Source organism: Bradysia coprophila, unplaced genomic scaffold, assembly GCF_014529535.1.
Source record: "Bradysia coprophila strain Holo2 unplaced genomic scaffold, BU_Bcop_v1 contig_24, whole genome shotgun sequence".
In the NCBI taxonomy this organism is placed as follows: domain Eukaryota; kingdom Metazoa; phylum Arthropoda; class Insecta; order Diptera; family Sciaridae; genus Bradysia; species Bradysia coprophila.
In genome coordinates, this window is record NW_023503501.1 from 3,283,070 (window position 1) to 3,335,866 (window position 52,797).

The 52,797-nt window shown below is 36.1% G+C and overlaps 2 protein-coding genes and 1 long non-coding RNA gene across 5 annotated transcripts; all 3 read left to right on the forward strand.

Moving 5' to 3' along the window:
- Positions 1-3,125: 3,125 nt before the first annotated feature.
- Positions 3,126-30,140, forward strand: LOC119077844 (putative transcription factor capicua). Of its 3 annotated transcripts, none has more exons than XM_037185163.1 (23): positions 3,126-3,663; positions 11,145-11,400; positions 11,465-12,232; positions 12,295-12,753; positions 12,821-13,091; positions 13,148-13,448; positions 13,513-13,631; positions 18,983-19,507; positions 19,572-19,718; positions 19,775-20,620; positions 20,681-20,769; positions 20,833-20,958; positions 21,051-21,303; positions 21,395-21,679; positions 22,193-22,293; positions 22,485-22,704; positions 22,772-23,002; positions 23,065-23,251; positions 23,318-23,490; positions 23,556-23,675; positions 23,740-23,915; positions 23,980-24,094; positions 25,187-30,140. In XM_037185163.1, the coding sequence occupies exons 2-23, from the start codon at positions 11,206-11,208 to the stop codon at positions 25,273-25,275; spliced, it is 5,796 nt and encodes a 1,931-aa protein (XP_037041058.1). In that variant the 5' UTR covers positions 3,126-3,663; positions 11,145-11,205; the 3' UTR covers positions 25,276-30,140. The 3 variants fall into 3 exon arrangements, with proteins under 3 accessions (XP_037041058.1, XP_037041060.1, XP_037041059.1); XM_037185165.1 differs by having other exon boundaries at positions 20,833-20,898; XM_037185164.1 differs by lacking the exon at positions 3,126-3,663 and adding an exon at positions 4,412-4,501.
- A 3,974-nt stretch (positions 30,141-34,114) lies between these two features.
- LOC119078146 (piggyBac transposable element-derived protein 2-like) lies at positions 34,115-36,140 on the forward strand. The gene is made up of 2 exons (XM_037185621.1): positions 34,115-34,134; positions 34,322-36,140. The coding sequence occupies exons 1-2, from the start codon at positions 34,115-34,117 to the stop codon at positions 36,138-36,140; spliced, it is 1,839 nt and encodes a 612-aa protein (XP_037041516.1).
- A 1,180-nt stretch (positions 36,141-37,320) lies between these two features.
- On the forward strand, positions 37,321-37,807 carry LOC119077938. The gene is made up of 2 exons (XR_005087899.1): positions 37,321-37,493; positions 37,557-37,807. It is a non-coding gene; the product is annotated as an uncharacterized LOC119077938 (long non-coding RNA).
- The last annotated feature ends 14,990 nt before the right edge of the window (positions 37,808-52,797 follow it).

Consider the following 52,797-nt stretch of genomic DNA (forward strand, 5'->3'; position numbering starts at 1 on the left):
AGCTGGACGCAGGGGACTTGAAACAATGTTCGTTCCACCGAGTGGAAGAAAGCGTTTACAGATACCCGCATAAATAAAGTTGTGTGCGAATTGAAAGCATCGGTTACATGTTACACGGTGTGGAAGGAAGTAATTTTCAATGTAGAAAGGGCAGAGGCAACGCAAATCATATAGAAAAAGCGAGAGAAAAGGGGGCATCTGAATCATGAATTGGATGGAACCTGTGAGTTTACCGTAGGAGAGGATGCTTGTCCTTAACAGTTCAACAGTTCAGTTAAAGTTCAAGAAAAAACACTCAAAATAAAAACCAATTTCGTATAAAAATGGCAAAATCCTTGTTCTTTTCAATAACATCTTCAACGTCACGTCGTCGATTCGGTTTGGTTGAATTTGAATAGGCTATTAACAAAATCAAAAGCCTAATGCCACAATCTGTCCGCGAAAGTTTTCTTTTACTGTTCTATAAGAACAAAGGAGACTCACACGATGAAAATCTGAGAAATCTGAGAAATAGATCAACAACTGCTTGCTGAATGAAAGAAGAATGAAATTGGTTGTCTCGGCTATTGTCTCGGCTAACGGGTCCCTCGATTTTATGAAGATGAAGAAAATTGATGCCTGGTACTTGCATACATTACAACATATTTTGCACAATGCAGGCGAGATAATAGTCATGATCTCTCTCTGGGAAAAGGTTGAAAATTGAATTTTCTCTGGTGACTTGTGACCCTCACCACGCTCTGACTACAAACAACACCCTCGAAACGCATTTTCCAACTTTTTTCCCTCGTTGAACAAATAACTGTTGTCGACACCTATCTGAAATATTCCAGGCCAGTTATAAACAGTTTACCTCGCTTTCGACTCTTTATTATGTAGTACCTGCATTAACCCAGAAGCGAACTCAAGTAAAAATTCGTAGAAACTCAAAAATGTTCAAATAGTTCCCACTGCAGATACAAACATGTTATCGCGATTATCGTACGTATAGATGGAACTGTTTTCCATTCACCGCATTCACCGCCTGAGTGCAATTCACCATATTCACCTTTCACCCAAGAGCGCGTTCGATAATTAAATAAAAAATGTTGGCTTCGTTGTATTGATTTAACGATGTCTTTCTGCACAATTTGGTGAGTTCGGTTTTGAAATTGCTAAAGTTCTTGGCGATTTCGATGTATGCTAGTAATACTAAATCACGTCAACATAGCCATTACGTACGATTAGGACTTTCTATGAACACTTTATGAATACACCACGCATGATATCAGGGCCTACTTTTTGGAAACTAATTTCTTGAATTTCTTGAAATTTCTCGAATTTTCTCGAATTTCTTAAAATTTCTCGAATTCGAGAAATTCGAGAAACTTCAAGAAACTCGAGAAATTAGTTTCTTGAAATTTCTTGAATTTCTCGAAGTTTCCCGAATTTCTTGAATTTTCTGGAATTTCTTGAAATTTCTCGAATTCGAGAAATTCAAGAAACTTTGAGAAATTCAAGAAATATTTCTCGAAATTTCTTGAATTTCTCGAAGTTTCTTGAATTTCTCAAAGTTTCTTGAATTTCTCGATTTTCTCTAAAAGTTTCTAAAAAGTAGGCCCTGCATGATATGGCAACACAATCGATCAGACAGCAAGCAAGCCAGTAAGTTACGTATCTACTTTCAAGTTTTGGTTTTCGAGAAGAGATAAAACAGGTAAATATGATACCTAATGAAAAGGTAGTTCACACAGCTCACAAACCAATTTTTTCTTTAAAAGTAACACATTTTTGCATGCTTTAATGGTTTTACTTTTTCAAAAAAAGATTTTCGTTCAGAGAAATCATCAAAAAACGAATATTTTTGCGCACAAATGTAGGCTAGAATTTTGCCAAGGGATGAGCGCTCTTAATCGACACTATAGTCGACTAGCTATCTGTCGATACACTTACGACTCACCTAAAAATATCTTCAGCACAGCTCGTGTGCATATATCTTTCTCCGAGTAACAGTTATTGCAACAACGTCGAACATGTTGAATAACTGAGTTATAGATAAATCAGAAGATCGGCCATACCTTGCAGACAGCGTCAAAACGAAGTTTGTTTGTTAGAGAGAGTATTGGTAATACCTTCATGATAATCAAGGCTGTATACTTTGGGGAGGTCATGCAGATACAGATACGCGGGTTACACACCACAGTTGATGATAAAATGGCCGATTTCATACAAAAATTCACCTTTTGTGATGATTTTCGTCGTCTTGATGATGTGGTGAATTTTTTTTTGCATCCCCAAAGTATACAGCCTTGCATGATAATTGCCAACAACACCACAAAGGTATAGATTTTTGAAATATAATTTTAAATTCCGGAATAGGACAATTATGGTACTCGTTTCAAAGTTTTTTGTTTTACAAAAATAATTAATTTAATTGGTCAAGTATTATCTGGTTGACGAACCATTCATGTATTCAGTATAGTAGACTATAGAATGAAACGTTTAAGAGTATCTACGAACTGGTCAAATAAACCAAAGTATATAAACATTGAAGGTAACGCAAATCCGCAAGAACACACGGACCCCTATTTTCGGGTGAATATAGTTTTTATAATGTTGGACACAAGTCAAATTTACTTTGTTATGTTGCAACACATGCCAAAACTCAGTACAATACAACACACTTCCAACAACATTATCGCGCCAAACGTCACGGATGCAACATAACAAATCTTATATTCACCCGGAACTTGCAGTCCGCATTTCTTGCTATTCCCTGAGGATTTGCGTTACCTTCAGTATGTATATTTACCTTGAAATAAACCTGTAATTTTAAGTGGTTACACCGGTTACACAACCAGTGCAAATTCGACTTGACAAAACCAAAAAACTGTTTTATTGCCTTTCGTTCAAAATGTCATACCTTATCTCTATAGAGTGTTATGATGAAAGAGAAGAAGATATTTTGACAAGGACCCCAAGGAAAGTTATAATAACTAGTCTTCGGTTTTCTCGCTCCGATCATAACAGTCTATAGTTTCGTTGTTAACTCCCCGTTAAAAATTCAGTTCACCACTGAAAAGATTCTTAGCAAATGAACGCACTCCCACATTCAATATTTTTGTATGATGAAAAAATGGTTAGCTGTCAAATACTGTCAAAAAAATATCACAAAATGTTGAGAAAATCCACGGAAAATAGACAGAAAATCTAAAGTTAATTTTTTTTTTACTCTTCTCAAGAGTCCATTAACTCTGTGCTTAAAATTATTTGTAATTAAACTATATTTTGTGACTTTTGTTTAGAACTGTGTTTTCGGATTAGTGAAAACCAAAGTTTTTTTTTTATCTTTGAATGAGTGTCGTTGCTGTATTATATACACTTGTGAATAGTTGTGATATTTTCGTGTGATGGTGTTTGATGGAGAACAGAAGGAGTAGAGAAAAAAAAAATCAATGAAGTGTTCCAAGTGCATTTTGGTTGGTTACAGAGGAAGAAGCAGTGCTGCAAATCACACATTTTCGATTGAGTAATGTTTTTATGTGCGGATTTATCTGTTGGATTCTTACTTTGTGCTGCATTAACTAAATTAACGTGAAAATTGGTCACATTTCAATTCCATTGGTCTGATGGAGGATGATGATATATATGGAGTTTGATAAGCAAGGATAGTGTATTGAGCAGGTAACGTTGTGCAATTGATTTTTACCGTGAGCTTTTTTTTCTGTGGTGTAATATCATCAGTGTTAATCTCAATTCGGTTGATTTGAATCCATATACGAATTTGTCGGAGCTGTTACAATTTTATTTATATATCAGTCTGTATGATGGTCGAGTGTTGCTCGTACAACATTTTTAGCTTTGCACATGAATGGGGTACATATATTTGTAATGAAATAAATTTTTACGATGATGGTGTGGGTGCATGTGAAGAAAAAAAATAAAATAAAATTTTTACACTCGAACAACGATTCATAATAATTCCCAGCGTGTGCCGTGCTGTCGATTTTGGTGTGTGCGTTCGTCTGTGTGTTGTGTATATGAGTGCGCTTTTTTATGTAAGAACAATTTTCAATTAAATTCCACTTCATTCCCAATCGTTTTCGTCTATAATTTCGCTGTTTTTTCAGCCGAGTTTACTACAAGTTCTACGCATTTTATTTTCGACAACAAAATCACAAGAAATTCCCCCATTGAATGTGAATGGTGTGTGGTGTATAAGCAATAGTCGATAATGTCGACAACTGACGACGAAGAGCTGATAAAATTTTATTTTGTAATAATCATTTTCGTGTGTGAATTTGTGAGCCATTGAGCTTTTTACCTCTATGGTTGATTCTGTTCGGCTATTTTCAGTATAACTCTACCTCTATCTCTCGTTATAACGTACATATATCTATATAATACGATCAGTTCATTCTGTAGTAATTTGTTGTTGTTGTCAATGTTGTTTTCAATTTGTTATGTGTAAAATTGTGCGTTGGTATAAAGTCGTCATTGAAAACGGGGGCTGACTTCTTCTGTAAGTTGTTGCTACTTGCTGTTGATTTAACATAGTTCATAGCATACAAGTTTAATTTTTCGTTTCTTTTGCTTTTTTTGTTCATCAAAAGAACATAAAATAAAAGAAGATTGAATGTGGTGCGACACTATATGGTGTACGTGTATAAAATCCGCGGTAAAGTCAGTTGAGGCACATTTTTCGTATTGAACGCAGAAAAATGAGAAGAATGAGAAGACGGACGACGAAGCCAATTCGTTGTTTTTGTCCACAACAATCAATTGCAAGTGGCAAGGCAAAATGCTAATTCAATTGTTTAAAAATTAAATACACAAAAACCGGATGTAATCTATCGTATTTATCGGTTTCTGCAGACCATGAAGGTGTTTGTGCATCAACATCATACACATCTGAACAAAAAAAAATAGAAGACCAGTTGTGGTTTGATATATTCTATAAAGCGGTCTCCATTTCGATTCTATTTTTAGAGCTATGACCGAAAAAACTGAACCGACCTACACCCTCATTCGTGTTTCCTATCTTTTCGGTGCACTGTGTTGAATGAAAATTTATTGACATCGATATGTAATGTGAATGACGACCTTATTGTGCCGTTCAGGTGCAAGTATTTTCAGACGCGAGTTAGTGATGATTATAAATACTTCTTCTGTGGTTATTACTGGACATTTACTATGAAATTGTCTGTTTTCCAAGGGCATCGAACTATGGGTACAGTAACCTTGTGAACTTATAATCATCGATGTTTCGTTTTTTTTTGTGTTAAGTTAACTTGTGCCTCTCCGATGATTTATTGTCGTTCATTTTCTGATATGTGTATTTTTGACTGACCGAATACACACACCGTAATTGTACGTAGTAAAAACGTGCTTCACGTGAATATATATATAAATTGGTAGGTAGGTTGATAGGTATAGGATGGCGAACAATATACACAAACTCTATTATCATATTATTGGTCTACCAACTTTCATGGATGTTAAGCTTGGTTACAGGTTCTCTGCTCTTGTGGTGTTATGTGTCACTTTTTAACATGAACAAGATCAAATATCGTTTTTCGTTTTCATCGTTACCGTGCGCGAAATGAAAAACATATAAACGAGAACCGAGAACCGAGAATATTGTTTTAATGTTATTACTTCTCGATTCAACGCAATGACCCTTCGTATTTGGTTCGTAATAATTCCATTGTAGAACTGAAATACATTTCAAATGCACGTAACTGTTGCATGATTCGGTAATTTGGACTCATCATATGTTTTTTGATTGAATGATTGGTTTTCTTTGCGGTCTATCAATTAATTGATGAAATATTATTTTTCAGTTTTTTGAAATTGTAAATGTGACGGACGATTGATTTACGAATTTTGAAAAAAGTATTTTTATTCGAAAATCAGTTTAGCATGTTTTAGGTGTGGTTTGACATCAACCACACACTTACGCACTTACGAGACCCAAAAAAACTTTTTTTTAAATGGGAGGAAATAGTTATTCACGTATGTGTTGTGAACGGTAGAATTTAGACAGTTTCGCGGGTTGTAGCCCGTACAACTTTCGCTTGTCGCCCTTACTTTGTTCGGGATACAGCTCCCAAAATTGCCTATAATCTAACGTCCACAACACATTTGTGAATAAGTTTTCATGCAAAGGGACCAATTACGTGAAGAATTCTTTAATTTTATCCCGTGGCATGAAATATTAATTTACATGACTAGGGATAAAAAGTAGACTTTTCGTGTGAATTTTGTTGATCCGAGGCGAAGCCGAGGTCAATAAACACACGAAAACGAGACTTCCCGTCCTTTTATCCCGAGTTATGTATTGGATTTTACATACTGAGGGCGTCGAAAGACGTGCTTCATACATGAAAAGTATGGTTTTCGACGCATGTAGCATGTAAAATCCAATACAAAGTGTGTTTATTTACCTCAACTTCGCCTCGGATCAACAAAATTCACACGAAAACTGTACTTTTCATCTTCTTTTCCCTAGTCATGTAATAGTACATTACTATGCAAGGGAAGTAAAGTGATATCTCGTATCCAGATGAGTAAAAGTAACCGAGGGCTTTAGCCCGAGGTACATTTACTCATCGTGATACGAGATATCACTTTATTTTCCGTGTGTAGTACGACGTTTTACTATGCGAGTGATGTAAAGGCCTATGCCTATGCATGTAATAGCCTTATTACATGCAGCAGCATAGTAAAATACTATTTCATGCCAATAGGAGAAAACTGCTACTTTCACCCCGCGAATGAGGGAAAATCAACTGTCGCAACCCTTAACGTATACTAACTTTTATACGTCACTCAAGGCAAGTGTTTACATAAATACAGGAATGATCAAGAGTGGCGAAAAATAGGCGTACCTTTCCCATTATAGCTTTAATTATGTTTTCAAATTTAACGTAACGACAGCAAGTGGCTGTAATTCTTTCTTTATACAAATATTGCATAGCAAGCGAATCAAAAACACGTCGTTAAACAATTAGTCGAAGGAAAATAATTATCAAAAAAGCGGCAATGTAAAAAGAGACAACAAATCCGCAATGTGCAGAATTTTAATTTCCTTGCAAGTTAATTCGATTGATTGATTGTAAGTTTATTCCGACCAGTGATGGCTGATTAAACTGTGTTTAATTCGGTACCGCTCAGTACACTGAAAAATAGGGGCGCTGACAAGCATAGTGCTGGGAAAATATTTCCGCTCTGCATTCACAACGATATAGTAATTTGTTCATCAAGTATAGTCATTTGTGTACCTCTTTTGGACGATTGATTTTAGGCAATTTCGCGGATTGTTGGCCGAACGAAGCGAGGTCTAAGAGCAAAAGTGCCTTAAATCGAACGTCCCAAATTGGCACACATGTGAACTTTCATGCAAAGGGCAGAAGACCCGAGAAAATTTGAAATTCGGCCCCGAAACATGAAAAAAATATTCGGAAATTACATTTCGAGGGTGTTGTTTAAGCGGAGGGAAGAAAAAGGAAATGTCTATTTTCTCGCCTTTGTGGAAAAAGATTCTCAATCGGAATGGCTTACTTTACATTCCTGTGCGGAATCGAATTTATTGATGCCATCTCTACACACGTCACATTGTTGGTCGAATGTGACAGTCTTTCAATGGAAATTCTCTTATTGTGGGCGTACCAAATCGATAATAATTTGATTATCAAAAGAATAAGCTTAGCTATCCATACCCAAGCGACAAAAGATTGCCAAATGCAAAAGAAAACGTTCTCGAGCTTGGATCTGTCGAGAAAACTAGAATAATGTGTGACTGTAATATGGCATCTCCCAAAAAATTTAAATAACTAATAAAAGGAGAATATTGAAGAAAAATGCTAGATCAACACCTCGAGACGTTTTTGACATTAAACGAGATAAATCCGGCGTATGTCCTCCTTCTATCAGTTAAATTTAAATTCTTTTGCTTCTCCAATCCTGCTTTAACAACCCCCACGCTAAACGATCTTATATTTTTTTGTTTCTTTCTTATGGAGAGGGTTCACAAGGCCTTAGCTTCAGACACAAACCAACAATTTTTTTCAAGTAAAACGTTTCAATAAAAAAAATGAAAAATCGCGCTGAATTTGCACTGGGCACTGAAAATCTTATTCCACCCTATCTAATATCGAAAATATATTTGGAATTACTTTGAAGTAGGTATTTTACTTTACTAGGAATAAAAAGATGAAAAGTAGAATTTTAGTGTGATTTTTGTTGAGCAGAAGCGAATCCGAGGTCAATAAACACACGAAAACGAGACTTCATTTTTATCCCGAATTTGACTTGAGGCTAGAAAATGCGTCATTACCATGTGAACAAAAATCGTATTTTCGCATTCTCTGTCCGCAATACAACAAAGTGTGGAAAATATTCCTCGCCTTCGGCTCGAAATGCAGCCTTCCTACACGCCTTAACAAAAAATGTCCTAATACGTGCTGAGGGCGTCGAAAGAAGTGCTTGAAATCAAGGTTCTGAACCTTGCTTGAAACATGAAAAGTACGGTTTTCGACGCGTGTAGCTTGTACTATTTGACTTTTGCCTTAACGCAGTTCGTCCTGGCACTTCGTAGTCGGTCTCATAAAACATTTATTTTCTAATTTCCTTACGTCTTACTTCTTATTCTTATTCCAGTTAATTCTTGTTATCCTTATAATTTATACGCAAGCCGAAAGAGAGTTAGAGATAAAAGTACATGTATGCAGTGTATGCTTTATATGTATATGTATGTATACGGTGTAGGTAGATAATAAAAGCAACAAAGTCATAGTAAAAACAACACACATGTATTAAAGTGTATGAAATAATTTTGATTTTTTTTTTCTTCTTTGAAATATGCTTGCGACCCATCTAACCAGTTCATTGTGTGTTCATGTTCACTTACTCACTGCTCGGATCACAGAATCAACGATGAAATCGATAGTAGAGCCAGTATAGTAGAGAAAAGTGTATGATGATGAAATTATATTTTTCTGGTCATGTTCGTTCATGTTTTTTCGAAAAACCTTTTGTTGTTTTTTTATTTATTGGGTGGGTGTGCTTGATTGCTGTGTGCAAAGACACTGTCGACATTGCTATATAGTTGGTATAGAACTCATCTTAGTGTAATTGTTTGTAGGCAGTTTGTAAATGAGTTTCGTCGAAGAGGAGGAATGGTTAAACAAAATATAAATCGCCTTTAATAAGAATGTGAATGGTTCTAATGTTGAATGAAGCGAATAGAATAATTCAATCTAACTGGTATACGCAGAGATTCGGTTTTTGAATATCTCAACAATAGCAACGTAATTTGTGTTCGACAAATACTCATTCAAACAATTCGAGCAACAACAAGTCGTGCAATCAGGTTATTATGGTGCTACCATGATGCTTCCTTGATGTGCTGTAATAGTACATTACTTACCAATAGGAATAGTAAAAATGACACTTCTTGTGTGAAATTTACCAATTGAGGCGTAGCTGAGGTCTGTAAACACACTTCGTCTTCGGCTCGAGCTGCAAACGTTACACTTGTGCAAAATAAAAAGTTCCAAACAAGTACATAATCTCCTATTCGCTATAAATATATGACTTCGAATAGAACAGTTTTTATTCCGGTCGCATTCTAAAAGAACCCGATTTTTCATTTAAAACTTTTAATTTTGTTCGCTGATAACATTTCAGAATTTGTGGAATTTCCAAGTTATTTTTTCATGTGCATAGAGTACAAAAACACATTTTTCCAACTGGGATTAGGTGGCGTTGACCACACAGAACGGTCTTCAACATAGCCGTAACCAGCTAGACAGAGTCTCGAGTCACGCTTACAATCAACAACATTTGTGACATTTAAATTTAACATTCCGTACTTTTGTGATGATACGTGTCATAGGAGGTCGTTACATGATTTCCTTATCTGTTAGTCTGTAAAAAAAAATGCCGAACAGAAACGGTTGGTCTTTTGACAATGACATAATGCATATATACGAATATATAATAATTCAACTTAGCGGTCTAGCGTAGATTAGCTGACTTACTGCTGCAGAATCTATTTTGGAACGGCTTTGTGGTTTCGTTCAGTGATTTTTTTCTGTGGAGTTCATTACCAAAGTTATCTATATTTGAGTTTCCATTTCATTGTAATTCCCTTCGCATTGTAGTTGGGGAATTTTTTCTGTAAAATTTTAAAGGCGAAGACTCGTAATGTGTACTAAATAAAGGGTTTCTAAGAAATTAACAATTTTCTCATATATCTTCCAGAACTTTATGGGAAGAGTTAAATACACAAACAGGATGTGACACATTCGCGAATTTTTAGAAAAATGAAGTTACTCATTTCGTTTCAGTAGGTTTCTTCCAATGTTAAATGAAATGTCAAACTTTCATCCATAGAGCCATAATATCAACACTATTAACAATGCAATTGTCAAAATAACAAAGAAAAATAAGTTGTGGTTATGGTTATATTGATGACATCGGTTCGTGTTCGGTTCATTTTGTTCGACCTACCAGTTGCTTGGAAGAAACCTGTTGTTTTTAAGGTGGTCATCCACTCATACAAACAACTTCTTTTACGACTTCATAACCTCTTCAGCCGTATAAACAACTGTTGTTTGTTTAAGTTAACCAGCTGAAATGAGTTCAAAGTCGCCGACTGTAGCTTCGTTTCAAATATACTGACGTTATTAATAAAGCCTTTGTAATAGTTCACAACAAAGAAACATCGAAAGCCAGTTCACTAAATGAATGAAATTTCATATTTCTTATAATTCGTTAATGTGACATGTCCAGTTTCTTCATTTAAGAATAACCGTTAACCGTTTCGAGTATGAATTGACTGTAGTTCGATTGTTTACTTAGGTGCAATGAGAGTGGTGGAAATTAAATTACTTTTTAGTGTTACGACACTTCGCTTATATGAAATATTCATCTAAATTGCCTAATCCCGTAAAGCACAGTTACGTACGTGAGTCCAAATTTATTATTTTGACGAATTTGAATACCGCTCTCACGTTCGGGACAGGCGAAAACATCGCTATTCGTCAAAATAAAAATTTGGACCCACGGACGTAATGTACTATTATTACTCTTAAACAAAAAGTGTGCGATGAATGGCAACAAGTCGATAAACAAAAATATTTCTATTTTCTCCCCACCAGGAGATGAATAAAAACGGAAACCCAATATCATCGCGAGTATATCCAATAGAATAAACTGTAGATGCGAAAAATGCACGTTACAACGCATTCAACGAACCTAAGCTTCACTGTGCCTGTATCGACAAATCCAAACAACACGACCAACAAATCCACAAATCGACAAGACGATCCAACCGAATTGCAGCAACATCAAGGACAACAAACGCAGCAAAATGATGACGACAGTGAAATGGCCGATTGCGATACTGAAGAGGAGGTATGAATTCAATGAGATTTTCTTTGTTAATTTTTCCGCTAATTTTGTCCCTATTCACTCGCAGATTCCCGCCTCTGTTATCAGTAGTGTTGGTACAGTCAATTACCAGCAATCGTCACATCAAATATTTGTCGTTTCTCGGCCGAGCAGTCAAGACGGCACAACAATACAACACTTTCAAGCCGCACCAATCATCATTTCTCCATCACAGCATACAACAACGACAAATTTACACAGCACAACGCCGACCTCCAGTACTTCACTAAGAATGTTAAACACACATCAGTTGGCTAGTCAGCCCAGATTACATCCGAAAAAGCGAAAATTCAATCCCGCTGAACTGGAAGAAATGGAGCCAACTACAGTTGCCACCACATCCAATCGTAATGGTAATGTGAGTGAATGGACACCGGAAAAACAACAGTCACAGGAAATGGTTTATTCTATTGCTCCGAAAATGGTTGTTACAACATCGACGCCTATCAAAGACGTGCTGGCCCAGAATCGTGTACAAATTCAAAGTCAAATTCAATCGGGATTTGCGGATTCGGTGGTACAGAAACGCGCCAGCAACTACATCACAAACACACAACCGTTCGTCACGAGTTCCGACACGCCAATGGAAACGCTGGATTTAAGTGAATGGTGCAATCAACGAGTTCTAGCCAAACAGAATGAATACTATGCAACTGGTGTAACACGCCCGGCGAGTGGTAGCAGTTCCATAGCTGTTGAATTCGATTATCCGGAGGGCAGTACGAAAGTGTTTCAAGATGTGTTCGGTAGTGGAAGATTCGATGTAATCAGCGATGCTAGTCCCCCAGTCAATGAAGTGAGTAAAGCGAATGCTCACGATTTCTTTGGTCTTAAGACTAATTCTTTTACGTTTCGCAGATTTCGCTAGGCTGTCGTGTTTGTATACGAACCGAACTGACCAATCAAACAGTCATTTATGTTGAGGGTGTCATTACGCAAATTCTGAATGACACGAAACAGTTTTCCGTACAAATATTGGGTAACGCACAAGACGTGAGAACAGTGAAACGAGGTCACATACGACTGTTACGACCTCCTTGGTGGGACGAACTGAATGACATCTCGCCGAATAATTTGACGAGCGTGTCTTCGATAAGTAATTGTGGACCCGGTACAAATAACAAAGTTCAACTAAACGAAATTCGGGGAATGGTTGTCAATCAACCGAAACCAGCCAGTGAGCCGTCAATAATTTACAACAATCAGGTGATTGGTCGTCTGGATAGTGCAATTAAAACAGTGGACGGACGACACGTTTACATCAAATATGATCAACCACCACCGCTGCAAATCCATCATGTTTTGCCTACGTTACAGGTAGTTTGATGTGCGGTTCTGCGGTGCTTAGCAGATGATTTGATTTTTTTTGTCTCTCCTATTCAAGCCGAATGATGATTACTATCACCGTACAGCTGCCACATCACCATTTCAATCGTCTAGCAATACGATGTCCGATACAATTGTTCAACATAGTGCGGGCCCATCATCGTCGATTAATCAAATTCCCGACATTATAGTCTCACAACAGACCACAGTATTATCACCAAAGTCTGTGTCAGATGAACTGGTTCGCCGTCATCAGGCGAAACAATACGAAGATTATGAGAGTGACGATGAATTGCGGCGCGAAGACATTAGTTTTCCGATTGATGGAGGTAAATTTCGAAAATTTGCCCGGTCAGTTGATGTGTAATCCACGTTTCCATTGCAGGCAGTAGTAAGCGAAGTAGCGTTCAAAGTCGAGGCAGCACAAGCAGTCTCGTAGACCAACGACTGACACCACGATCTCATCCACCAACACCTCGATCTCAAGCGGCCACACCGCATCGTTTCAAAAAAGGTGATGTTGTACAGTCTGAATCCGGTGTGCGAAAAAAGTTTAACGGCAAGCAATGGCGTCGTTTGTGCTCGAATCCACAATGCAATAAAGAATCTCAACGGAGGGGTTTATGTTCGAGACATTTGAATCAAAAGGGTGCTCTGCGTTCGACGGGTCCGACGAGATTTCCCAGGTAAATAGCGCATGTAATGGTTACGTTAGCATTAAATTTAATTTGACGAATGTTTCTGTTGCAGTCGTTCCAGTAGTAAAACACAAGCAGACGAAGACACATCGAGGGACTCCGAAACGTCGCCGAATTATAGAGTTGCCGGTAGATTCGATCAGGAAGAAACAGACGTTGCGAATATGTTGGGTGAGTAACGTTTTGCATCCTTTTAAACTAGAAATTAAAAGTCAGACAGTATGTTGGGTCAAGATGTATTTTGAGAGGAAATTATGTAGCAGAGATTCGATAAGCAGGTTGTATGTGCGGGGTTGTATGTGCCTTATATTTAGAATTATTTCACTAAATTTCACCAAATTTCACTAAATGATTGACCAAATTTAGTGAAATGTGGTGACAGTACAATTCAAAATTTTTCTCGAGTATAGGCCCTTCAGGCCTATACGGTTTGGCAGTATAAAGCAAAACATGAATGTTTGGATGGGCGTCTTACACAAAAGTGCGGCTTCCCACTCGTGTACAAATAATGTTTTCTTCTCGGCATCCAAATCCCATTTTCCGTGACAAACAATTTTTTCTTTAAATCATACAAAGGATGCGAGCGGAGCGAGTGAAAAATTTTGTGAATTTTATGATCTTTCGATCGATTATTGATTTTTGAAACCCCGAGCGAAGCGAGCGTTTGATCACTATTTCAGTTCAATGACAAGACTTTGTTTCTATTTTCGTTCAAAAGATCTCGATTCACTTCCTTTTGTACACTCGCCTGTTATCATCTAATAATTTTAATTCCTGATTCTTGTTCCTTTCCCACTCGTTTAGCTATTTTTACGATTTATTAAGGCAAGTTCTCTCCAGTCTCCATACTGTTTATATTATCTTCGTTTCAATTCATTAATTGGTAACCATTCTATTTAGGGCTACCCTATAGTGAGCACAAAAGGTTACAAAAATGTCAGACTAAACTTCATTTAAATTAAACAATGTAAGACCTGAAAGCATCATCCTCTTCACAATTTCTTAAATTAAACTTTCATTCGATTTTTCCATATTTTTTATGGAAATACATCAGACGAGAAATCAATGGAAGCCGAGTCTTATTGACCTTCCGCATTTTCCAAAAAATTCCGTTGTCCTGGAAAAGGTCTGAAAAATAACTAATTTTGTGTGCCAAGCCTTTAAACTGAACACAGGAAAAGAAGATTTGATCGTTGAAAAGTGGTAATTGATCGAAATGAAATAGGTATTTACATAACAAAGGATAAAATGTTGAAAAGAATAGTTTGAATATGTATTTTGTTGATCCGAGGCGAAGCCGAGGTCAATGAACACACGAAAACGAGACTTTTCAACTTTTATCCCGAGTTTTGTAATTGATTTTACATGCTTTTGAAACCTAAACCAAATTTCTTGTTTTGCCTAGGTTTGTAATAAGCCACTTTCGACCCTAGGGAAAACAAAAGCATGTAAAGTGAATTTACATGCTACATGCGTCGAAAACTATACTTTTCATGTTTCAAGCACTTTCTTCGAAGCCCTCAGCATGTAAAGTCCATTACATAACTCAGGTAAAAATGAAACGTCTAGTTTTCATGCCTTTATTGACCCCAGCTTCGCCTCGGATCAACAAAACACACTAAAACTCTACTTTTCATCTTTTTATTCCTAGTTTTGTGAAATACTATTGATCGCAGTAGTTGGAAACTCTTACTTTCATGATACTTTTGTAAAAGGGAAATACTTTTCTGCATTGCAGGAAGTGCTGGTCAAGTTTTCTTGCGATCAGTTATTCTTTTCCTGCGATCAGTTTAAAACGGATCCTTCCAATTAGGGCTCGGAAAATCTAAACAAATTTTAGAGAACCTGTCTTAAACGGAATGGTTTAGGTTTAACCTGATCTGGGAGGTTTTCAGGATACCTGAATTTTGATGTAATATTTTTCCAATTTCCAGTTAAATTTCTAATTAAAATTTACCTCAGGTCAAATCGGACTAGATCAGGCCAGATTCAGGTAGTTTCAACGAGAAACCTGAACATGACCTGTATCTTTTCAGGTGGACTGTTTCATACATAGAGAGGTGGCATCGCGTGTGCAAATTATGTTTTCTTCACGGTATCCCAGTCAAGATTTCCCGGATTTCCCGTTATTCAAAAATGTAAAAGTGACTTCCCGCTACATACATTTCCCGCTGGTTTGTGCAGCTATAATTCGATTTCCAGTTTTCTTAAAAAAAATTGTAAGAAATTTCCCGGTATCCTGGATACCACGGGGAGATGCGGGAAATCAGAAACAAAACTACATTTTTTATTTACATCTTTAAAAAAAAAATTCTATTTAAAATCGCTTGATAAGATTTTAGTGTAGACAATTGAGTCGTACAACTTTACTATTGCATAGAAAAATAGGTCAGCATCCTCTTAAATTTGTTGTGTAACAGTAACTTATTAACCGTACGAAGAAACACCTTTGGATTTTTGGCTAAAACATGAAGAATCGATTTTTTTAACTGTGAAAATTCTATGTCTCCAGTTTCGTGGCTGATCACAATGTGAATGTGAGATACTCTCAGAGTTCTACAACAACCAAATACAAAGTATACAGTAGAAGGTTCCAAAAATAACCAAATAAAATTGTACCAAGTCATACAAATCGAAACACTCCGATCCGAAACATGTTTCGAAGACTCTGCAGAATTCTGTGAATCTTGGAGACAGTGATACCGTACATCAAATGCAATGGAAGCGAAGGGAAAATGAATTTTGCCTGGTTTATGGTCCTCATAGACAGAGGACCTCGGCATTGCACGATATTTGTTTCTAAATTTGGTCACCCATGTCAAAAATGGTCTAAAATATCAGTCGATACTGTCCAGAATCTGGAAATAATCTGCAATTCTGGAAAAATTGGTCACTTACATCAAACGCAATGGAGGCGAAACGAAATTTAATTTTGTCTGCTTTATGGCATACATAGACAGAGGACCTGGGCATTGCACGATATTTATTCCAAAACAGGGTCACCCATATCAAAAATAGCGTGAAAAATGGGTAAATAAACCGTCGTTACCGTGCAATATTGCACGGTATCGACTGATTTCAAACTAATATTTCGACTTATTTTTGATATGGGTGACCCTGTTTTGGAATAAATATCGTGCAATGCCCAGGTCCTCTGTCTATGTATGCCATAAACCAGACAAAATTAAATTTCGTTTCGCCTCCATTGCGTTTGATGTAAGTGACCAATTTTTCCAGAATTGCAGATTATTTCCAGATTCTGGACAGTATCGACTGATATTTTAGACCATTTTTGACATGGGTGACCAAATTTAGAAACAAATATCGTGCAATGCCGAGGTCCTCTGTCTATGAGGACCATAAACCAGGCAAAATTCATTTTCCCTTCGCTTCCATTGCATTTGATGTACGGTATCACTGTCTCCAAGATTCACAGAATTCTGCAGAGTCTTCGAAACATGTTTCGGATCGGAGTGTTTCGATTTGTATGACTTGGTACAATTTTATTTGGTTATTTTTGGAACCTTCTACTGTATACTTTGTATTTGGTTGTTGTAGAACTCTGAGAGTATCTCACATTCACATTGTGATCAGCCACGAAACTGGAGACATAGAATTTTCACAGTTAAAAAAATCGATTCTTCATGTTTTAGCCAAAAATCCAAAGGTGTTTCTTCGTACGGTTAATAAGTTACTGTTACACAAAAAATTTAAGAGGATGCTGACCTATTTTTCTATGCAATAGTAAAGTTGTACGACTCAATTGTCTACACTAAAATCTTATCAAGCGATTTTAAATAGAATTTTTTTTTAAAGATGTAAATAAAAAATGTAGTTTTGTTTCTGATTTCCCGCATCTCCCGGATACACATAATTTGCACACGCGGGTGGCATGGTGGCGCTGATGATAATCAGTACCCAAAAATTACATAGGCATCCAGACATGTTTAAAAATGACAGCGCCACCATGCCATCTCTCGAGTGTAACTCTATGGTTTCATGTGCAGGTCGGTCAAAATCGACCTGTTCCGAATCTTAGTTCCGATCTTCTGCATTGCAAATCCGTTAGTTGTATTGATAAAGTTTTCACGAGTAGTTGATGAAAAAACCAAAATTTTTATCTGAATTTTGTAAGCCAACATCCGCAGCGAATCATTGCTCAACAGCGGTTTTTTTTGTTATCTCGCAACCATGAATGGATGATCAATACTTCGGTATTTTCACATAGAAACAGTAAATTCAGTGATGGACGAAAAAGACGGAAACTTTATTTATCGTAACTCAATGTTGTTCGGTTCTATAATCAGCGCTAAGAGTTTATTAAAAATAAAAGTTTCCCATACATCAATCGATCATTTCAGCGGCTCAAAATGTAACTTGAGATCTTCTATTGTATGAAAGAGAAAATGATTCATAACGCGGTAAAAAGAAAGATGGCTGCACCTTATACAAAACTACATTCGAACCAAAATAACCGAATCAAATTCCGTTAGAATAATCATACATATCCACTGTGTCCATGAATTAATGCCATGGTGATGCCATGTACTTAATGCTATTGTATTCTGTTGATGAGCACTGAATTTTTGAATAAGTCTGTACGATGAGAGCAATCAAATCAATTTGAATTCCACATAATTACACAAAATGTTCGAACCGAATTCTCGTTCTGGAATTTATATTAATTATGGTTGCATTTTACCAGATAGAACGTAAACTGGAAATCTAATTCGACCGTCATATTTACTGGAAATTTGATCTTTCTGTGCAAATTAATATACCATACGCAAAGACTATATGCAAAATGGTTGTATTTTATGTGCATGAATTTATTTGACTTTACAATAATGTACGGTCGACTGTGCAAATGATTCTCCTTAATATTCCTGGTTTGAATAAATACTTAGACGTAAACAGATCGAGTTTGTTTTTCTGTTTATTGAGTTTTGATCGGTTACTAGAAGACGTAGTGTTCAACTGAATTTATAAACTTTAAACAAATTTATCGGTGGAGTAACGTTGCTAAATCTTGTAATTTTGCTGTGTTACAAATGAATGTCATCCGTTAAAGAACGTATGGAACGTTTAAATATACTCTTCTGTGTGCAACGTTCATGTCTGAACGTAACACACATTTTTATCCCCGTTCAGTTTTCGTTTAAACAATGTCCCTGGCCATTTCATAAAAGAAGAGTCCACACAAACGAATAAGGTCTTTTGTTTTCCGGTCAGTCGCACATTGTTACGAGTGATACAATAGCAATTGAATGTAATATGTGCAGTCGGGCACTGTGAATATTTGTACAGTTCAATTTCAATTTCGAATGGAATCGTCCATTAAACGTTTTTTTTGCGCTTAAATACAACCGAAAATGAATCTCAGCCTCACTTATCAGTACTGGCAGTGCTACGAAATTTACAAACAGTGTAAACGTGAGAATATTTTGTTGATTTACACTATAAATTGTGTTTCTTTGCACGTGGTGTTATTAATGGTTTGAAAATGTCCAATTGCTTCACAGTTTCATTGAGTAGTTCACGTTCGGCAACACCGTCATTTTCCTCACCAACCAATCACGGTACATCGCCGATGAATGTAACGCAATCACCGTTGACCGTTGGCAACAAACAAAATATGTTTCTGCCGATCGGCAGTCCAGCTCCGTCGGACTCGTCCAAGTGGAAGAGTAACAGCACTCCGAGTCCCATACCGTATTGCATTGGCCCTCAACAGGTTGTGATTCGACCGGAATTGGTCAGACCGCAGCAGTCATCGGCACCTCAAACGCAACAACAGCCAGGCCAACAGCACCAACAAATTCAACATCTTCCGCCACAGCCACAATTACGCCCGCCAGCTACACAAGTTGTGCCAGTCGGTCATGCCACCAGTGTCATTCGCATATCGCCGGCTTCGTCCAACAACAGTTATCCGTCATTTCGTCCGGTCATCGTTGATCCGACGCAGCTAGTGCCATTTCTACCACCGTCATCAATTCCTTCGCAGGTGCCACTTATTCAACAAGAAAAGTCAGCTCCAAAAAACGGTGCGGTTCTTAGTCATCTTCTCTCATTCATGTTGCTAACGACGACATTTCATATTAATTCCAGGGATAACGCCGGGGTCGATTTATCAGTGGCATTCTCTATTGCCAAGGATCAGTTCCCCCGCTAAACCTTCAACCGCTGTTACTTCACCGACTGCTAAAATTATGACACCTCCACCATCTGAACCGTCTCCAGATGATGACGGCGAAGGTATGACTTCCTGCATTTCCGAGACATTTTCTCTTTTACTAAACTTTCAATTTCAGATCAAATCGACGATGACGTATTCGAACCAGTTCCATCGGCTGTACCAGCAAATTCTCAACAGTTGCCATCCTCCACGGCTGCTAACCAATCATTTCATTTGCAAAGCAATTTAAATGGCGGTAGCCACCCAAATATTTATGCCAGTAGTTTGTCGTCGATTCGTGAGAATGGCATTACACACAACGACAATAAGCAATACACATCCACTTCCTCTACAACGCCATTAACATTAACATCCACTACTACCACAGTAAACGGAACCATCCCGTCAACACATTCCAGTTTTACAGTTGGAAATGTGATGATAAACAGCCCGGTTTTGCCGAAAACGGATAGCGCAGCTGATGTTATGTCAGCTGTTAAGCGACGAACGCAGTCATGTAGCTCTATCCAGGGCTCCAATAAAGAGCCGCAAAGTCCCTTATCGAAAAAGGACAACAAAATTCGTCGTCCAATGAACGCTTTTATGATATTCTCCAAAAAGCATCGGTCGTTGGTACACGAGAAACACCCGAATCAGGATAATCGAAACGTCAGCAAAATTTTGGGTGAATGGTGGTACGCATTGGGCTCGGACGGTAAAAATCAATATCACGTGCTGGCTAGCGAGATGAAAGAGGCACACTTTAAGGCATACCCCGAATGGAAATGGTGTTCCAAAGATCGCAAAAAGTCATCCAGCTCCAATAAGGATTCACGGGGACGGCTAGGCTCGTTGGACGGAGACGAGAACAGTCCAGCTGAGCATGAGTCGATACCATTGACTATAGCGTCGTACAATTCTACGGAAGAAGCGGATTCAACAGTTTCGCCGTTAGCTAAAGGCGATGATCCTCATCAATTCGGTAAGAGACTTTAATATTCGCGTAGGCATTCATTGGACTTAAGTTCTTTTTGTCTTGCAGCGACTCCAGATTCAATGTACGTATCTTCTTCCAATTTACCCGATCGGAAACCGTTTAACAACGTTGAAAACATGTCTGACGATGAGCAGGTAATTCTCTGCTTCCCAAAACGCACGAACAATTGGTCTTAACGCTAACACATTTCCATTTAGATGGTCAATGCTGAGCCAACGTCATCAGCTGAGGTTGCAGAAATTGATTTGAAATGCGCAGAAAAGGTAACCGACTCAGATGTTGAGGAGTCAAATTTAGATTCCGAAGACACGCAAAAAGCTAAGGTTCCTAATCTCAATTATTTGTAGTCGTTCAATCTTGAACTCATTGGCTAATGATTTCTCGTTCTCTTCCCTTTTCTCGTTTGCCATTTTAGATGCAAGTCGATCCGGTGCCACCGTCACCAAGTTCGCTTAGCTTTTCAGCATCATCGTCAAGTGTTACTAACGTTACGACAACATCAGCAGCAACAACAGCACCGTGTGAACAAGTGGCTGCCGGCGTTAATAATGCCACGTCACGTGATGTCACGTGTAAACCGACACCGATTATGACTTATCCACAAATTCCAATTTATGCATTCAACAGTCCGAAAAATCCGAGCGGTGTATCACCATTTCAGCCAACTGGTAAGTAATGTTGAGTTTAAGTACTAAACTCGTTGGACGACTGATCCGATTTGAGTATGTTTTGAACGAGACGCATGTTTCCATATTTCAGGCGGTGCATTCAAAACGATGCCAGCTAGCCCAAAGAGTACAAAATCGGTGTCGGACTCTGAGTACAACTCGATGAAATCACAAATCAAACTGGAAGAGGACCAACAGCCATTCGGTAATAAGTCGTCGTCGTCGTCGATTTTCACCTTTCCGACCGATCAAGTGCAATTTAACGCTTTGCAACAACAACATTGCGAAGCGATGGCTTTAGAGCAACAACGTTGCAATCAACAGCAACAGATGGCAAACGAGAATTTCCTTAGCCAATGTAACATGCTCAGCAAAGGTAAAATTGTCGCCATCCATTTAAATAACCATCAAACAAGCAATCATCATCATCATCAAATCGATAATCACGAGCTCATAACTACTTCTGTTTCCACTACTAATTCTACTAACTCTACTACCACTACCATCACCTCTACTAATTTTGATAATAACAATGCTAACAACAATATCATCAATAATACTGCCACTGACATCGTAAGCGATGTTGTGCAACAACAACAGCAACAACAACAACGACAGCCATCAATCGTTTACGAAACCATTATCGTTGAAAATAACAATAATCATCATCTGAATGATAATATCGCAAATGCGTCATTAATGACGACGGGAAAACTATCGTCATCGACAACCGGTGGCATTGTCGTACTGACAAATGCCTCACTTTCAGAATTACTGAATTCCGGCAACGACGGTACCACCAAAGAGAAACTAACAATTATTAACGATTCATCTAAAAAATCATTGTCACAATCAATTTTGATGATTAATTCCGGTTCGTTAAATACAGCTGTATCATCGTCTGGTGCTGTGTCCGCTTCGGGAACGCCAATCATGGCCACCAATCAATTGACCGGACAGAAACAGTTGATGTTTTTGAACAATAATCAGGTAAGGAGACAATCTTCATCTCTTGCAGGACCGAACTGGTTACATTGGACGATCGGGTGTCGCCCGAAAAATTACGAAAATCAATTTTACGAGTTACTATACTGTATTACCCGAGCTACAGTACCCAGTCCGGCCCTGATGCCTTGTCCATTGATTCGTCTACTTAACAATAACAATCCTGAACGTTTCAGTTAACGTTCCTCACTCCCTTCTCCGACGAGCAGCAATACTTGATCAATCAGCAACGTGCTAAACTGATGCCTCCGAACATCAACCAATCGAGTTCACAGTCCATTTCATCGAGCAATTCCGTGAAAACGCCTACATCTGTGCAGTATGTCATCGGAAAGGTTCCCAATCTGTTGATATCAACGCCGAATTATGATTCAAATTCCGGCAACACCACCAACAGTAAGTTGTAATCGATACGCAAGTAAATCGACTTGAACTTAAATTTTCTTAAATTTTCTTCCATCAGTTAAACAAGAACCTGAATCTCCTCATCAAAGTTTACCAGCTACACCAAAATCCGTGAACGAGCATCTATTCGAATCCAGTTCATCGAATCGTATGGACACCGGTGCTTTTGATTCTGAACACAATAACAACAAAGAGTTCGACGAGCCGGAACACAAAAAGTTCATATTGGCTCCAACGCCAGCTCAATTAGGACGAGCACCTTTACAGCGACGGCAGAAAATGGGTGGAGGTGAATTTCAATTAGTTTTTACTTAAATGAACAGTCTCATGATCATCTCCGCTATTTTGTAGTGTCAGTTAGTGAAACTGCAACATCAAATTCACCAACCATCATTATGGCACCATCGATACCAACGTCCATATCATCCGCACTGCCCACACCGAATTCTGCAGCTGCTAATGACGACATTCAGAACCAATTTTCGCCATCAATGAAGAAACCATTCTTCAAAAAGCACAAAGATGATAACATGGATAGGTAATAGTGTTGGAGGCTTGACCGTCGTGAGTGGGACCTAATTTTTCTTTATTCTTCGATTCGCAGTGTTTTGAAGCAGGTCGACTTTGAGAAGAAATTCCAAACGTTGCCTCAATTTAAACCGGATGAATATCAGTCTCCTGGTCCCATATCGGTGCCATCGTCTCCTCGAGTATTTCCCTCCAGTTATCATAAGAAAAAGTCAGCACATCCGATCCCACCATTGTCATCCAATCCTTGTAAGTAAAACACTTTCTTCTCGGTTCAATCCGTCTCACTCTAATTTTCATTCCATTTTTTTTAGATTACGAAGACGAACCATCGACCAGCGGCATTATGTCTGCCATGTCAACAGCATCACTACCAGTTACTGCTGGTGTTGTTGCGAATCGATTTTTCGGACCAGAGTTCAGCATCGATCGAAGTAAGTTTTGATTGCCAAATTGAACGTTAAGAAGCGTCGGTAAATATTGATTGGTTTCTTTCAGTAAATCAATGCGAAATCGGTACCGACAATTCGGAACGTTCGCCACGCACGCCAAAAACGCACGATGGCAACGAAAAAGGACATCGAAAAATATTGGAACAACGTCGCACTCTTGTAATGGAATTGTTCAATCAATGTGGCTATTTTCCATTGGCTAGTGATACGGCCGCATTTCAGGTGAGATTGTTGTGCGATCAAAAGCATTTTGTTCGTTTCGATTAATTTGGAATTCGAATTGCAGGAGAAGCACAAAGACGTTTTTCCACATAAATCGAGTTTACAATTGAAAATACGAGAAGTTCGCCAAAAAATTATGAATAAAGCGCCCCATTCGGCTGGTCCAATTACGCCGCCAAGTGAGTGTTCATTAGTTTTTGTTTTATTTTATTTTTGTGCGAGGGATTGTTTTGAAGAACGGTCTACCGAAATCGGACGCATTTTCCAGTGGACTTTTTTATATGTGATGCCTGGAAAGGTATGCTTTCCCTAGAAGCCAATACCACTTTCAAAAAATTCCTCGACGCTTGTGTGACTGGTAGAAGGTGATCAAAAACCAAAAACATGCACTTTTCTTATTGAAGAAATTTCTCCAGGTAGATGAAACGGAAAAGGTCGTGTGGGGCATCATTAGAATGTTAATTGCAATAGCTGACGGGGCAAACAAGGTCTTATTTAAATAAAGTTCATTGACTCTAAGATATTGGCAATTCAAAAAATGGGTAAGAATTGGATTATCTGCTTGAACTTCTAGCGGTTCCTCTGCATCCGAAACACGAGGAAAACAAAACGTTTTTCCATTGCAAAGTTGAGTTCACCAAAGTAGTCAAATTTTTACCCATATTTTCAGCTGCCTGTATGTCAGTGGGGATGAATTGTAAAACCAATGAGACTTATTTGCTACGAAAGCACATGCTTTCTTATGACACCATACCTTTTACATTTCCTTTACCTGGAGAAACTTCCATTAGAAAAGTGCATGTTTTCGGTTTTCGTTTTCGATCACCTCCCACTAGCCACGCAAGCGTCGAGGAATTTTTTAAAAAGTGGTTTTGGCTTCTCGAGACTACCTTTTTTAGGGACATGTAAAGTCCACTGGAAAATGCTTCCCATTTCGGGAGGCCGTTTTTCAAAAGAGTGTCCCACACATAATGTCGAACCGACAGTCATAGTTGTAGATATATCGCTAATATTCTGATTCTTAGTTGAGGCCCGAAAGAACTAGTGCGAAATGTTTGTCTCAATTTTATCAAAATTGACGTCAAACCTGAACATTTAGAAATCAGATCAAACCTGACAGGAATTTTGAGGTTGCCTGAAACCTCACCTGACAGATTTGGATGAAACTAGGTTCGTGGCAAGTACATTTTCTCAAATTATCTGACATGCCATCTCGTTCGACCAATTCCGAGCTGTAAAGATCAATTTCACGAGATTTAATGCCTTTCCAGGTGAACAACAAACCGCATCTCATCAGTCACAGCAAATGGAACAAAGTCAACAGCAGCAGCTACCATCGCCACATGAATCGTCCTCATAGTGTCTGAATTAAGTCTATTAAAAGTAAAAATTTTGTTGATTTCTTCAATACTTTTTTCCTTGCAAATATTTCTGCCAGCGAATGACAGGAGTCAAATGCCATTTTACACACTCTTTATTGAAACGACAAATTTCCGTAACGTCTTATTCGCATCATGTACCCATAATATTTCGGTCGTGTCGGTTGCTACGTCATTCAATAGTATTTAACATGACTAGGGATAAAATGATGAGAAGTAGAGTTTTCGTGGGAATTTTGTTGATCCGAGGCGAAGCCGAGGTCAATAAACATACGAAAACGAGGCTGTTCATTGTTATCATCAGCTGGTACAGTAACAGCTCAGGAACGGATATACGGGTTGCGCTTCTGTATAAGTTTTCAAATTCGCGTGAAATGTTTTGCAGAAATATTTTTATGAAAAGAAATGTAAATTGTCGGAGTCACTGGTTTGCACTTCTATCATAAGTAAAATTTGCGATGCTTCTCTGGTGTGTGATAAAGAAAGAGTCAAGTGTAATGGTCCAGAAAAGATTTGTGAAACTGGGAAATTCGGTGCCAAGATCAGAGAAAGACAAAGTGAAATTTGGATCGCATGTTGCCACACAAAAATTAAGCTAAACTGAAAGAAATGAATATCGGTGAAAGAAACTTGAAATTACCTACGCCCTTTCGTTTTTTTTTTTAAATTGAAAAATAGAACAATGAACTATAATCATTATGGTAATTGACAGGAAAAAAAATGAAAAACAATTTAGAACCGAACTGCTACCAAGAAACATATTGAAATATAATGAAAAAAACTAAAATAGAAAACAGGTTAAGGAAGCAACAGAGATAATGAAAACACTAAGCATAGAGATAACATTTGCAATTTTTTTTATTTTAAATTTACCGCTTACATAATAAACAAACTATAGAGAGTGAAACACATACGCAAACACAATAATCAATAAAACTAAACGTGGGTAATCAAAGGAATTCTAAATGAGAAAACTGAGAGTTGTGTTTAATTCAGTTATATTCTGAAGAAAAATCGAACGCAATAAAATAAAATGAGTCCTAAATCGGTACTACGAAATTCGTCGCTTTTGTTGCGTAACAATTACCCAGCAAAATATTTACTTACCGCATTATCACATATATTATACTAAAAGTAAATTAATTTGATAAATACAACGTTACAATTGAATAAACTGATTAGGTAAATAGCTAAACGAAAGGAATACAAAAAAAAATGTTTTTAATTCAGTAAAATCAAACGGAAATAGAAATAGAAATTTTACCGTTGCCTCAATTTTTTTTTTAAATTTTGATCTAGAAGCGATTTATAACCAACAATAAGCATAGATGTTAGGGTAATTCATAGCATAAATATTAACACACTTGATATTTTGACAAAAAGAAATTTAAATTGAATTCGTATGACTTTAATTTGGAATCTGAAATGCATAATAACAGTCAACAGTCCCAGGATATCAGTGCTTTGCTTCTAAATTGATTTCTGCAGTCGACGAGATTCTGAAAATTTCACAAGAAATTTAAAGAATTTGAAACTTGCACGTAACTTTCCATCAAGTAATTTACAAGCAGTGTTTACGTTTGGGAAAATGTTTTTCTAAATTTCCCAAAATTTCTTAATTTGGAAAATTTTAAATTTTTGAGGAAATTTTTGGAAATTTAGAATATTAATTACCAAAACAAACAGGCCATGCAGTTCTTCAGATAATCACTTTCCTTAAAAAAATGGATTCCTCGGATCACTTCTTGGAGTTTCAAAGAATTTCCAATGGCCAATCTTCATTTTATCTCAATGCCTTCTTACCGTAACACCAGCCGTATAGGTGGAAGAGAGTTTATTCTAAAAACAAGTTTAACGAGTCTATTCGTGGGACGTCGATTTCCTTAAATTTATCAATATTCACCAGACCCAGAAATGACACAATGGCCAAATATATTCTTTGGAATCGATAAAGCCTCGGCCTCGCCCTAGTTCCATCCGTCATCCTGATTATTCACACGCCAATTTTGTTAAAAACATTAACGGCTTATTTTGACCATGATCAGCCAAAAGAGTCCACTGCCACCGCGACAAAGTGATAGCTAGTCTCCATTTTCGAGTATTTTGTGTGTTTTTGTTCTCCGGATTTTCCGACGCAAAGGCCGGTCGTTTTGATCAAATCATGTAAGAAGCTGCCGGGGAGTCTGCACAGGTTGCATCCCAAACAAGTGTTCTTCCCTTCTCCCACGCTTCCATCCAGCCATTTCTTTTCGTCATCCCCTGAGTTCGAGGAGTAAATTGTTGTCGATCGATGCCAGACCTTGATATAAATTCTGTTCAGATTTTCGTGACGGAAAAATTTGTCTAGAGTGGTTTTTTGTGTGCAGACCGTTCCTGTCTAGGATATCTACCAAAACATCGTGGAATAGATTTTCAAGCCTAGTCGCTCACCACGTCATTGGTTAAAAACGTGCCGATGCTTGGACCCGGAACGACGAATGAATTTTATTTTGAAGATGTTCGAAACAAAATGGTTTTCTTGGAATGGGGAAGCTCATTTCGGAAAGTGATTCTAATTTATCACAAACTGTTGACGTTTATTATGTTGTCGATCAGCCATACGCCAATTAATTTAGTTTTCTTAACCCAGTTCATCCGCAAATTAATCAATTGACAAATTTTCGTTAGCACTCGTGGTTAAATATTGCCGATTAGAAAATGTGTCATTTAAATAGAATTGAAATTGTGCAGCGTTAGAGCGAAAGAGAACGGTTTCATCTGCAGTGACAGACGTAAAAATATAACAAAAAATAATAATAATTTTTAGTGAGATTTGACTGCATCCAGAAAAAAATAATTGGAAAGAACTAACAGACGAAATCAACGCGGATATTCCCTTAAGTTTTAATTTGTTTTACCTTAAAATTCACTCATAATTTAAAAAAAAAGAAAAGTTAAGAAAGTAAAAAAAAGAATAAATTTTAAGTAGAGCACTTTATAATTATACACGTAAATGTTGTTCATAGTGAATATACCATTTTTTTAAAAACAAAAAACAAATAATAAATTTAGAAGAAAGAGAGAAATGAGAAGCACTTAAAATAAAAAGAATTTTTCAATTTTATTTTCGTTTTAAAATTAATAATTTTGTGATTTAATTAATTAGTTGTTTTTAGTTCTTAAATTAAATTTTTACTTTATTTCTGTTTTTTTTATTATTTCAATTTCTATGAACTTAGTTTTTATAAGTAAGAGAAACGATTTATATATACGCACGCCCATCCCCCCCATCATATACTACATAATATTTAGCTAATATCTACATACAAGTAACTTGAAAACTGTCGTTCCGATATTAAATTCCTAATTTCTATTCTTACCAATTTTTCACTCTTCCTTTCAAATAAAAAAAGTCTGAGATCTTTTGCTGCGGCAGCAATGCATTGAAACATTGTTGAAAGTTTGTATTTATACGGCTTTTCAGTCTAACCGAACTTAGTCGAATCAAGTACTTTGACCTAAAAATGAACCTGACATGACCCGATTTACCGTTGATGTGATCTACATTGACTTCACTTGAAAGTAAATTTTATTTAGAAATTTAAATGGAAAAATCCTCGGAAAGATCAGATAACTTGATAACGTACCAAGTCAGATCAGGTTTTTAATGTTAAGATCGATCCAGATCTCAGGTCAGGTTAAAATTTTAAACCAATCAGGTTCAGGTCAACTCTGGTTCAGATAACTTCAGGTTTAAAACAACCTGACCTGATTCCAAGCTCACATTCTTTTCAAAATTGGTTTCTGAATTTTCGCGGACATTCGAATAATTTCAGAATTCGTTTTTCAGAATGTAATCATTGCCTCGGTCTCGATCTCGGTCTCGGAAAAGCTCAGATCAACCTTAAATGCCATGAGAAAAACCTAAACCAGTTTTGACCGGAACCTAATGTCATGAATTTTCACCAGACCTGAAACCTAATTTTCGTTTTCAGGTCCGACCTATCAGGTAACCTTAACTACTTGTTTCGAAAAATTACCTGAACCTGAATTGTCAGATCAGGTTCAATTTGAACGTAGTCAACTTCAACTTGTTTCGAGCAACCCGGATCTAAATCCATCTAATCTACACATAAACATCAGAAATTTAGAAGCGGGTACGTACAACGTTGTGTATGAGGAGTTTACGTCAGTCGCCATTTTTTTTACTTTGACCGTATCGCAAAAAAAAACACGGCTGCCATCGGTAACTTTAACTGCATTTCAGTACAAAATTTCAACTGAACTGAAATTGCGCTACAATTTTCAGTCGAATTTTGCGATAACGGAGAACTGAGAACGGAGAACCCCAGTGATCGGCATAACCTCGTCATATAATACCTTGGGCATGGGCTTTGAATTTCTTTCAGCCAGTGGTTTCCTCATACTCCTTTCAAATGATCATTGATTACTGTTCATTCAGCTTATTCTAAAAATTAAAAGGGACAACTAATTTATTGGGGAGATTGTGATTTTCACGTTGACGTAAAATTCGGAATCTCCCTATTACAAGGAGTAGTTTTTTACACGGGAAATTATCTATGTCACGACGTTTTCCATTTGGGACAGTTTGGTTGTAATTGAAATGAGACCCATTCAAATCGAGAAACCCGCAAGGTCGTTTTAATATGATTCAGGATCAAACTTCGGATTTTTTTTTGTTACCGTGGAACGCTACACAGCATTAAATTTACAATCTTTTTTAAATTAAAATTTTTCTCGCAAAAAAAATTGATTAATTTTGTTACAACATTAATAGCGAATGTGGATCGTTAATTCCAATTGAAATTGATTCAAAATTCAAAAATGAAACCGACGTTTTAGTGAACAAAAAGAACAAGAAGACGGAAAAAATTCTAGAAAATAAAATTAAGAAAAACAAAAATGAAAAATGTGATCATCAAAATCTATTTAAAAAAGAAATAAAGTGGACAAAAGAAGAAGAAGATAAAAATATAATTTTTTTACAAATTTTATATGTTTAAATTTAAAATTAGAAAATAAAAAAAAGAAAAAATGAATCACGCAACTTTGGCAAATTATATTTCGGCAATCCAACAAAGAGATAAAACGTATAACAAAAGAGAAAAATTAAAACAAATTTACTGTAATTACTGAAGCGAAAGAAAATACAATGAGTGGAAAACGAAACATATTTTTGTTAATAAGATAAATACCTCTACTTCGTACTTTATAACCGCAAAATTCATTTATCAAGTCAGTTAAAGAAATTATAATAAATAAAAATATTTAATCCGGTATCTTGGCATAATTACCATTTTCTTAAGAAGAAGATTTAATTACGGATCTGCAATAATGACTATGTACTGGAAGGATCGAGATAGAGATCTACTCTACGTCACCAAGATCCGAGATGCCATTTTAAAGTTCTAGTACGTTTTCATACATACTGTATGCGTCGAAAACAGTACTTCGTTCGGCGCCTTTTGTTACATAACTCGGGATCAAAGTGACAAGTCACGTTTTCGTGTATTTGTTAAAACTTCTTATCCCAGGACTGTTTATTATACTGAGGGCAACACTCAAGGCCGTAATTACCATATCTCTCAAATAACGATTTTCATGAACTTTCAGCTTTAGCCGCATATTAGCTCGATAAGACTCATAGTTTGACCCATTGGCAACGACTACCATTACTGCGCTAGGAGCCTATTTATGGAAAGTTGATTTGCCTAATTTTCTGAAATTTCCTAAAATTTGTTAATTTTTATCAGAACTTGGAAAACTTTTGGAAAATTTTAGCAAAATTGGCAAATCAGTTTTTCAAAATTTCTGACTGCGCCGGAGGGTGCAGCGACTTAAGAGGTTCCGAGCCTACGCTGAAATTGTAGCCTACATTTCTGCGTTTCGAAATTTTTGATCGCTCATATCTTTTTACGAGAGCCCTTTTTGAAAAATGTACGACCACATTTTCGAGTAAAAATATGTCAGCTTTGAATAAAAAATAAAATTGTCTGTGAAAGTTCCATGTGCTTTGAGAAAAGTGTACCTTTGATGCAAATTTGGGGCATAGGTACAGTTTTCTCAAAGCACATGAAACTTTCACAGACAATTTTATTTTTTATTCAAAGCTGACATATTTTTACTCGAAAATGTGGTCGTACATTTTTCAAAAAGGGCTCTCGTAAAAAGATATCAGCGATCAAAAATTTCAAAACGCAGAAATGTAGGCTACAATTTCAGCGTACGCTCGGAAGCTCTTAAAAAAAAGGTTTGTAATTGAATCCCTGAGACGTTTTTAAAATTCTCTGAGTAGAAATCAGCAGAATAAAGTGATTTAAAATGTCGTTTTGGAGTCCAGCATTATGAACAAAAGTAGAGACAAAGCGTTTCCGAAATTTTGAAAAAAGTGTTCTCTGGCCACTTCCATATGTTACTTAAAAAATGTCTTGTAAAACAACTGCCGCCCAGCGACAATTTTTCCACTTTTCAACAAATAATTGAAATATTTTTGTTTCCATTTAGAAAAAGAGTGCGAAGACTGAAAAATTAATGAAATAGTCGGTGAAAGGTAGTTGCAATGTCGAAAAAGAGTACATACACTCTAAAAAGAATGCATCTGGGAACCCTACCATTGACATTTAATCTACTAATATTAGGGTTTGGTTTGGTAAAGAAAAAGAATCGGTTTGATTCGAATTGAGGCCATAGGGTGTTCTATTGGTCGGACGTTCTCAATATGGGTCTCAAGAAATGAAAATAATTCTAGTTTTCGGTGGAAAAATTTCTATGAAAATAGGTTGAGTAGTTCCAGACATATAGTGGTTCCGCCCTTTAGTAATGTTGCCCTCGATATATTGACCGTCTCTACTGTAAATCGCATTTTACAGACGAGATGTTTATACAAAAATGAATTTTACGTTAATTTTCTTTTCGTTCTGTTCAAATGCAAATGGTATATCAACCATGAAACAAATTATTATTATTATTATACAGAAACCTGTAGTGATGCAATCCTTAAATGAATAATGACAAAAACAAAAAAATTATTGAAAAGAAATAAAAAAATATTAGAATTGTGTAAGTTAAAAGGTAAATTAATTGCAAAAAGAAGATACAAATACAAATTAATTGTCTATACGTATGAAAACAAATAAAGGATTACAATTAAGATGATAATAAGGAGCAGTAAAGTGTTTGAATTTTAAGAATACAAAAAAATATAATTGAATGTTTTAGAGTCAACCCCTATTCTATTATATATTTAAAAATAAATACGAAGAAGACGAAGAAGAAATGGAAACAAATTTATTGATTAATTATTGATATGCGACAATTTAATGAAGTAAAGAATTTGAAACAAAAAAACATAAACTTGAATGGTTTCTTTTTACGACAATCGTAAAAGTTCCAATATCTATGGATACCGGCTCCGGATGAATCAACACAAGCGCTAAGGCTTGATTTCCACATACCAAAAAAGTACTCCGTGTGGACAAAATTGAATTTTTTCAATTTTTGCTTTATTTCCTTAACAGATCGCTCTCTCACGGCTCTTACGAATGTATTACGATAATTTTGGTAAACTGCTGACTTTTCTGATAGCTGGTCAAACTACTCAATGAACGTCAACACAAGGTATGCTCGAATGTCAAACTTTGTAAAACTCATCTCTCATGAGAGACAAACAAATTCAGAGGTTTTTTTTTACGTTGCAATTTGGCAACGGGCTGAGCATACATAATAACGCTCGGGGACGAGGACAGCTATGAGTAATTCATCAAAATCTCCTTTTCACATTTTTATTTTTATTCTGGGCAACAGCTGAGACATTAAAACGAAATTGCTTTAGTCTTTATAGTTGGTTGAAGATCCCGTGTAGGTCAAACGTTGCGTTCTTAAACTCATTCACTTGAAAAGTTCCTGTTCAGGAACATTCTGAAAAATTATTGTAACGTGTGTGTTGACACGAGTAGGTCGAGAGATATGAAAGTTTTAACCGACAGGGAATATTCTCCAGATGTTGGATCGGTCGGGTGATATCCGATTTTGCGTCAGGCTCCATATATTAGCTTCCCCCCCCCCCTGTTTTTTTTTTCGCTTATTTTGTCTTCCCAATGAATTGCAAAGCCAAAATATCAAAAATAAAAATATGGTTTCTTTAGAGAATCGTCAGATTATTGAATTAGGAAAAAAATGTCCTTCGTAGTCGATTTGTAAAAGATACAGGGTGCCCCCAAATTCGAAATATGAGTTTTGATGAACGTTTTGGCTTGCTAATGCCAAACCACAATAATATAAATATAGTTACTTCGAAAAACTCACAGAGAATTCTATTTCAGTCAAAAATCTCCTTTGTAGCGACTTTGTAGAAAATACAGGGTGGTCTGTTGGAGCTGTCACAGACGCAAAATTTAGCTATACTTGCTTTCTAGTACAAAAATAGAAATATAGTCTATTTAGGGAATTGTCAGGGTTTTGAATTTTGAATAATTTAAATCCTTAGCAGTCGATTTGTAGAAAATTGGTGTAATTTCTTATCATCTACAGGACATACGAACCAACCTGTATTTTCTACAGTGACCGCATTTTTGTTCAGAGATAAAAAATCTGATTTACTTCGAAATCATGTCTCTGGCTAGTAAGCGATACTGTGCTACAGCAATCAAGTAGGCAATCAAAAGTAACGATCAAATTCAATTTGGCGCAACGTCAATTTCGATACAGTAGCTAAACGATTGTTTATACCAAAATTGCATTTCGTGTTCGAATGATTCTTTTTTGCATCAAAATTCCATTTTGGAATAAAAATAATAGTTTTTATTCGGTGAACTTTATACAATGCCGTCACGGAGCAAGAGGTTAGTTGTATAAATTGAAAGTTGTTACACGTGAAGTGAACCTTTATACGGCACGAGACACAAGTCAGAGTTTCTTCAATTCAAAAGTTGTTCAATCTCTCGGCTACGTTCGGGAACTAAGTCTAAATTGAAGAGGCTTTGATTGAGAGAACGAAATAAAGTTTGAAATTATTCCTCTTTCGTACAGGATCAAGAAACCATCTCGGATTTTCACCGAAGGGATTTGGAATAATTTTATCAATTCGGACATCGAGGATGACAGTGACGGTGATGACGGTGATATTGAAACTGAATCGGTTCATTCTAAACGCATACGTATCGGAAGTGCTGTCCTCACTCTTGACGATGAAGCATTTGTTGAATCCAACTCTGATGAAGAAGAATTTGAAAACAACGACCCGGATGGGGAAGTTTCTGAAGATAATGTTGACACCCAATGGATTTGGACTGCGAAAAGTGATATAAAATGGTGTCGTAAGGCTATCAAGAGCCAGAGTTTTCCATTTGAACGAACCGAAAATTCCGATTTAGAAGAGGAGTACTTCTCGCCACTTGCATATTTTATGAGGTACATCCCTGACTCGCTTTTCGATGACATGGTCACATATACAAATACGTATGCGGAGCAGCAACAGACAAAGAAATGGCGACCGACGGACAAAGACGAAATCAAGCAATTCATCGGGCTACAGGTTATGATGGGAAATTTAAAGCTCCCCAGAATCGAAATGTATTACAGTCAGCATCTGCAATGTAAAATGTTTACCGATACCATTCCACTGTATCGGTTTTACCTGTTACGAACGAACGTGCATTTGGTCGATGTTGAAAAAATACCCGATGGCTGCACTGACAAGTTCGCACGAGTTCGTCCACTAATGGATTCGGTGAGAAAACGATGTCTTGAACTACCGCTCGAAGAGAATCTTTCCATAGACGAACAAATGATCCCTCTTCGTGGAAGAGTCACTAAAGGAGTCAAACAATACGTTAAAAACAAACCGAAAATAAAATGGGGTGTCAAGAATTTGGTTTTGTGTGGCAAAAGCGGTTTGGCCTATGATTTTGTTGTCTATCAGGGATCAACCACAGAATTCGATTCAAAAAGTCTGGACACATTCGGATCGGGAGCAACAATGGTGTTGCATTTGGTGAAGCGTATAGACAAACCCGGACACAAATTGTACTTCGACAATTACTTTTCTACCTTTCAAGTATTCGAAATTCTACTGCAAAAAAAAATACTCGCCGCTGGAACCATAAGAATCGATCGGTTTGCGAAACCGCCATTCTCATCCGACGCCGAAATGCAGAAGAATGGACGGGGATGTTGTGAGGAATTGGTGAGCTCCAACGGATCGGTAACTTGTGTGAAATGGTGTGACAATAAATGCGTTGCCTTGGCGTCGAATTATGTTGGCATTGGAAAGGTTGACACTGCTCTTCGCTACGACAAATCATCCCATCAAAAGATTGCCATCAATCGACCGCAAATTGTACGTGAGTACAATATCAACATGGGTGGTGTCGATTTGATGAACCAAATGATCAGTTACTACCGAATTTCGATTCGGTCGAAAAAATGGACGTTACGGATGATAGCACATTTCATTGATTTTGCGATCGTCCAATCATGGAATGAGTATCGAATTGACTGTAATAAATCGGAAATTCCTAAGAGACAAGTAATGGACTTGTTGGCATTTCGGATGGATCTTGCCAACCAACTCGTGTATCCTCCATTGCCTGCAAAGCGAAGTTCTCGGATAACACTCGATGAAGTTCGATCGAAAAATCAACGAGTCGATAAGTCACGAGAGAGACGTACGGATGACCACATTCGATACGATGGATTCGAGCATGTTCCAGAGTATTCGGAAAAACGAGTGAGATGCAAATTGGAGACATGCAATGGTAAGTCACAGGTCTTTTGCTCAAAGTGCAGAGTTCATCTTTGTTTGAATCTAAACCATAACTGCTACCGCGAGTACCATAAGAAGCCATAGTCTAAATAAATTTTTCTTATTTTCTAACTTTTAAACCAACTTTTAAGTCATTTCCATCTATTTTTCAAACATTGCAAATTTTAAAAACTCATTATTTTACTCACATCCTTTGAATTGTCTTCCGTTTATTTATCAGAATTTTTACCTTTTAAAACGTTTAATAAATATGAAGGAATAGATTATATCGATAATTCCATTGTATAAATAGATACGAACTGAACTGAATTGTACAAAAACTATAGAAAAAATATAAAAGATGTTTACCAAACAACGAGGAAGTGAGTACTAAGTTTCTAATTTTTTTGGTCAATGGGAACTTGCGTCACTGAGCATCGAGACTATGGGTATTCAGATCCAGTTTTACTTTGTTTTCTCGGAATTATTCAACAAGCAGCAGTTGTGCACCATACTTTTTGTATTCGATATGCGACGTTAGAATTTTGTGTCTTTGTGCGTTTCAATTTCGGTCAAAGTAAAAATTGAGAATGGCCGGATTCCAGTTCAGGATCCTTGAAAATGCTTGTGTTCTAGAACTGGAAATGAATTGGAGTTATGTTATCTTAGGAACTGACTTACACTAACCTCAACAATCTCATTTGTATTGAAAATAGCTGGATACCAATTCAGGATCCTTAAAAATGCTTAGGTTCTAAAGCTGGGAATGGATAGGAGTCGTGGTATCTTAGGAGCTGACCTACTGTAGCTGTAGGTTTGTAGTTCTAGAGCTGGGAATGGATTGGAGTTATGCTATCTTAGGAAAAGACCTACTGTAAACGCAATGATTCCATTTGTATTGAAAGTATAGCTGTATACCAGTTCAGGATCCTTAAAAACGCTTTAGTTCTAGAGCTGGGAATGGATGGTAGTGGTGGTATCTCAGAAACGGACCTAATGTAGCCTCAATAATCACATTTGCAATACAGCTGGATACCAGTTTAATAAATATGAAGGAATAGATTATAATAATTCCATTGTATAATAAAAACACGAATTTCTTAATCACTTAATTGTACAAAAACTATAGAAAAAATATAAAAGATGTTTACCAAACAACGAGGAAGTACTCAGATTTTTCTAATTTTTTTGGTCAATGGGAACTTGCGTCACTTGCATTGAGGCGATGGGTATTCAGATCCAGTTTTACTTATTTTTTCTCGGAATTTTTCAACAAGCAGCAGCTGTGTTCTGTACTTTATGTATTCACTTTGCAGTCGTTTTTGCAGTCTACAGTCGTTTTTATTTTTGTGCGTTTCAATTTTGGTCAAAATAAAATTACCGATCTCGGTATTTCAATTCATTTTTTGAAGACAATTTGAATTCAGACAGACGTATAATGTCCGCTATTAGTGAAAGGTTAGTTGTCGATATTCGGTACATGATTTTTGAAGAAATCTATTATTTTTCATGTCTTATCAGAGACGAGTCACATGAACGTCGATCGACTGAAGAAAGCCGGTATGATAAACGTAATCATTTGCCCGTGTGCATCGAAAAATGGTCGACATGTCTATTTGAAAAATGCGATTCAACTTCTAATATAATTTGTGACAAATGTAAGGTACACCTATGCCTAAATAAATACAGGAACTGTTTCAAAGAGTACCATATGAAGGATAAATGAGCTGACGAAGGTCTAATAATAAGAATTCTGTATAAAAAAATGTGAACAATAAAAACGAAACTGTTGAGATTGAACATGTACCGAGTAGCTGAATGACTTCAAAATCATCTGTGACAAACCGAAATTCTACAAAAAGTTCCCTATGTTTTTCGAAGAACCTATCTCAGTAATTTACAGTGTATAAGCAGAAGTCATTTATTAGTCCTTGACTTGGGAGTTGATCATAAAAGGAGCTAATAATCAACCTAATGTATTGTCTATTATACCATGTATTTAGAAAACTGGATCTGAAATGTTGATCTATCACATAGCTTGAGTTCTAGAGCTGGTGGTGATGATATCTTAGGAACTGACCTACTGCAGCTTCAATAATCCCATTTGCTTTGAGAATAGCTGGATACCAGATCAGGATCCTTGAAAATGCTTGAGTTCTAGAGCAGGATGGGAGTGGTCGTATCTTAGGAACCTCAATAATCCAATTTGTATTGAAAATAGCTGGATACCAGTTCAGGATTCTTGAAAATGCTTAAGTTCTAGAGCAGGGAATGGATGGGACTGGTGGTATCTTTGATGACCTACTGTAGCCTCAATAATCCCATTTGCATTGAGAATAGCTGGGTACCAGTTCAGGATTCTTGAAAATGCTTGAGTTCTAGAGCAGGGAATGGATAGGACTGGTGGTATCTTTGGAACTGACCTACTGTAGCCTCAATAATCCCATTTGCATTAAGAATAGCTGGATACCAGTTCAGGATTCTTGAAAATGCTTGAGTTCTAGAGCAGGGAATGGATGGGACTGGTGGTATCTTTGGAACTGACCTACTGTAGCCTCAATAATCCCATTTGCGTTGAGAATAGCTGGATACTAGTTCAGGATCCTTGAAAATACTTGAGTTCTAGAGCTGGGAATGGATTGGAGTGGTGGTATCTTAGGAACTGACATACTGTAGCCCTAATAATTCCATTTGCGTTGAGAATAGCTGGATATCAGTTCAGGATCCTTGAAAATGCTTGAGTTCTAGAGCAGGGAATGGATGGGAGTGGTGGTATCTTAGGAACTGACCTACTATAGCCTCAATAATCCCATTTGCGTTGAGAATAGCTGGATACCAGTTCAGGATCCTTAAAAATGCTTGAGTTCTAGAGCTGGGAATGGATGGGAGTGGTGATATCTTAGGAACTGACCTACTGTAGCCTCAATAATACCATTTGCGTTGAGAATAGCTGGATACTAGTTCAGGATCCTTGAAAATACTTGAGTTCTAGAGCTGGGAATGGATAGGGGAGACAGGTTCCAAGAACTAGAAACTGAATTTTAACTAAAAGAGTCTAAAAAGGTTATTCCAACAAGAAAAATAGAAATATCTCGCGATTTAAATAATTTCAAGTGAATGAGTTTTAACCAGGACGTTTGGCATTACTGAAAAATTAACCCCAGTTGAAAAGCCTACAGGTAAATCGTTAAATGAAGATTAGAAAAATCATGGAAAACAAACAGAGAAATCGATTCTCTTCCCTCCCACGGCTCACGTGAAGTGAATCTTGAGACAGAATTGCTGTTTCGACCTCAGGTGTTGACATTCACTGGTCAGTGTGGTCTGACCATACTCAGTTGCGATGTCAACACCCTTCACAAGACAGCAGTAAATTTTCTGATTGAACTGTTAATTTGAAAATTTACAATAAAAGTTTTGTCATCTTTCGATTGAATTTCGAAACTTAGTGAGAAGCTACTATATGAAAATATACCGACAAAACACCCGCTTCATCGAGGCTGTTTACACGAATGTGTTAGCTACCTAAAATTGTAATTTACGTATGTGCCTTCGTTCTGGCTACAAGTTGCAAAATTGCCCAAAGTCAATCGTGTGCAATTTTTCATGCAGCAGGACGAAAACTACAAAAAAAAACGAAATTGACATCATTTTCGTCCCCAAAGTTAGAAAAATAGATTTGTTAGAATCTTAGAGTAATTATAGTTGGTATGGTTAGTCTAAGGTTAGAATATCAGCAAAAATACATTACTAAACGTCCAAATGTAGACTCCAGTTTAAGCTAAGCATCCATGCCTCTTAAACAACTGCAGCACGATTTTTCTAACTCCTCTCACTCTCTCCACAAATATATACTACTACTCACCAACAAAGAACGTCTCGCCAAATCCAGAAACCACGCAGATCAGCACGAATCACCTTTAATCTTTTGAAGACATCATCAAATAATGCCGTCTAACAAACCATAAATTCGGAGCTCTAAATTGAACAGCATCTACATCAACATACCAGCTCAATGCATGGTATGTATCCTGTGTTTATTTCCTATCGATAAGGTTAGCGCGCAAACGTTCAAGAGCTGGTATGTACGTACTATATATTGAACAAAACTTATTTTCGACAGAAAAATAAATAACGAAAACTATAATTCCTGAATGATCCTTTTTTGAACAAAAAGAAACTTTTATTTTAATGTGAAGAATTGCAGGAAACAATTGGGAAGTGTTTTAATCAGTAGATGTAGCTAAGACTTTTCAGGGGCTGTACGTTACGTACTTCCACATTTTTGTTTTGAAAAGAAAAGAGAGACTATAGTGATAGTGCATGCTGTTATGTGATAGAATGCATGTGGGTGGGATAAGTTTACATAAGAAATCAAACCTTATGTTTACCAATCGGTATTGTTGTTTTACTTGCACAAAATTAGTGAATGTAATATACGCTGCAATTTTCATCGTCATCATTTTCATTAGAAATATCGTTCAGGGCAGATATCGCCTGGGTGTTGGTATATGGTAATTGTGTTTGCGCTTTCAAGGTAACTGGGAACATCTATCAAATATCGATCGGAAGTAAGAAAGAACTCCGGAAAGTTTTTTTTCTTGATAATTGTTCGAAAGGCCGGAAATATCAACTATAATTGTCGATTACAATCTTTTTTACTTTAATAGCCACTTCTAGTCCATTAGTACCATGTCGTGGGTCGTGGTTCTCTTGGTGTCGTTGGTCGATTTTGCCGGTAGATATTACATTTTAATCATTTGGTGACCTTCCTGATTCGTTGCAATGCGTTTATATTCTTTATTCTTGATTTAAATTCATACAAGTCGACGAGAAAAGACCACCATTTTGTAATATAAAACGGATTTGGTCAAGGTATCGTCACGGAATCAGTACGAATACTTGTTTTGACAATTTTATTTTTTAGTGTTAGTGGCAGGGCTGGACTGAGGACTGGTTATATGGTGAAATCGGGCAAGGCCCACGTGAGGTATTTGCAAAAGAAGTTGCAAAATTCGTAAAAAGAAAATGTTTTTTGCAAATTCATTTGCAACTACTTCAAAAGGCTGGTAGCCGCGTGAAGTAGTTGCAAATTTTGTAAAATTAAATTATTTGACATATTGTAACGTCAACAAAAGGACATTCGATATTTTTAACGTTACGAATTGGCAACGGACCATTAGAATATCATATGAGTGAGTGTTACTTAGAAAGTGAATGAAGGAAACAGAAACAATTTTCCGGACTCTATGATTGAAAACGAAACTTGACAAAAATGGACATTGAAACGTAACAGTGATTCGTAAGTATTTACGTGAAGGACTAAGGTAATTAATTAAAGCGAGCTGAACTAAAAGTAGATAGTCCGATCCCTTGGTTTCCATTTCCTTTAATTTCAATGCAGATTGTACAAAAGGAGGAATTTCTGTACAAGTTCATTAAATGTGGTATATTCAAAAATAGTAGATTACACTGGAAATAGTTTTAGGAGTTACAAATCAGTGATAATGTCCTTCAGTTCTTAATAATACAGAGTCGGAAAATCGATGCAGTTAATTTTTCCTCTTCTATATGAGCACGGTCGAGCGACGGTGATTGTTGTTAGTATGTAAGTCTACTGCATATCGAGTAGCGACGCTTCGTAATTAGTAATAAGAATTGTGAGTGTAAAAGGGGAAACCAAGTGGTAATTCCATTGTCAGTGTTTTCACGTTTGAACTCTTATGTCCACAGGGTCCAGCTTGTAAGTTGCAAGGTCAAGGTCAAAATATTTATAATTGGTACCCCTGTTACATACTGACAGATCCGTTCTAGTAAATGCTACATATACATATTGTAATGGATCATATCAGCGCGTAAATTTACAGGCCCGGGCGCAAATCTAATATTTACTGACGACAGCAATAAGGGAGGGACTAATCGATTCTTTTCGCGATTTTTTGTCAAATATCAGCAGAAATACGAAAAATAAGAAAGTCGTACATCGGGCATTCTCATAATATTGTCATATTTAAAAGATTTTACAAAAAGAAAATCGATGAAAATAGCACTTCCCACTCAATTTCACACCCAAATCACATCCACCTTGAACTTAGTCGAATATGGTTTAACGAAGAGAATCGTCGTTAAAGTCGTTAATCGTAACATGAGTACTGTTTTTGAAACGTCAAATCACCAAAGCAAAAATTTAGTGTCGGTTGTGAAAAATGTAATAATTTCGGTGATTTCGATGTGATTTAAATCAGATTTTGTGCGGAAATGTGCTTTTTGTGTTTTTTTTAACATTACAATCAACGGTTTACTTTAAATATTCATCAAAGCAAACGAATTTATGAAAAATTTATAGTGACCAATCATGTAAACAAACAACAATATTGTCGTTTGGTGTGATGTGAGGTTCAAAAGGGATGACCCAGTAGAAATAAAATGTCGGCGGTAATCTTAAAAATTACGTTTTAGCGGAAACGCTTTAGTTTAAATGTGTGTACGTTTCCGGTGAAATAAATTAGTTCGAAAGTATACACTATTGAGGAGCTTTACGATAACACCTTTAGTTAGAGGGGTGTCACATCCCTTATTGGAGGTTTTGCTAAGTGATAGTACACTGAGTCAAGAAAAGATAAACTCATTATCTAAATCGAATACAGTTGTTCGGATCGAGCCGAAATTGTTCATGAATCCCATCCATTAAAAGCGTGAAAGAAATGCAAATTTTGATATTTTCTAATTCGATTTTTATTTTGAAAAACAATAACTCAACATCATTTTTTTCATGTTTCATACTGTCGATTTTCCTTTCTGTAGTTTACATATAGATTTTTTGTGTTTTTTGATTTTCCTTTTTTTTTTAAATATTTCTTTATATTTTTCTTAAATCAATTTTACCATATTTTTCTTTTTTATTCAAATCTCAAAGTTTCTTTTTTTTACAATGAGAGTTACATTTTAACAAATCGTTTATTTTCTTTTAGAAATTCTCTTCGGCTCGTATTTTCCATAAATCAATACAAATTTTATATTTCAATTAGATTATTCTTTTTTATTCCGTTTACTTATAGTTTTTCTTTCTTTCTTTTATCTACATAAATTATAATTTAGTTTTAGTTCATAATATAGTTTTTGTTTTGGTTTTATTTAATCTCAATATAATATATTTTCTCATCAGTTTTTTTCCTTTTTCTGCATCTTTAAACATAGGTATAATTTAGCTATCGGCATTTTTTATATCTCCTTTCTTTTTACTTGTTTATTTACAAAAATAATTATTATTTTTATATTCATTTGTAGCTCGGATTCTGAGCCGGATGAAAATTAATTTATTTAACAATATTAAGTAGACTCTTGCGTGTTAGGGGTGTGTGATGGTTCGGGAATTGGAACGGAAGGGTTCCACAAACAATTCTTTCCTTCCCTAGTAGATATCGAAAGTACTGGGGTCTTATAGGTTTACGCATACGTTTGTAACACGTCGAATTGGACTCCCTGAGTAAGGGGAAACCTATTGTGGTTGTCTAGAGATGCCAAATCCGCGAAAAAAAAAAATGTCCGTCTGTCCGTCTGTCTGTCTGCACGATAACTTGAGTAAAACGCATCCGATTTTGAAAATTCTTTTTTTTCCCGTTTGGTAATGTCAAAAGACAGGCTAAGTTCGAAGATGAGTGATTTTGGATCGACCCCTCCCGAGCTGTGGCCCAATAAGTGCTTTACGGTTTTTCGAAGATATCTCCGGACATTTAAACGTTAAACTTGTAAGTGATACGTCAAATAAAAGGTATTTACAATACCGATCGACAAAAAAAAAGTTTATGGAAATCGGATGACCGACTCGTGAGTTAGACCCCTTGGTGTGGAACAGGCACAGGGCGGCAAGCAGTTTTTGCTTGTAGGTCGGCCACATTTGAACATATTTCGTCTGTTTTAGCTTTATTAGATAGGTATTGACCGTACCAATCAGGGAAAATTTTTTTTATGAAATTATGTTCTCCGGAGCGTGAGCTAGGTCTCTTGGAGTGAGCTCTTATCTGGCTACTCGGAAGTACAGTGAACGTGGTGTATTTTGACAATATCTCGAGTAAATTTTGACCGAATTTCATGATTTTTTTTTTGTTTGAAAGGTGTTAACGAATGTAAAGCGTCGGTACTATTTCCGGTCTCCTAACAAAATGGCTGCCGGCGGCCATATTGGATTTTAGTAAAATAGAAATATCTTGGGAAAAATGATACTGATGATGATGAGTTTCTGTTAACATGGAAATAATTTGTTATGTGTGTGGGGTTTCAGGGATTCCATATACGGACATCTATATATACCTATATACAGCTATATTGAGCTATATACAGGCATATAGAGCTATATAATAGCATATTCCTCTGTGAAATGTTTATTTACAGTGAAATATAGTTAAATATAGCGGTATATAGCTGTTTAAATAGGAATTTATGAAATTTGTCTTCGTACGGGGCTGTCTATATTGCCTCCGGCAATTTAGTTGTATATGATAACAAGGCAAAGAGTGGATAATGTAAGTGATTTTAAAGGGAGAATAGTTTTTCAGCAGAGACGAAAATGAAGTAAGAGAAATGAAGAGTTTCACATTAAAGGCTTTTGATACGAATAGGTGTTTCGTACGGGTCGGCGTTAGCTATGTTTTTTTTATTTATCAAGAACTGGCCCATAATCAAAGAAGTAAAATTTTCGACAATCCGTACCCTCAACTATTCCGACCTCTACCAAAAAACTGGTTTGGTGTATTTATCCAATACCTATGTCAGTTTTTTATACTAATTAGACTCAATTAAGTTGTGTTTCTAATTTAATTTTAATACTTTAATAATACTTCAATCCACTGCACTTCAAGCATGAGTGATACTCTAGGGTACTGAAACTGGACAGTGTACCAAACAAACTGAGCTATCTACTCGATGTTCAGAACATTCTGAACAGTTTCATGTTTCACGTGAAGTAGGTGTAGTCAATCACTGATTAGAATAACATAATTTCATTGTTATCATCTGTACGAGAACGGTTTTAGTTTGAAATATAACGTTGAAACGATAACACCGGCATTTTTGCTTGAAGTGCGTCGTTTGAACCAAAAATATTGTTTTCTGTGCATATTTCAAAAACTCCATTTTCTCAATTCAGTCATTTTGCCTCAATTTTAGGCAAAATAACCACTCCCACCACGAACACTTCAGAAATGATTTTCAAAATCTTCTCTTTCTTTTTTTTGATTGTCTCCAACATTCTCAGGAATTTCAGCTCATTCGAATATTTTTCTAACAAAAATTCAGAACAACAGATCAAATGTATTATAATTACGTAGAGAAGCTGCTGATGGCATAAAGCCGAAATGCATCTTATGCTAATAAGAAAATTAGTCAGACCGAATTAAAGGTGGTTTAGTAACCAACCCTAATTTTGACGAATATTTTTTCTGATTGATGAATTTTTAAGTTTAAGATTGACAATTTTGCATGATCAGTGCAACTTTGACGACTCACCAAAAACACGTTTTGGACCAATTTTTTCCCCAATACTTTCTGTTTGGTTGGATTAGAAAAACAATGATATAGGGGATGAGTACACAAATACAGTCTTTTGGTAGTGGTTGAAATATGTGAGGGTAGAAAATCTACTTCTTTGATTTGGCGCCAGTTTTTCATAAATTTTTAAAAAAGTGAAGGAAATTATGTTTTGTGGATTACTTCCGTTCCGATCTTCGAATCATTGCCCACCCATATTGTGTTTTTTTTTTGCATGAACAACATAAACTGTTGTTTCCATAAATTTTTCCTTATTTGATTAAACTAATTTTTTTCCATTTGTTTTTTTTTTTCTGCTTCTGGTAATGTAGGAAAATTATCTTCTGCTGGAATTTGGAGTGTTTTACTTTAATTGACTATTAATATTTTCGGACAAAATGTTTCTGGGGGAAATGGTTTTATGCAAATTGAATCTTAAAAGTTTTAACAACAATATATACCACTTACATAAATACACTTAAAATTGATCAGTCCATTTAGTATGATTTTTATTTTATTTTATTTATTTTTTTATTTTAAAATATATTATTTAAAGCTTGGAAAAGATATTACGAAAGTGTAAAAAAACGAATTTGCTGAAAGTGTTCTTAGAACTTGTAGTAGCGGATGCCGATTTAAGAAGACGTCTTTACATGAAGAGAATTGGTTTGTTTAAAACTACATTATTATTCACTAGTGATGTGGTTCACACAAATTTATTCTTAACAAAATTTCTTCTTTCAAAAATAAATTAGATCGTATTGCCGGGAAACGTAAATTTTCCCCTATTGTGACAGCAAAAAAATTGCAATGGATCCAAGTATACTATAAAAATGGAGTGGAAGAAAGCAAATAGCTTTTACGAACATTAAAATAAATTAAAACGAGACCATTATATCACTTAACAGGGAATGAGAATCGTATTCCGTATGCTATAGTCAGAAATTGTAACGCTGTAAGTAGCATTAACGTTTTTACGATTTCAAATTCACATTTCGTCTCAATATGAGTGACGAATCATTATTATGAGATTGTGTATCCTGTCTGCACTAACCGACAGAACATGCACTGAGGATTTCTAGTAGTCATAATTCAAAATATTCGAGTTCGTTCAGTTCTTGAGATTCATTTTTTTCTTGCAAATTTGGAACACTCGGAGACTCGAAAGTTATTGATAGAATTGTTGTCATGCACGGACACACAACCGTTTCCATATAATGATTACCCCCTTCTAAATAAGACTTATCACATCACATCTAATTCGGATCAACTGATCGATGCAGCTATCATAAAACATTCAGGACTTACTATTTAGAAAACTTTCTATTTTCTGGAATTTTAGGAAATTTTTAGAAATTGCAGAATTTCGAAGAAATATTTCTAAAAAATTCTGTAAACTTCCCAAGTTTCTACAACATTCTGTAATTTAGAAAAAATTTGAAAATTTTTGGAATTTGTAGAATTTTATGGAAAACGTTTAGTCCAGGCCCTTGTGTCAATCCGTTCGCTTTAAGTTTTTCCTGCGGACCTAGAAGTTGAACAACCAATAATGAATAATTTGTTGTAAGGAGCTGACCTCTTATTACCTCAAGAATGACCTGAACATGAAAAACATAAAAACAGGATCTAGTTCTAGGATTCGTAAAAATCCTGGCTTAGTTAAGCCATCCGGACAGCATTGGAAAGGCACTGACTTAAGCTATCCAAAAAGCCCTCATTTAATGAAGTTTCGAATTGACGATGTGCGGTGAATTCAAAGTTTAGGAATTTTCCTGGTCATTTTTTAGGAATATTCCTATATTGACGCCAGTTTGTTTCACATAAAAAAGTTGTTCCACGAAATGTTGGTAATGAATCAGGTTTTCAAAGAAAAACTGATTTTCCGGCAGGAAAAGCGATTTTCCATTTTCCAGAAAAAAATTGCTCAATGGTTTTTCATGCTAAATCACATGAGATAATTAAAAAATTCAAAAAACTTAAACCGAGTTTTTTGACTCATAGGACTAAACAAAAAATTTCTAGAATTAAAAAAAAAACTCCAAAATAACCCCTGAAAACGCTGAAGATAAATGAATCTGTAAAGAGTTATTCAATTTCCGGTACCCTGGAATTATTAGTCCAGATGTCATATTGCAAATATGAATTCAAAAAAAAAAGTTTGAAAATGTAAAGATTTACCAAATGAAAATGTAGTTAAATGCAACGGTTTCACTTACTTTCTAATGGTTGTATTGTTTCCACAATATTCTTTTTTAGGCATAATCGATTCAAACATCGTATGCGTCAATGTATTTTTATGTAATGTCGAGTTGTTAATTTAAATTGAACTAGTTTTTACTTTTAGGATGATTCTTTTTTATTAGTTTCAAATGTGAGCAATTTACAAATATTTTTGTTTTCCATTCATTATTAATTTCGTCCATCGCTGTTTCTATTTTATTTATTTTCGGTGTATAATTTAGGTCATATAAAAAACCTTTAGTTCCATTTAATTTTCATTTTAATGTTTTATTATTTACGCCCCGTTTTTTAAATTTATTTATTTTTATTTAATCTTTTTTTTATATTACAAGTATATTGGTTTTTAATATTCAATTTACACATTTATATTATAATTTATACAATGTACAGTCGATATGTTTATATGAAAAAATTGTTTTGCAATTCATACTTTTGCGTCGCGTTTTTTTTTTTTTGAAACATTTTTTAGGATAATTCAATTGATGCATTGATGATTTCATAAAATGCTACAGGACGTAGATGATAAATTTATTCACATTTAATTAGTGAAACGTTTCAATCGTTATAAAGTTTTCGCTTTATCATTCAAATTTCAATGCAAGTTGAACACATCATCATCAGCAATCATGCAAAATAATTTACGATTTCCTGAATAAAAGGTCAGATTTCATGGAACAGAATTTAAATATTAATGGTAATGATCCCCGGTAATTGGAAAACCAAACCCATGTATTGGTTGTGGTCTTTCGAGGACCAAGCGATATAGTTAAGCCTGATCTATTCTGAGAATTGTTTCAGACTTGAATAAAAACGTAAAGAGAAAATTTTAATCCCCGTATGTTAATTATAAGAGGCAATTAATTTATATGAACAGTAGTAGTAATGTAAAAGGGATTTTCAAATGAAAAAAAAAAGAGTTGAGCTGGTCGAGGATTTTTGAGTCTTAATCCGGCGCAGACCAAGCTGAAATTAAGTTTACTAAACCTAATAACCCAAAACCCGATGAAAATACAAGAATCACATTTTTAATACCCGAAAACCCTAGTCCGGGCTAGGGTTGGACGGACTTTGAAATTACCTTACCTAATTTGCTAAGGTTTGGTTTGGTATTTTCTGCTTAAGTCAGGCTCGATCTTGGTTACTGTTGGTTGCAACTTAGGCCACAGTCAGGAGCCTGGTTAAACGTATTGTTTTCCCGTCACATCGATACCTTACTGGAAAACAACGCTTTCCATATTGCTTTTGGTCTTCAACTTGGTACTGACATTTTGTCACACCATATCTGCGGGTGCGATGCAAAAGTTGACAGCAAGAGTCACCACGCGTTGAAGTGTCGAAAGAAAGCTGGTGAAGCCTGACGTTCCCGCTAAACTCGAACCAGATGGTCGGGGCAAGGAATGATGGTAAAAGAGTGGACACGGGGTAGTAAGCTAATCTGGGCGCTTCAGCATGAGAAAAGCTGGTGAAGCAGCTGAGGACAGAGCTAAAAGGAGAACAGTAAAATTGCAGACCCTCATCAACCAGAATTACTACTTCGTGTCGTTTGCGATCGAGACACTCGGTCCTTTGGGTGAAGAAGCAATCCACTTCTTCAATATCCTTAGTAACAAAATTGCATTTAAAACACATGATCACGGTCAAGGTAATTTCTTCAGCGGTCATGGGAAGCTTCCGGGAGTGATAAATTAGACGAAGTTTTCTAAATAAATTACCCTTTAAAGCAATCATTTTGTAACAAAAAAAATTGTCCGGCCGTCATATTACCCGAATACCAAATGAAAATATGGAAGATAATTATACAGACTTCGTAAATTAGGCATATTGGGACCTTTCAATTTTATCCCGGATATATAATGGCTTTGAAATGCTGAATGCATGAAAACATGAATAGTACGGGTTTCGTAGATTTTTTTAATCAATTATTGACGATACTTTTTAGTTGGGACTTCAATACGTTTAAAACATCTATGCATCAACGTACACCAGCAACAAAAGATCGATTCAACTAAATGGAATCCATTTTCCAATCCGTTTCAAGTTGGTTTCTGCCTGTTGAGAGTTTACCTATTTTTAAACGAGTATCTCTATCAGCAACAGTTCTTTGCCCATTTTTTTCGTAAAATAATAATTGAACGAGTTTTCAGCATATACAAAGCCAAATGTATCCAGTGAATCCGCTTTTTTGCACTTCAATTCCAGGAAATACGTTTGGGTGTGTGTATTCAACTGTGTGCACCCATTTACAACAGCACGTACATTTCTATATCTGAACGCTGATTTCACAAAGTCTACTCACCAATCTACCTATCTACCTACCAGTATATGCATGATAGTAGCACCTATTTATTCGTATTGTTGCATTTAATGCGTAAAATTGACAAGCAATTTTGCGAATGTAGCTTCCGCATTCAAACGTAACATCATTTTATGCAGAACACTATACGATTTCTTGTTGATAAATTAAATTCAAATTCAGTTTAAATCGTAAAGAGTTTTGACGCGGAATGTCTCTCTAGTTTACAGGCATTGGATTTGTGAAATGTATACGTGAGATTTTCCATGCATTAAAATTGTAACCTATTTATTGTCGCACTGACGATGACCATGTGCAAATAATTTACACTTTGATCTTCAAAGGAATTCCATTCGCAATGAACAATGAAAATGTTCTAGATGTCTACAATAGCTGACCTGACGACCATGTCTACAATAGCTGACCTGACGACCATGTCTACAATAGCGGACCTGACGACCAGCGGACCTGAGATAGGAAACCTCGTTTGGCCTGTATACCACAATTTTTTTTCAGTACTTCCTTCATTTCACTCTATTTTCTAACTTCACTCTGGTTCCTCGAAATGTCAAAGCAGAGAAGTTGGTTCACAAAAAATAGATCGCTCATATTAGTCATTTTGAGACGAAATGTTCTACTACGTTTGAGCTTCAATTTCCAAACAGCAACTCCCTATAAAGAAACGCACCCTTTATTATGTCCAATCAGAATCGATTTAAGAAATGAAAATATCTAAGGTAAAAAGAGATTTTTATCGTTTGATCCAAAATGAGTTTTCGTTACATTAATGAACATGTATAATCAACAAAAAAAAATCGCAATATAAAATTGATTACGTGTGCAATTTGACTTAAAGGCTTCCATAAAATATGCAAGATGGTCAATAAAATATAACTTCGATGTCAACTCTCAAGAAAACATTAAAAATACTCCCCATCTTGATAAAAATTTTATTGCACCCAGTCTACTACAACCCCCACCACCCAAATCTACTACGCTACACTTCATTATATCAATTTTAATGTCTCAAAACGACCGTAAAAACTGCTGATCATTGAATGCTTATAAAAGATTAATTTATAGTCTCATTAAATTAGTTTTAATAACTCAACCATTTCCGTTCCGTTGCCACCATTAAAATAAAACCATTTCTTTCTTTCCATGCCCGTGTTCAAAGGCTTGTAATATATATATATAACGTTTAATTCTCGTGCAGTTCACATTAAAACCTCCATCCTAAATTCAATTAAATCCCACCAAAAACACATAAAAGCAATGTTATCAACTCCTTCGCAACATTCGCCAAATTAGACGCGGCACTTGGATAATAAAGAATCTTCTTCTGATGATGAGATAGTGGCGCATTATAATAGAAGTAACAAACAATTTCATTTTGATACGGTTCTTCATTTTAATTAAAGAAATTTTCAAAGTTAAATTTTTCGCAGAAATTCTCACCTCTCACTAGCATATAGCTATGCGCTATACTCTATATTCAATCGAATGTGGGCGCTCCTTTTCTCATGCAAATCTGTGTAATAACAGAATTATATATTGATGGTCACAAGAAGCATACAATTGTGATGAATGTGTGCATCTGTGCAAATTGCAATTAACGATAGGGGTAAGCGACTAGGGTATATGCTTTGGCAGAGTAAATGCCAAGTAAAATCCGGGTTAATACAAGGTAAGTAAAGAAATTGTGCGAATTGACGGGTAAATGTCCAATGAGTAAATGTTGCGACCCGGTCTCGTCCCGAGTCATTTACCCCTCGAAAATTAATTTATCAGGTATCAGAGGTAACCACTCACTGTACCGTATAGTCTGGCTATAAAAGCGATGCTAATTGTATTTGAAAAGTTTTCGCATCACGTTTTCTCAAAATTAACTTTAATTTGATAACGTAGGGATTTGAAACTGTACCTCAATTATCTACCGTTGTTTTACAAACGTTTTTAGGAATCAACTACACTGATTGGTTTCGGAGTTCTTTCTTCACCTCCCAATCTCTTAAATTGAGTCGAAAGACATTTTCTAGGCAGTCGGGACATCATTCAGAAGAATCACATCTGGTGTAATCGTGTAATAGGACATTTTAATTTAAATGGCATTACTACTGATAAGAATAATTTGCATTTAATGTGAGAGTGTTTCTAGCTTTCAATTTGCTACAAATTACCAAAACTTTAGATCACCAATTTTGAACGTATTACCGTGACCTATATTCGCAGAACCTACCCATTGAACTTCAGAATTTATGTTTTAATATTCCAAGTGTGAGTGGAGTAGATGGTAAAGTGGATTTAAAATATTATTCCGGTCTCACAGCTGAATAATTGTTGCAAACTAAATATCGTCGCGCAAGGAAAACCAAGTTTGAAACTTTCTTTTAAAATGTCTGATCAACATTCGCAAACTTTAATAATTCCATTTATACTCGTAGCTTTATCAGAAAGACCATCTGATATGCACGAGAAAAATGTGAACAAATCGCATGTCATTATATTGCAATGGGTGTGCTACCAGCGAGGCTACCAATTCCTTTTTTTTGTCTTTAGTAATTATTATAACAACGGCACACACAGCAATGCTTTCCTACACGGTCGACTGATTTACGAATTTAAACTTTGCCATTTCGGTATTAATTACTTGAAGATGAATGTCGTCATTATTTCCGAACTAGTGCAAAAGTACATTAAATC

Bases quoted from the DNA above. Each gene is read 5' to 3' on its own strand.
- LOC119078146 (XM_037185621.1), top strand. From the start codon at position 34,115: ATGCCGTCACGGAGCAAGAG. The intron at 34,135-34,321 runs GTTAGTTGTATA...TCTTTCGTACAG, and splicing joins ATGCCGTCACGGAGCAAGAG to GATCAAGAAACCATCTCGGA.
- LOC119077844 (XM_037185163.1), top strand. From the start codon at position 11,206: ATGCGAAAAATGCACGTTACAACGCATTCAACGAACCTAAGCTTCACT. The intron at 23,003-23,064 runs GTGAATTTCAAT...GCTATTTTGTAG, and splicing joins ACGGCAGAAAATGGGTGGAG to TGTCAGTTAGTGAAACTGCA. The intron at 24,095-25,186 runs GTGAGTGTTCAT...ATGCCTTTCCAG, and splicing joins TGGTCCAATTACGCCGCCAA to GTGAACAACAAACCGCATCT.